The following is a 53,109-nucleotide window of genomic DNA, read 5'->3' as shown; positions in this document are numbered from 1 at the left end:
GTTCTGGATCCACAAAGCAATGTCCCCATGGATTCCATGCCTCCTTACTTTCTCAATAAGTCTTGCATGGGGTACCTTGTCAAATACCATGCTCAAATCCATATACACTAAATCTACTGCTCTTCCTTCATCAATGTGTTTAGTCACATCCTCAAAAAATTCAATCAGGCTTGGAAGGCACGACTAGCCTTTAACAAAGCCATGCTGACTATTCCTAATCATATTATGCCTCTCCAAATGTTCATAAATCCTACCCCTCAGGATCTTCTCCATCATCTTACCAACCACTGAAGTAAGACTCACTGGTCTATAATTTCCTGGACCATCTCTACTCCGTCTTGAATAAGGGAACAACATCCGCAACCCTCCTATCCTCCGGAACCTCTCCTGTCCCAATTAATGATGCAAAGATCATTGCCAGAGGCTCAGCAATCCCTCACCTCCCACAGTAGCCTGGAGTACATCTCATCCAGTCCTGGTGATTTATCCAACTTGATGCTTTCCAAAAACTCCAGCACATCCTCTTCCTTAATATCTACATGTTCAAGCTTTTCAGTCCACTGTAAAACATCCCTACAATTGCCAAGGTTCTTTTCTGTAGTGAATACTGAAGCAAAGCATTCATTAAGTACCTCTATCTCATCCGATCCCAAACACACTTTTCCACTGTCACACTTGAGTGGTCCTATCCTCTCACGTCTTATCCTCTTGCTCCTCACATACTTGTAGAATGCCCTGTGGTTTTCCTTAATCCTGTCCACCAATGCCTTTTCATGGCCCCTTCTAGCTCTCCCAGTTTCTTTCTTGAGCTCCTGCCTGCTAGCCTTATAGCTCTTGATCATTACCTAGTTTTTTTAACCTTTCGTAAGCTCTTCTTTTCTTCTTGACTACAGCCTTTGTACACCACTATCCTTTCCCTGTCTCATTGGAACATACCTATGCAGAACTCCACACAAATATCCCCTGAATATTTGCCATATTTCTTCCGTACATTTCCCTGAGAACATTTATTCCCAAGTTATCTGAAACAAACCTGCTTCCAAAAGAAATGGCTCAGTTGATAAGCAGGCAAAAGATTGAATTACGAGGTGGTCCTCAGTTCATTTACTGATCAACAGGACTTAGGAGATATTAGTAAAGTCTCTTTCATGCCTAACTACAGGAAATTGTTCCCCTCTCAGATTATTATTCAGTAACCAGCTAGAATGGATACTCATGTAGGAAAGAGAATGAACACGTTGTGATGCTTCTTCACTCTTTCAAATAGGAAACTCTGTCGGCTTTCCTGTGAAGGTCAGTCCCATGGAAGACAGTAAAGGAAGACTCATTGTACAACTTCTTCAGCATGACACCTGGGAACAGGAATTTGCTGTAACACCAAGTATATAGGACAACAAACTGGAGTTTGATTACCATTCTGTGAAATGTCCTAATCCTTCAACACAAATAACATTCATTCCAAATGCTAAATTTTTAGTTTAATTTCCTCCAGCAGGAGTCTGCCATTGGAGGCTAAATTCCGACAATGCCCAATTACTTTTGCTGGATTGTGAACAAATCTGGTTTTGCAATATACTACTCTTTTGCTACAACAGCCAGATAAAGACAATCTTTAGCCTATAAATCCAGTCCTTCTAAAATATCTATTTCCCATTATTGTGTCTCAGTTCATTAGCTGAGCCCAGCTGCTTCATCACAAACTCCAGCAATTGATTACTCAATGAAAAGCAACTCTTTCTGACACCACTTCCATAATATGCCCTGTGCAGGTGCTGTCACATCCAGTTGTATCCAAAGATGCTGAGAAAACACATTTACAAAGTCAACAGAATTTTTTCTTGTATTGCATTTATTTGTGGACAGACAACATCGAGGAGGATATTTTGGCATGGGAGGGAGTATAGTACAGATGTACAAAGAAGACACAAGACTCAAAGAATTAAATTATGAAGTCACCTTGCATTGAAGGGGTGCAGACTAACTTGTGAGTTGTGTACTATATCCAACAGCTAATAAAATTACATGGTTATGCTAGAATACCCAGAATTAATTATTACCTTGTTATACTCCCACAGTCATAGAAATGTACAGCACAGAAACTGGCCTTTCAGCTCATCTAGACCATGCTGAACTATTTAAATAGCCTACTCCCATCGACCTGCACCAGGACCATAACCCCCCATACCCCTACCATCCATATACCTATCCAAACTTCCTTTGATGCTTAAATCAAAATTGCATCCTCCACATGGGCTGGTAGCTCATTTCACACTCAGCGCCCTCTGAGTGAACAAATTTCCCTTCATGTTTCCCTTAAACATTTCACCTTTCCCCCTTAACCCATGACATGTAGCTGTAGTCTTCAGTGGAGAAAGCCTGCTTGCATTTACCCTATCTACATAAGTTTGTATTCCTCTACCTAATCTCCCCTAAATCTTCTACATTCTAGGGAATAAAGTACCATCCTATTCAATCTTTCTTTATTACTCCAGTCCCCTAGACCCGGCAACATCCTTGTAAATCTTCTCCATACTCTTTCAATCTTATTTACAAATTTCCTGTAGGTAGGTGACCAAAGCTGCACACAATATCCAAATTGGGCCTCACAATCATCTTATATAACTTCAACTTAACGTCCCAAGTCCTGTACTCAGTACTTTGATCTATGAAGGCCAAAACCTTTCTTTATGACCCTGTCTACCTGTGATGCCACTTTCAATGGATTATGGATCTGCATTCCCAGATCCCTTTGTTCTACTGTACTCCTCAGTGTCCTACCATTCACTGCATAAGACCTGGTTGATCCACCCAAAGTGCAACACCTCACATTTGTCTGCATTAAATCCCATCTGCCATTTTCAGCCCATTTTTCCAACTGGTTCAGATCCCACTGCAAGCTTTGATAGCTTTCCTTGCTGTCCCCATTCTCAGAGTCATCTGCAAATTTGCTGATCCAGTTAACCACATTATCATCCAGTTAGTTGATATAGATAACAAACAACATTGGACCCAGCACCAATCCGTGCGGCACTCCACTAGTTACAGATCTCCAGTCAGAGAGGCAACCATTTCCTACCACTCTCTGGCTTCTCTCGCAAAGCCGATATTTAGTACAATTTACTATCTAATCTTGAAGCGATTGAATCTTCTTGACCAACCTCCCATGGGAGGCCCTGTCAAATGCTTTGAAGAAGTCCATGTAGACAACATCCATTGCCTTGCCTCTAAGCAATTCTTCGTAGAGCCTTTTCTAAAGCAACAGAACAGCATTAGCTACCTCCAATTCTCCAGTGCCTCACCTATCACTAAGGATGATTTAAATATTTCTACAATTTCTGCACTTGCCTCACACAGGGTCCGAGTGAACACTTTGTCAGGGCCTGGGGATTTGTCCACCCTTATTTGCCTCAAGGCAGCAAACACTTCTGCCTCTGATCTGTATGGGGTCCATGACCTCACTGCTACTTTGCCTCATTTCTATAGGCTCTGTGTACTCTTCTGAGTAAACACAGATGCAAAAAATCCATTTAAGATCTCCCACAACTCTCTTGGCTCCACACACAGATTACCATTCTGATCTTCCACAGGACCAATTTTGTCCCTAGCAATCCTGTAGAATTCCTTGGGATTTTCCTTCACCTTGTCTGCTAGGACAACCTCATGCCTTCTTTTAGCCCTCCGGATTTCTTTCTTATGTGTTCTCTTGTATTTCTTATAAGTACTTAAATTGTTCCTATCTCCCTATACCTGCTATTCAACTCTTTTTTTCCTTAACCAGGGCCTCTGAAAACTAAGGCTCCTTAAACCTTTATTCTGAGACACATACAAGCTTTGTATTCTCAAATTTTCACTTTTGAAGGCCTCCCACTTACCAAGTACACCTTTGCCAGAAAACAGCCTGTCCCAATCCACACTTGCCAGATCCTTTCTGGTCGCAACAAAATTTGTCTTTCTCCGATTTAGAATATCTACCCGGGGACCAGACCTATCCCAATCACTGATTGGCTACTGTTCAAACGCCAGTACTCCCATTGAGTGCTACTTTCTAATGCACACTCGCCGCCCTGTGAGAGTCACCTCTTCCCTCGCTCATCTCTGATTGGCTGCAGTCCCAAGAACAATTTCAAATTTGAGATCATGGAAATTTTTGATTGCATATCCCTCAACAAACGTACCTAACAAAGCATATGTGAAGTACAGCCTTTATCAAACTGAGCAGAGAACCAGATTTCAGGGGCCGTCTGGTCTAATGCAGTTTGAAACTCCACCACCAACCCAAGCATAGGGAAAGGTAAACCTTCTCAAATTAGAAAGGGGACCCGTGGGGAAAGGAAAATATTCTGTTGGAAGGCTCCACTCATTCAAATAGGAAAGCCTGTTGGCATTCCTATGAATAACAATCCCATGGAAGGAAGATAATTGATATAATTATACTCTAGCATAAGGCAGGATCTTCTATCAGGGAAAGGGGGTGGGGGGAAGCCATTGTTATGCCCAAGTCTATAAGAAACGACTCAATACATATACCACTACCTTTTTTTTAATGTCACATACTGTCACCCTTTCAGTAAAGTATATATCAAAATCCATTTCACTAATTTAAATGTTTGGAGTTCATCTTATGCATACAATTCAGCGACACTGACAATTGCAAAGGTTGTTATGATATTACCTCAAGCTTCTGCAGTCTTTCATTGCTTTCCCCTGCTCACATTCCAGTATATAATCATGGCCCTTTCTCAGTATGGTTGAAAAACCTTACAATGTAACATTTCAGATAGGAGTGTCGATCATTTTGAAAGATGATATTTGCTTTGAAGTGTGCTTTCCAAGCGTGGGGAAGGAAAGCAGAGAGATCCATGGACAATATTACCAGAGCTGATACTCTGAGTCAGCTGCTGAACTTCAATTGTCTGCTTCATTTTAGCTGTTGTATATTGCCACTCAATCACAGTTCCACATTCTTTTTCTTTAAAAGTGACAACAGCATTGTATCGTGAAGAAAAATGGAAAAAAAAGTCTGCCATTTTGTTAAGAGAATTGCACCTTTCTCATTTTAGACCAGTGAGGCTCAACCTGGCCTGTAAGTGAATCTTCAATCAAGTTAAAGTGACTAGTGTCCAGCTGATAAAAGCAACACTTACTGACAGTTTGATTTGAACTCTGAACATTAAAAGAATACAAGGAACAATCGATCATTTCTAACTTTAGAGCAATGTCCAAAAAAGATGAAAAGTCACACTCCTGTAAGATGTGACAGATGCCCTCAAAAGTTTATTGCCCAAAGTTGAACCCAAGTGAAAATAATGTTTACGAGGAGATACTTCTGGTTCAAAGCACATGACCAATGTTTAGCAGAATTCTGCACAACCACTGACCTCCCCAAAAAATAAGAACTTTTAAAATTCATCAGATTGGAACTTCCAGATTGTTCTGCTGAGGTTCATATCCACGGCAGTGCTTCTCCATTTGAAAGTGCAGTCTTGACATGGAAAAGCAAAAGCTTGTTGCATTGGGGGAGCTCAGTTGCTCCACGGGAGAAGTGTTTTGCCTGGATCTAAATGTGTTTATCCCCTGCTCTTCCACACTCCCCCCTCCACCACACACACCAAGGAGAAATAAATGAATCTTCAAATGTCAACAAAAAACCAAACACTCCGTCACCTTTGCAACTGAACTGGTGGTTCAACATTCAATTTGTGATCAAAGTACATACACTTCACTGTATTCTACTCGATTTGTTTTCTTGAAACTATTTACAGGGAAAAACAGTAGAATTTATTAATAAACTACAAACATTGTCAAACAATCAATGTGCAAAAGATGAACCATGCAAATAAAAAATAGTACTGATAATGAGTCATAACGATTCCACGAATGTAAGAGAGTAGGTCACAGAACCAGCTCAGAGTAGTGGTGATTGAAGTTCTCCAAATTGGTTCAGGATCATCGGCAAGAAGAGTAATAACCATTCCTGAACCTGATGCTGTGGATTCAGGCTTTTGTACCTCCTGCCAATGGCAGTAGTGAGAAGCAGGCAGAGCCTGGGTGGTGGAGATATGATAATAGCTTTCTTGAAATAGCAAAAAGGGATGGGTGTTGCAATTTTTAAATAGGTGATCACTCATGTTGTCTGCTTGGCTATTTCAATAAAGTATAATTACTTGGAGTCCTAATTTCTATTCGTTCATTAGGCCAAGTCTAGAGGTAGTATTGAAGGTCAATACAAAAGCCCACAGGTTAATAAACACAAACAGAACACATGTTCATGCCACAGTAATGAAAAATGTAAGCTATAATTGTATAACAGCAGAAACAATGAATAATGCAAACTAAAGACTTTACAGATGCTTTTCATACCTTAGCTTTTCCATTCAGTGTTTCTTTGGGAATAGTTTACTTTTAAGCAATCCACTTGAAATTGTGCAAAATCCCTGATCACTTGGGGAGGTAGCTGAATAATCAAAGAAATTAGCTTTGCATCAACCCTGAATGTGTTCAGTGATACGGAGTTGAAACTGTAGAGAACTTCAGTGCTCAGGTCTTCAAGGGAAAGAATGAAATTAAAGTTTGAGGAGGGCCATTATCTTGCTCACTGCTTGAATGGCACAAAAACAGCATTCAGTGCAACCAGTCCACATCAGCACTGATGACCCATTTAGGATTTTTGCTCAAAAAACTTCTTCAGTGTTGCCCTCTCCCTCATATGCTTGTCTAGCCTCCCTAGATTATTAGCCTCAACCAATTCCAGAGGCAGCTAATCCCACACATTCTCTTCAGGATGGGGTGGGGGGGGGGGGGTGTGCGCATTCGAATGCACTCTTCTGAATTCTGTATTGGATTGCTTTGTGTCCATCTTATAACATCATCTGCATTCTTCTCAAGAAGAAACACCTTCTGTCACTGCTTTATCAAGAACATAATTTTTAAAACCTTGAATTTACCTCTCAGCCTTTTCTCCAAGCACTGTGTATAAAGCACCCTGATAAACACTCAGAGGCCATTTTATTAGGTACACCTGTACATAACCTCATTGGTGCAAATATCTAATCAGCCAATCATGTGACAGCAACTCAATGCAGAAAACCATGCAGACATGGTCAAAAGGTTCAGTCGTTGTTCAGACCAAACATCTAAATGGTGAAGAAAAGTGACCTTGAGTGTGGAATGATTGTTGGGGCCAGCTGAGGTGGTTTGGGCATCTCAGAATCTGCTGAGCCCCTGGGATTTTCATGCACAACAGCCTCTGGAGTTTACAGAGAATTATGTAAAAAAAAAGAAAAAAAAATATCCAGAGCGGCAGTTCTGTAGGTGAAAAGGCCTTGTTAATGAGAGAGATTAGAGGAGAATGGCCAGCTGATAGTAACTCAAATAACCACACGTCATAACAGTGGTGTGCAAAAGAGTATCTATGAACAGACGACATGTGGATGGGCTACGGCAAGAGAAGGTCACACCAGATTCCACTCCTGTACCTAATAAAGTGGCCACCACGTGTATATATTTACTTTGCCGGTATTCTTATAAATTCTGAATTTTCTTTGATGCATAGTAACACTAGCTGCAAGACTGGGGTTCGATTCTCACTGCTGTCTGTAAGGAATTTATACGCTCCCCTTATGACTGGACCGATTTCCTCCAGGTGTTAGAGTTTCTGCCCACTTTCCAAAGGGATTGCAGAGTTGTGAGCATGCTAGGTTGGCGTTGGAAGTGTGGCAACATCTGTGGGCTGCCCAACTCAATCCTTGCTGAGTTGATTAGACTCAAACACACTTTACTGTATGTGTAACAAATAGAGCTAATCTTTATATCCTTTCTATAATACAGCAACCAGAACTATGCTAAGCATCCTAAAGATTAAACTTCCTACTTTTTCACACCTTCTCTCTGGAATTTGAAAAGTGGAAAACCAAGTACAGTCAGTCCTCCTTCTCCGTGGGGGATTGGTTCTGGGACCCCCGCGGATACCAAAAAACGCGGATGCTCAAGTCCCTTATTTAACCAGTCTCAATGCGGTGGACCTTAAGACCCAGTGGAACCCCAGACCTTATTTAACCTGTCTCAGTGCAGTGTGCTTTAAAATCCGGCGCAGCTCTGAATCCGCAGTGTTTCTGTTCACGAAAATAAGCAGGATCACGATTGAAAATAAAGTGGAAATAATAAGTGATCGGAAAGAGGTGAAACGCCATCGGTCATTGGAAAAGCATTAGGCTACAGTCTGTCAACGATCGGAATAATGGATAATGTGAAAGGCCCTGCCCCGATGAAAGTTACAATTATTACTAGCAATGCAGTGGTTTAATTATTGAAATACATACGATTCTTAAGTGTTTTATATGCATAGAAAGGTAAAATATAAACTATATACTAAGACAAACGTTTGACTAACTGACGCTAAATAATACTGGATGTACCTGTTCCGACTTCAAATCCGTTTTAAAGACGGACTCAGGAACGGAACTCCTTCATAACCTGGGGACTGCCTGCACTTTTGAATCATCTCTAGATTACTTATAATACCTAATACAATGTAATTGCTATGTAAATAGTTGGTATACTGTATTGTTTAGGGAATAATTACAAGAAAAAGTAGTCTGTACATGCTCAAATAACGAGTGCTGGAGAGAGAACTTCCAGGTTTTCCTGATCCGTGGTTGGTTGAATCCGCGCATGCAGAACCCGCGGATAAGGGCATAAAAGCCTTCTATCAAATTATTTTTTGTATTTGTCCTCAGGTCTCTTTAGTATTCTACCCCACCTTGAATTGTCTACGTACTTTGGTAGGGAATAGCTACAGAGATATATTAACCCATCCTGTAATATCCTCTTGTATTCTGTTGTAGTCCCTCTCATCACTATCCAAACAAAATGTTTGTATCATATGTTGCATGGATTGTCAGAGGGCAGTGGATACACACTGAGTAAACAACCTCACACCACAAAGTTATTAACTGGATCACTGGTCTTAAAAAAAATCAGACAACTGTAAATGCAATTATATTTGTTTATTTAATTACACAAACTTAAATTCTACAATAAAGTTTATAAATTACTCTACTGAAACTGATTGAGCAATTTCTAAAGCATGTTCAGCAGATAATCAAACAAATGATTGAAGTATAAATTTTAAATCTGCACAGAGACATTGTAATTTCAAAGGACAAGATGCTTTGCCGAGTATCTATATGGCAAATGTGAGTAATAAAATAAAAATCATAACCAGCAGCTACAAGGTTAAACCATTTAAAGCCCACTCATAAATTTTCCGATAAACTGCCTGTCACTGTGGCACCTAACTCGTGTCCTCAATCAAAACTGAAAATTTACTTGGATTTCCAGTGCTTCCTTCATTCTTTCACCATTTTGTGATTCTTGCACCTGACCTACCACTTTACCTCCACTAATTCAGTGCTTCAGATTTGACTGTTCTCTCTTGATTTGTTATTTTCTTCCTTCTCCTGAAAGTAGTCTACTTTTTGTTGTAAATCTTCTTGGGCTATGAAGAATCATTTGTACTCTAAAAAGCTGATGTTTTGAGGGGAAGCTGATACACCTACTTTGGTTAGAAACTGCTCAGGACATCATTGAGATTTGAAGTTCTGTGCTTCTAGCTAGATACAGTGCCTCTATGTAAGCTTGACAATGGACTTAAAGACCTCTCCACACAGTTCAACCAAAACTCCAGGAAACCTTGCACAAAACTATCATATTGCACAAAGATTAATGATTACATAGGTCCCACCTTCCTGTCAACGAGGGAAAAGTGGACTGGATCAATATTTAGCTTTTACCCTACATCTTCACATTATAAACACAAGGATACTGGGAGGACAATTGCAGGCCCAAGGCCACATGTGGAGTCTTCAACTTGTCAGCCTTTTGTGAAATCAGTACGCCTAAAGAGGATAATGTACTGTAACTGCTGGTGGTGCCCAAATTGAAACTACAACTAAAATTATACTGGTCTATTGATTAATTGGAATTTGCAGGCTGCTTTGGAGAGAAACAGTTTATTGTAACATTTACACTAAAACTTTGATTTTGACAGAGGTTAAAACTAAAGGCACAAATTACCCAAAAGCAATTTAAAGTTGTCAATACAAGGACAAGATAAATTGAAAACAATTTTCTCCCTCTCCTCTTTCAATTAAAAGTTTTTCTTCAAGTACTTTTTGCAATAGTTCTCTAGTAAGATATCGTCTAAGACCTCAGTGATCTCGGCTTTACTTTCTCGAGGGCGGGGAGGTAAAGACTTGTATTTCAAAGCTCATGAGGAAAATATTAAGTATGGATGTGTATTGTCATTACAGCTCTGAACTGCATTTAGACCAGATGGGACTGCAATTAAGTACTTCAAATAAATTTGAAGTTATTAACTCAATAATTGAAACAACGTTGTTTGGTAATCCACAGCCAATATATGAGACTGCTTACAGCAGCGACACATTTTAAATGGTTCCTTCATTTCAAAGTAAGTTTTCCTAACTCAACCACTTATGAAATCAATACCTCACCACCCAGATTAAGTATTCACAGCTTCAGTATCTGGCCTACACTAATCTTTCAATTTCATTGTCAGCCCTATTGATTCCTGCTAAGTTCACTTCTGTATTTACTGTTTCTGCGCCCTCAAGGATAAGTTGAGCACAAATCACTCTGTCAGGTTGAAGCATTGGACAAAAGCATGAGGATTTGATGATGATGCTATGGACAGCATTGCACAAAAAGGAGCAAAGAATTGGTCACAAGTGATGAGGAGATAAAGATTGGCAGAATATCTATACAGGGATTCTGTAAGCAAAGCAATAAATTAAAAATAGGAAACAAACTGGTTCTTACTGAAAAGTGAAATGCTAGAATTTCAGCCTCCAAAACATTGCACCACATCTGGTGAATCAATCATTTAAAGCTATAGGCTTTGGAAATCTGTGAATCCACAATCAAAGTAACAGAACGGAAGCAAACAGATTGACCTGCGACATTTCATATCCAAAATGCATGTGGTTATCAAACACCTCCAACTCCAATAAATGAGCATTGAAAACCCATTTTGTGACTGTGGCAGTAACTCTTCAATACTTCAGTGAAAATAGAGGAGCCTACTTAACTAGCTATTGAACAATCTGGTAACATAGCCTGAGACTTCACTTTACTCCAGAGCATCAATTTCCACCCGTCTTATCTGCAGCTAGAATGGGCACAGTTCAGATTCTGTGAAATAGACACACTTCTACATTAAACTTACGTAATTATTAAGAACTTTAACTGCACACCAAAAGGAACACTCCAGCAAGGATAAGCAAGAGTCTTCATTATAACATCTTAAGCAAAATTTGAAAAACAAAGAGAGGCTCCCAAGGGAGTTGCATCACATCACACCAGCATACATCATTCTTTTCTTTTACACAATCAACAATATTTTTGGAAGTTATAAAATTAGGATTAGAGAAACACATGATATTGTTATTCTTAGCATTTCTGAAATAAGTTAATTATAGTCTTGCAATATATATATATTATAAACACATTTTCATTTTGCTATAGAAACATCACTGCAGATCTCAGGAATTGTTTCAGCATGGTTAAGGTGCAATGTGGATTCTAAACAAGTGCTGAGGGCAGCATGTGCTAAGGAATTATACAAAGGGTGCAAATTGCAAGGAGTAGCTCCAGGCAGGAAGTGAAGACTAGGGAAGCAGCAGACTGTCTGAGCCGTTCAGAGCGTTAGAATGCCCAGAACAATGATCCCAGTGCCATACCAGTGGCAGCTCCTGCCACCATACCCAGTGCCAGGTCTCCGTCATCACGTCGCCGGTCTTGAATGATGACATGATTGGTTGCCGGGGGGTAAGGACCTGTGGGTTATGAATGTGAGAAGTTAATCTATCAGATGAACATGGCTTTTAAAGGCACAAACTTAACACTTACCTTAAACACAGAAAACATCCCAGATCACTCTACGGGAATATAATTAGCTAAGATTGGACTAAACTACTGACACAACTCTAGCCACACAAATCTAGGGTGTGGAAATCAAATCAGATCAGCTCTCTGCATCCAGATCATTCAATATAGACGACCAAGGACCACATAACAAAGAAATCCAGCATAATTGTTGATGGCACGTATACGTCAGTTCCAAATGCTGTAAATTGGCAAATCTATTTATTGTCAAAAGTCGCAAGTTACAGTGGAAAAAGTTTGTTTTGCATACCATCCATGCCGATTATTTCATCATATCAGTACACCGAGGTATCAAACAAGAGGTCTTCAATAAGGAATACTCCCCTTTGGAACATCACATCAGAAGCAATACCCTCTACTATCTCTGGCAGAGAAGATACATCAACCATCAAAACAAGTAGGAATTGGAGAGAGAATTTCACATCTATTCAGTTTAAATTCCAGAGCTGAAATAAAAATGATGGAAGGGCAGCTCAGAGTCAGAGGATCCACATCCCTCAGGATGCAGGAATTACACGGAGCTTTCAAATACAGGAAACGTGGCTAGCTGCAAGAGCTCGAGTTCTGGGCTGCAGAGTTTAAACAAAGGCCGATGTCACTATTGTGTTTTGGCAAGGTTCAGGACGTTGGGGATACATTCTTCAGTTAGGGTTCACCCTATAATGAGCACGCAGACAAAGGGGGGGTGGACAACAGGCAGAGGAACGGCAAAGAGGCAAGTAATTCAAGGCACTCCTGAGGGCATCTTCTTCTTTAACCTGTATAAAGTTTTGAATACCAATGGGTTAAGATGGCTCCTTATGGCAGTACAGCCAGGTTCCAGACCTTGGCACCATGGGTGACCCTGCTATCCAGGAGGAAGGAGGGAAGAGTTGAGTGAGCATTTGCTATAGGGGATTTTATATTTTGGGAAAGAGAGAGACAATTACCATCACAAGAGTGATTCCAGGTTGAAGTTGATATATTGTATGCGGACTTATAAAGAGCATTTCATAAAGGTACCAATTTTCAGCTTGTTATCAGGACTGAAGGACACAATAGGGTCTTTGGCAGATGGGTAGAAAGTTACCAGGTAACAGAAAACGTTAGGGAAAGGTTGCTGTTCAGACTGGACAGAAATGCATAGTGTGGCTTCCCAGAAGATAGAACTGGGATCACCATTTCCCTTAATTTCATTTTCATAGCTTGTCACACCAGACAGTCAGCCATTCTTGTCTGGCGCATAGTGTCAGGATTGGTCTCCTTTCAGATTAACCGGGTCACGGTATGAACGTTCCTGATTCGACACTTGTTTTTTTTTTACGAGGCCGAGTGGCTAGCTCGACACTCAACCCGGCACGGATGGAAAGCATGCCAGGGAGCGGGGAGGCGGAGGCTGACTGGGTTTGAACTCAAGAGCCTTCACTTACGAAGTCCGGCCCTGATGCCACTGTGCCACCAGCCACCATTTCTCTTAATGTATTTAACTAACTTGGACCTGAGGGAACAGAGCACATTTTCCAAAGGAACATTTAACTCATGAGAAACAAAAAGGGGAGAAGAACGGCTTGATAAAGATGGGTTGATGAAATATGTGTGAAAATCATGCAGCAGCCAAAACTTCATAAAAAATGCTACATATTGGTGGTAAGAACAAGGTAATATTAACAATAAATGCTGCAGATTCCATATGACAGGCATGACAATTTAACTAGCCATTTAAATGCTGGTGCTCCAGGAGACAGATTAGAAAAGGTGGGGGAGGAGAATGAGAAATAAGCATTAGACTAACATTAAGATGGAAAAAATTTGATTAGCTTGGGACTTTTCTGAGTTTGTCTACGCACAAGCTTGACCTCCAAAGTACTTCCAATCAGCTTCCCACTTAATTTGCAGAACATTTTATAATGATAAGAAGTGGTTTTAACTTTGTAAATTGGTAGAGAGGAAAATTATGTCAACCTCTCCCTGCCAATTATTCTGAAATGACATCTTACAACCAAACACCTGTCTCTCATCTTCAATGATTTTGTGCCCCCTCCACCAAAAAAATAAAACCAAGAGTTGATTCTGCAGGAATGTATTGGTGTCCTGATAAAGCACAGGCAGCAGGCTATTTGGGTCAAGCTTATTACACAGATAATATTGCTGCATGCATTTACATTTTCTACCAACATTTAAAGAGGTTGGGAGTGCAACTGTATGCTAAGAGTCAATAAAATGGCTCCTCTTTCAAAAATAAGTTGCCATAAAGAAAATATACCTGCTGACAGTGAAATTGTTTACAGCTTGACCGGTGAACTGATATCAATGATCATGCTCAGCTCTAGATTAACATCAGGTGCACCAAAAGAGATAGGAAAGAAAATATATTTTGCAAAAGGTAATATGATTCAAGAGAATACAATTACACTGACCACGGCATACATAGTTTGAGAATGGACAAATGAAAACAGGGAAGAAGATGGTGCTGGCAATCAAAGCAGTGAAGGGCAACATCCTCCAGATGGTTCACAAAATTATTTCCTCTTTGTTCTTTTAAATGTAGTTCTGCTATGGTTGGAGCCTGTGATCTACATTTTGGCGGTGTGTTTTCGGGCCCACTGAGCAATCTGGTGCTCTGCTGTCTCTGAGGGGTTTCAAGTGAAGCAAGAAGCCTGGAGACGGGCTGAGTCCATAATTAAGTCCATTTCTTGCTGACCTTGTCGAATAAAGCTTCGAGGAACGCTGAAATCATCAAGGCAAGAGCGCAGGGTGAGCAGTGTCACCCACTGCAGCCAAACGGGTCTGCATGTGACGGTCTCTACCTGTCTGTCGTCTGCTGCTTCCACAGCCTCTGTATTCAAATAGTCTCTCTCTCCCTCTCACTCGATGCTAGAGACCTGGGTCTTGGGTTTAAATGATGCCATTTGTGGACTGGACCCAGTAGTTCATGTTATAATGTGTTTCTGGTCACTCCTTGTTTGTTGCTGTCTTGTGTGTTTTTGACCGAGGGTTTTGAAGATAATGAATCACACAGCGCTGTGCTGAGTTGAGCTTGGCTGGACTGAATATGCCTGGACTTTTCCGATGATTTTGGTGGTATGGTGTTTTATATTCTGTGTTTATTGCTTTTTTTTGCCATTTGCGCAATTGTTGTGTTTGTGTGTTGGGGGTTTTAATGTTTTTCTTTTGAATGGGTTCCATGGTGTTCTTTGTTTAGTGGCTGTCTGTGGGAAGACAAATCTCAGGCTTGTTATCTGTATACATACTTTGATAATGAATGTACTTTGAAAGCAGTTATAGAAAAGTACAGCACAGAAACAGGCCCTTCTGTCCATCCAGTCCTTGCCGAACCATTTAAACTGCCTACTTCCATCGGCCTGTACCAAGATCATACTTTTACCATCCATGTACCTACCCAAACTTCTCAAAATGTTGAAATCGAGCTTGCATGCACCACTTGTGCTGGCACCTCATTCCACTCTCTCATGACCCTCTGAGTGAAGAAGCTTCCGCTCCTATTCCCCTTAAACTTCTCACTTTTCACCTCTCACCCTTAACCTCTGGTTGCAGTCCCACCCAACCTCAGTGGAAAAACCCTGCTTGCATTTACCCTATTTATATCCCTCATAAATTTTGTATGCCTCTATCACATCTCCTCTCAATCTTCTACGTTCCAAGGAATACAGTCCTAACCTATTCAATCTTTCCTTACAACTCAGGTCTTTCAAATCCAGCAACATCCTTGTAAATTTACTCTGTATTCTTTCAACCTTATTTACACCTTTCCTGTAGGTAGCTAACCACAATGTTCCAAATTAGGCCTCACCAACGTCTTATACAACTTCAACATAGCATCCTGTACTCAATACTTTGATTTATGAAGGCCATAAGAACATGAGACACAGGAGCAGAATTAGGCCATCTGGCCCATTCAATCATGGCTGATCCTTTCTTTTTAAATCTCCTCCTCAACCCCATTTCCCGGCCTTCCTCCCGTTACCTTTGATGTCATGTCCAATCAAGAACCTATCAATTTCTACCTTAAATATACCCAACAACCAGGCCTCTACAGCTGCATGTGGCAACAAATTCCACACATTCACCACCCTTTGTTTAAAGAAATTTCTTTGCATCGCTATCCCGTGGTTGTGTCCCTTTGTCCTAGACTCTCCCACCATGGGAAACCAATGTGTCCAAAGCTTTCTTTCCTGCCTTATCTACCTGTGACACCACTTCCAAAGAACTTTGAACTTGCTTTCCCAGCTCTCTTTGTCCTATCACACTCCAAAGTGCCCTACTGTTCACAGTGCAAGACTTACCCTTGTTGGTCCAACCAAAGAACAACACCTCGCATTTATCTCCATTAAATTCCACCTGCTATCTTTCAGCCCATTTTTCCAGTTGGAAAACGAATCCATCTTTGGAATGGATATATTTTCCAAATAACTTTTATAAAAGATATGCCGCTAATTCACTACTCCCTGGAACACTGCAAGCTCTCGTACCCAAAGCATTAAGAGGAGTACCCTTCTCAGTATTGGATGAAGCAATTCTAAATGAACCATGGTTTCTGAAGCTGTCTTTTCTCATTGTTGTGCAAGGATACGGGAGCACGTCAGAGAGTGCTGCTGCACAAAGAAATATGCTGGCTTTTTGTTGGAAAAGTTCCATTATATTTATATTACCCGAGAGGGGAAGTGAAACTCCTCAATATCACAGCCATCTGCATACAGCAGCCTGCTTGCTAATACATCATGTCGTGCATAGCCTCCTACCCAAGTGACACCTCGGTGATCTGAAAACTTCTTACCAGCCCTGGTAAATTGCACAGGTTTAGATGCGAGCCATATTCAGGGTTACAATGAAGCCAGAGGCAGCTATGAAATATTCCCACTAGCAACATTAATGGTGTCTTTGCCAACGCAATTTTCAAGCATTTGAGGACACACTGATTGAGCTGGCTGCCACAAGTGAATATCCAGTGCTGTCAAAACTCACTATCTCAGTTTTTGGTGCCATTTTCAACAATATATATTGAGGAGCTTTCCAAACCTGCACCTGGATTCTTAACGTCCTCACTGGGAGACTACAGTCAGAATGAATTGCTGATAACATTTCCTCGCAGACAATCAACACAAGTCCACCACAAGGATGCTTGCTTGGCCTATTGCTCTACTCTATCTCCACTTGTGACTGTGTGATGCACCGGTGGCACCACTCTCGTTGGCAGATGGTGACTAGATACACAAGCTGGTAAAGTAGCGCCATGACAACAGCTTTGCACTCAACATCACCGAGACAAAGAAACTGCCTGCGGCCTTCAGGAAGAGGAAGTTGGGAGAAAACACACCAGTCCTTACTGAGGGATTACTGACTCCTAGGCATCGTCACCTCAGAGGCTATATGCGTTGTTGCAATCACAAGGAAGATGCACCAACACTTCATTAGGAGTTTCAGGAGATGTGGTATGCCACCAAAGTTTCTTTAAAAAATTCTGCATTTGTACCACGGAGAACATTCTAATATAAATGTGCCAATGCACAGGATCACAAGAAGCTTCAGTGGGTTGCAAACCCAGCCAGTTCCATCACAACCTCCCCGCCACCGAGGACACCTTCAAATGGCGGCGCCTCACGAAGTCAGCACCAATCATTAAAGATCCTCACCATGGGATATGTCCCCTTTTGAGGAGGGTGGTACAGGAGCCCGAAGACCTGCACTCAACATTTTAGGAACAACTTCTTTCCCTCTGCCGTCAGGTTTCTGAACAACCCATGAACACCACCTCAGTAGTAGGCCTCTGTTAGTCTCGATAGACCATGGATTTGCACCTTGGAAAGTTTCCAGGGCACAAGCCTGAGCAGGGTTTTTTTTAAATGGAAGACCGGCAGTTGCCCAAGCTGCAAGTCTCCCCTCTCCATGCCACCAATGTTGTCCAAGGGAAGGGCATTAGGACCCATACAGCTTGGCACTGGTGTCGTCACAGAGCAATGTGTGGTTAAGTGTCTTGCTCAGGGACACACACGCAGCCTCAGCTAAGGCTCAAACTAGCAACCTTCAGATCACTAGATGGACACGTGGCCAAGTGGTTAAGGCATCTGTCTAGTTATCTGAACTACTTCAGTATTCCTCTTTTGTACTATGTATTGTTATGCTAATGCTAGGCTACTGCATTCTACTGCTGAAACAAAACAACTAATTTCATGACTAACATCAGTGACAATAAACCTGATTCTGAATGGAGAAATATCACAAAACCAAAGATAGCATCATGGATCGGTGGAATAGGAACTCTTAATTGCACCTGATCGACCACTTCTGCCAGCTTTAATAACAAAGCTACATTTTATTTAGAAGTTCCAAAACATGCTGCACAAGGAATGTAAATAGTGTGGATATGTGCACGCTCTGCAGGGACGTGTTATTCAAGCAAGTGTCCTTGGCTGGAAAAGGTTGAGACACATATCGGGTAGATTAAAACATGGCTTTGAATGTAATAGTGGCAGAGTTTCCAGGATTAATCAGTTATATTAACAATATAACAAATTAATTGTGAACTCAACGGTAATCATTATGCCATTGCGTTCAGAATTTATCTTGGGTTTTATATGTGGTACATGGACTATGTTTTCCATTATCTTATTTACTTGTTTAAAATCAATATGCACAGTGGTTATTCTACTCGGCTGGGTGAAACATTTAGATTCATGAGTGCATTCCCCAATGGCAAAAGCCCCTCTGGCCACTTTGTCTCAGAGTAATCCCAGCCCCTCATTCAGTTCCTCTGCGAAGTAACCGGCCCACACATGCACAACAGTGGCTAATTAAACTGCAAAGCACAGGCAGGAGGAAATGAGGGCACCCCAGCAAAGTCAACGGCCAAAGTGAGAACATGCAGGCAGGACCAGACATCAACGTTTTACCCCGGTCACTGGAGCTATAAGGCAGTTCTACTACGTTGGTACGTCACCAACAAAATACAGTCCAGCTGCATGGCAAATTTCTACAGTGTAATGTGGAGAGCATCTAACTGGCTGCATCGCTGGCTGCTATCGGGGGTGGGTGCTACTGTACAGGATAGAAAGAAGCTTCAGAGACCTGTAAACTCTTTCAGCTCCATCAAGGGCAATAGGCTCCAGAGTATCCAGGACATCTTCATGGAGCGATGCCTCAGAAAGATGGCGTCCATCATTAAGAAACCCATCACCCAGGTCATGCCTTAGAAAACAAGGCAAGGACAGAAAGCACACACTCAGCGATTCAGGAACAGCTTCTTCCCCCTCACTGATTTCTTAATGGACATTGAACCCATGAACACTATCTCACCACATTTTTAAAATTTTTTATTTTTGCACTACTTATTTAACTATTTTATAAATATACTTACTGTAACTCAATCAACACACACAAAATGCTGGTGGAACACAGCAGGCCAGGCAGCATCTATAGGGAGAAGCATTGTCGATGTTTCGGGCCGAGACCCTTCGTCAGGACTAACTGAAAGGAGAGATACTAAGAGATTTGAAAGTGGGGGGGGGGGGGAGAGGGGGAAATGCGAAATGATAGGAGAAGACCGGTGGGGGTGGGATGAAGCTAAGAGCTGGAAAGGTGATTGGCGAAAGTGATACAGAGCTGGAGAAGGGAAAGGATCATGGGACGGGAGGCCTCGGGACAAAGAAGGGGGGGGGGGGAGCACCAGAGGGAGATGGAGAACAGGCAGAGTGATGGGCAGAGAGAGAAAAAAAAACAACTAAATATGTCAGGGATGGGGTAAGAAGGGGAGGAGGGGCATTAACGGAAGTTAGAGAAGTCAATGTTCATGCCATCAGGTTGGAGGCTACCCAGCCAGTATATAAGGTGTTGTTCCTCCAACCTGAGTTTGGATTCATTTTGACAATAGAGGAGGCCATGGATAGACATATCAGAATGGGAATGGGACGTGGAATTAAAATGTGTGACCACTGGGAGATCCTGCTTTCTCTGGCAGACCGAGCATAGGTGTTCAGCAAAACGGTCTCCCAGTCTGCGTCGGGTCTCACCAATATATAAAAGGCCACACCGGGAGCACCAGACGCAGTATACCACACCAGCTGACTCACAGGTGAAGTGTCGCCTCACCTGGAAGTACTGTCTGGGGCCCTGAATGGTGGTGAGGGAGGAAGTGTAAGGGCAGGTGTAGCACTTGTTCCGCTTATAAGGATAAGTGCCAGGAGGGAGATTGGTGGGAAGGGATGGGGGGGACAAGTGGACAAGGGAGTCGCGTAGGGAGTGATCCCTGCGGAAAGCTGGGCCTGGTAGTGAGATGCAAGTTGTAAACTCAGCCAGCTCCATTTCCGGCACTAGCTTCCCCAGCTGTGAGGACATCTTCAAAAAGCAGTTCCTCAAAAAGGCAGCATCTGTCATGAGAGGCTCGTCATGAGGCACATAAAGACCCTGCTGCCCCCCCACTGGATCCCCTGCAGTTCGCATATCATTCCAACCGCTCAACAGATGATGCCATTGCCACCACCCTCCACCTGGCCCTAACCCACCTGGACAAAAAAGACACATACGTTCAAATGCTGTTCATAGACCAGTTCAGCATTCAACACAATCATCCCTCAGAAACTGATTGGAAATCTGAGCCTATTGGGCCTGAACACCTCCCTCTGCAACTGGATCCTAGACTTCCTGACTGGGAGACCTCAGTCAGTCCGGATCGGGAGCAGCATCTCCAACATCATCACACTGAGCACGGGGGCCCCCCAGGGCTGTGCGCTCAGTCCACTGCTGTTCACTCTGCTGACCCACGACTGTGCAGCAATACACAGCTCGAACCACATAATCAAGTTCGCCGATGACACCACCGTGGTAGGTCTCATCAGCAAGAACGATGAGTCAGCTTACAGAGAGGAGGTGCAGTGGCTAACGGACTGGTGCAGAGCCAACAACTTGTCTCTGAATGTGAAAAAAACAAAAGAGATGGTTGTTGACTTCAGGAGAGCACAGAGCGACCACTCTCCGCTGAACATTGATAGCTCCTCCGTTGAGATCGTTAAGAGCACCAAATTTCTTGGTATTCACCTGGCAGAGAATCTCACCTAGTCCCTCAACACCAGCTCCATAGCCAAGAAAGCCCAGCAGCGTCTCTACTTTCTGCGAAGGCTGAGAAAAATCCATCTCCCACCCCCCATCCTCATCACATTCTACAGAGGTTGTATTGAGAGCATCCTGAGCAGCTGCATCACTGCCTGGTTCGGGAATTGCACCATCTCAGATCGCAAGACCCTGCAGCGGATAGTGAGGTCAGCTGAGAAGATCATCGGGGTCTCTCTTCCTGCCATCACAAACATATACACTACACGCTGCATCCGCAAAGCTAACAGCTTTGTGAAGGACCCCATGCACCCCTCACACAAACTCTTCTCCCTCCTGCCTTCTGGCAAAAGGTACCGAAGCATTCGGGCTCTCACGACCAGACCGTGCAACAGTTTCTTCCCCCAAGCCATCAGACTCCTCAATACCCAGAGTCTAGACTTGACATCTACGTCATTTATTATTATATTGAAATTTGTCCTCTACTCTGCCTATTGTCTTGTTAATTAATCAATCAATTAATTAATTAATTTGCACTTTATGTAGTCTAGTGTAGTTTTTAATGTTGTTTTACGTAGTCTAGTGTAGCTTTGAGTTGCATTGGCACTGCCTCCTGCACGCATGCTGAGCTCGTTGACTTCATTAACTTTGCCTCCAACTTTCACCCTGCCCTCAAATTTACCTGGTCCATTTCCGCCACCTCCCTCCCCTTTCTTGATCTTTCTGTCTCCAACTCTGGAGACGGCCTATCTACTGATATTTACTATAAGCCTACAGACTCTCATAGCTACCTGGACTATTCCTCTTCCCACCCTGTCTCTTGCAAAAATGCTATCCTCTTCTCACAATTCTTCCGTCTCCGCCGCATCTGCTCTCACGATGAGGCTTTTCATTCCAGGACGAAGGAGATGTCTTCCTTTTTTAAACAAAGGGGCTTCCCTTCTTCCACCATCAACTCTGCTCTCAAACACATCTCTCCCATTTCCTGCACATCTGCCCTCACCCCATCTGCCCACCACCCCACTCGGGATAGGGTTCCCCTTGTCCTCACCTACCATCCCACCAGCCTCCAGGTCCAACGTATAATTCTCCGTAACTTCCGCCACCTCCAATGGGATCCCACTACCAAGCACATCTTTCCCTCCCCCCCCCTTTCTGCTTTCCGTAGGGATCGCTCCCTACGCGACTCCCTTGTCCACTCGTCCCCCCCATCCCTTCACACCAATCTCCCTCCTGGCACTTATTCTTGCAAGCAGAAAAAGTGCTACACCTGCCCTTACACTTCCTCCCTCACCACCATTCAGGGCCCCAGACAGTCCTTCCAGGTGAGACGACACTTCACCTGTGAGTCTGCTGGTGTGGTATACTGCGTCTGGTGCTCCCGGTGTGGCCTTTTATATATTGGTGAGACCCAACGGAGACTGAGAGACCGTTTCGCTGAACACCTATGCTCGGTCCGCCAGAGAAAGCAGGATCTCCCAGTGGCCACACATTTTAATTCCACGTCCCATTCCCATTCTGATATGTCTATCCATGGCCTCCTCTGCTATCAAAATGAATCCAAACTCAGGTTGGAGGAACAACATGGGTAGCCTCCAACTTGATGGCATGAACATTGACTTCTCTAACTTCCGTTAATGTCAGTTCTCAAATCGGTTAACTCAACCTCCCTTTGTGCTCGCCATTGCCTCTTACAGTTTAAGATTGTTCATAGAGCCCTTATGTCTAAATCTAAACTATCTCGATTCTACCCTGGCATTAGTCCGCTCTGTGATAAATGCAAGAGGGACGTGGCCTCTCTCATCCATATGTACTGGCTCTGTCCTAGCTTGGAGAAATTCTGGAAAGATGTCTTCACTACACTATCGGGTATTCTGAATCAGCACCTAGAACCTAACCCCTTAATTGCTCTGTTCGGTTTTTGGGGCAAGACAGATTTATGTCTGGGTCCGACCAAATGCCGAATACTATCCTTTGCCTCTCTCCTGGCGAGACGCTTGATCCTCCTTAGATGGAGAGATGTTGCCCCGCCCACTCATGCGCAATGGCTTAACAACATTATGGCCTGCTTGGACCTCGAAAAAATTCATTATTCAGTTCTTAATTCGGATCTAAAGTTCCATAAGGTCTGGGGACCTTTTATCAAGTACTTTCATAACCTTCCTCTTGACTAGGATTTTTTTTTCTTTTTTTTCTTCTTTTCGGTCCTGTGCTTTCAGCTCCCTTTTTTTTTCTGGTAGTAGGCATTATTATCCTCTGTTGCTAAGTGTATTCACAGTCTGGGAGTTTGACTGTCCGGACTTATACTCTTTATACTGTGTGGTGGTTGGTCTGGAGTTGTTGTTGTTTTTTTCTTGTGTGGTGGGGCTTGGGGAGGACACTAAGCTCACTTGTCTTTAATTTAGGTGCTTTTTTGTTAAATTCTCTTCCTTTGTAGCATATTGTTATTGTATGCTTAATTTTGCACTGTATTAATGCTCCCCATTGGGATTTGGGGTTTTTAATTTTGTAAAATGTTTTGAAAAACTAATAAATTTTTTTTTTTAAAAAACTTCCATTAATGCCCCTCCTCCCCTTCTTACCCCATCCCTGACATATTTAGTTTGTTTTTTTTTCTCTCTCTGCCCATCACTCTGCCTGTTCTCCATCTCCCTCTGGTGCTCCCCCCTCCCCCTTTCTTTCTCCCTAGGCCTCCCGTCCCATAATCCTTTCCCTTCTCCAGCTCTGTATCCCTTTTGCCAATCACCTTTCCAGCTCTTAGCTTCATCCCACCCCTCCAGTCTTCTCCTATCATTTCGCATTTCCCCCTCCCCCCCCCCACTTTCAAATCTCTTACTATCTTTCCTTTCAGTTAGACCCGACGAAGGGTCTCGGCCCGAAACGTTGACAGTGCTTCTCCCTATAGACACTGCCTGGCCTGCTGTGTTCCACCAGCACTGTGTGTGTGTTGGTTGAATTTCCAGCATCGGCAGATTTCCTTGTGTTTACTGTAACTCAGTTTTATTTCTATGATTACGTACTGCTTGCACTGCTGCCACAAAGACAACAAATTTTGCGACATATGCCAGTGATAATTAAACCTGATTCTGACTCTGAATTCAAAGGCAGCATTACAAGAATCTGCTCACGCTTTAACTGGAAAGACATGACCCGGACTGGCACCTGGGGAGGTGCCATTGCAATGAATGACAATGCGAGCACAGAAAGTGTCACAAAAGCACTCTGTTTCGATGTCGGGGCAATAATTACTCATCAGCAAAGCTAAACTGTCAGCATTGCAGTGGGACAGCCAGTTGGAATTGTTCACTTTTAGAGCCGGGAGGGTTAAGGGAAGATTTTTACAGATATTCAAAAACTACACCATTTAGTGGAATGGATGAAATGATGTCAAAAGAACTGTTTCCATTGGCAAAGGGGTTGCTGAGGAGAGGACATGGTGATATAATAAACAACTGAAAAATAAAGACAAGGAGGCAAAAATATATTCATACAATAGGTTGCAATGATCTAGAATATCCTGTTAAGAATGTGGAGTTGAATCCACTTTCAAAAAACAAGCTGGCAAAGATAAAAACAGGCAGAAGGAATGGGAAAGGAAAAGAGATTAACTGCCCGTCTCTGACACTGGGCAGAAAGCTCTCAAACAGTAAACAAGCATTTTAAATTAGTGCTAGCATTTCTGAAAGCTAAAACAAAGATGACATTGGCAAATACCCCCAGGTAATGAGGTACATTGGAGGTTAATGGATTGTTGTGTCAGCTCTTCTCCAAAATAAATGCTGTCCGGGATAATTTCACATTGGCAGTTTTGTCACTGCAAACCTGATTCCGCGCAAGTGGGAAGGATCAGGTCCAGTACAAGGCCTGCGTGAGAATGTGAACAAAATCAGGGATATTTTAGAACATCACGCCACAGCACCGAGGTGGGGAGGGGGGGCAATTACTTGGGTAATTATAATCTGATACAATTTTCAAAGGGCAGTCCCAAATTCAGCAATCATTAGCAGATGCTTAGCACATGTAGACAAATCTCCTCTAACTCTTTGAGAACAGTTATTGTCCATTAATCATTATCACATTGACCCAACAATGCCAAGTCTTTGTAAAATAATGAACCAGCCATGATTCAAGGTCAGTGAACAAATACAAGTTCATTTTCCCTAGAAGATGACTTTAGAGTTCTGAAACTAACTTAACACTGCCACCATCTGGCCAGTCAATGGGAAAACTGAATAAGACGTCGTTTCATTTCAACTTCTCCAAATCTATCCCTGCCAGCAAATACGGCTGGGAGGTGCGTCCAAAAATTGTTGATAACAAGTACGTATACTTTATGATCCAGCAGAATGCACCCCAGGGAAGATTAATTACACACATCAGACTTCTGCATCAACTTTAATACGATCAAACCCAACAATCACCTTGACCCATTCTTTTCACTTCAGTAACAGTTAAGTTATGGGAATCTGTTATCTTGAAGTTAGAGACCATCTCAAAGTACATTCATTTGCAAAGTATACATTATACAACCTTGAAATTTGTCTCCTAACAGGCAGCCACGAAGCAAAGAAGCCCAAAAGAACCCATTAAAATAAAACATCAAGCACCCAAGGTGCAGAGAGAAAAAAAATCATGTGAACAATAAAGGCAAACAAATAGCGTTCTGAACTGAAGTCCACAAAGAGAGTCCGTTCCCAGACCTTTAGTTCAATACAGAGTAAAGCAGTGAGCTGAATTGGCCCATCGCTCATTCAGGCCCCGACACCCTGACCTTTTCAATCTTAGTTGCCGTCAAATCATTGGGCTCAGCTGCTTTGGTACACTCTTGGGGCCTGGAATACTCCGCCTCAAATTGGCCTGTGCTTGACCGCTCCAATTTGGCACGACACTTAAATCAATTGTACCTCATTTTCTGCTTACCGATTCCAATTCAGTCAAAAATGACCAGAGTTCTAATCAACAAAATGGGTTTATTTCCAGAGTCCCATTAAATCATACTGCTACAGTTAGCCAAGGTTGAGTTCAAGTTTATTGTAATCCGACTCCACATATATTCAACCAAAAAAAAACCCAAAATTCCTCCAGATTACTGTGCACCCACAACACATATATTAGGCACAACATAATAAACAAAACATCACCACAAATAAGTTAATGACATCTAATTCAGTATGTGCAGTATAGGTAAACAGTAAACAGCTCGCTACCCTTGGTGGTGGCAGGGTATTTATCTGTCTCCTGGTCTGGGGGAAGAAGCTGTTACCCAGTCTGGCAGTCCTAGTCCTGATGCTCCAGTACCTCCTTCCTGATGGTAGTGGGTCAAAGAGATTGTGGGATGGCTGGTAGGGATCGTCGACAATGTTTTGAGCCCTTCATATACATAACATAATGAATGCAAATGCTCAATGTCAAATGATAAAGCAGCTTGTTAATGGGGTTTTGTGTAGAATGGAGCATACCATACTGCTTCTTCCTGATGTATTCTGCAGCTTTAAGGCCTGGCTGCAAAGCTTTTTTCTCTAATTATCAGAATACATCAAACAAAGCTGCCAGGGCTCTGCCATATGCCTGCGGTTTTAGTGCCAACATCCTCCCCGCTGATACGGCAGGCTAAGTCCAGATGAAGAGAGCCTCAGTAAACGAGTCATCTCTTTCTGGGGCAACACATTACTCGCTGATGGCCAAAATATGGTCATCCAAAGAATGATGATCAAGCAACTTCATCGAACTACTAAAAGCAACCAGTCAAAACCTTCATTCCCCTGAAAGGAAGATGTCACAAAAAGTTTTAGCGAACGAGGATTAGATCTTTAAACTGGGAAGCTGCACTTTCAGCCTGTAATTTGGATTGCTGCATTCGGATCACCTTTCAGTCAATGAACTTTATGAAATATGGAAAAGGCAGGCTGATACAAACACTCACCTTGGTAGGGATACTGATAGGCCACAGCGTAAGGCTGACCATTGGACGTGTAGATCACTTGTTGTGACGCAGCGGGCGTCTGTGGAGTGTAGGTACCACTGTATGAATCATAGCTATAGACCTGAAAAATTTCATAAAAATTTTAAGCACTCAAAACATTTAATACCTCAGAATACTGCTTTATCTTAAGATGATTACACCTACACACTAAGTAGAAGACAAATGTACTTTCATCTTCACCCAGCAATGTGCTTTTTGCATTTGTAGCGAAGATGAAAGAACATCCATCTTCTTTCTTTCCCAATTGCCATCCTCAAGGCTATAGGTTACTGTAAAGCTTCTAGTTGTTCTCAACCAGTCAGCCCCTTACATTGATATGAACATTTCTTTCCAATAAGCATCTGCAGCACACAATGGTGAATTCAAACGCAACACAATTGAATAGATGCTGTCTGGCCTGCTGAGTTCTGCCGGCATTTTGTGTTTTTATGCAGCACACAATAATTGTAGAAGGCAGCTCCCAAGTGAACTGCTAGGTGTCAGTTGCAAAAATAGCACTTATTTCTTTTGCTCCACTCAAACACTAGAGGCAAAATGGTTAAGCAAATATTATTCCTTTTGAGTGACAATTCAAAGCTTTTTCAACTATTACAAACAAGGGAAAATCTGCAAATCCAAGCAACACACACAAAATACTGGAGGAAATCAGCAGGCCAGGCAGCATCCATCTATGTAAACCGAAACCCTTCAGCAGGAATGGAGGGGAAAAAAAGTGAGGAGTAGAGTTAAAAGGTGAGGGAGGGGCAGTGGAACGCAAGGTGATAGGTGAAACTGGGAGGGAGAGGAGTGAAGTAAAGTGCTGGGAAGTTGATGGATGAAAGAGAGATACAGGGCTGGCGAAGGGGGAATCTAATAGGAGAGGACAGAAGGCCATGGAAGAGAGAAAACAAGGGATGTGATGGGCAGGCAAGGAGATAAGGCTAGAGGGGGAAAAAGGAGATGGGGAATGCTGGGGGGGTGGGGGGAGAACATTACCGGAAGTTCGAGAATTCGATTCTCATGCCAGTGGGTTGGAGGCTACCCAGACGGAATATAAGGTCCTGTTCCTCCAGCCTGAGTGTGGCCTAATCACGTCACTGGAGGAGGCCGTGTATGGACATATCGGAATGGGAATGGGAATGGGATTAAAATGAGTGCTGACTGGGAGATCCCATTTCTTCTGGCAGATGGAGTATAGGTGGAATCGGCAAAACGGTCTGCCAATCTATGTCGGGTCTCACCGATATACAGGAGGCCACATCGGGAGCACCAGGCACAGTACATGACCCCATTTTGTGTGTTGTTTCAAATAGCATCTATCTGGCCATCTTTTGTAGCCAGAGCTGCACTCCAAGTAACACAGAAAGTCCTTAAGACGATAAGACATAGGAGTAGCATTAGGCCATTCGGCCCATCGAGTCTGCTCCGCCATTACATCACAGTTGATTTATATATGGAAATGAATAAACGATTGACATTCTGGACCGAGACCCTTCTTCAGGACTGAAAAGGAAGGGGTAGACGTCAGAATCAAATGGTGAGGGGAAGGGAAGGAGGATGGCTAGAAGGTGAGGGGTGAAGCCAAGTGGATAGGAAGTGTTAAGGGCTGGAGAAGGAAGCTAATAGGAGGGGAGAGTGGATAATGCATCAGGATGTACAAGCCCAGTTCGGGTAATTTTTTTTTGCCAAAATTAAGGTTGCACTATAAGAAAAAACACAAGTGGAGTTGAATTGGAACATGAAGTAGTATATAAAAGCAAGGGAATGCTTTTGCCAAGCCCCCACAGAAGACAAAGCTCCTTGATCAAACGTGCATATTGTATCAGACTGGGAGAGGCAGGGAAATCTCAGTGAGAAAACATCTGAGCAACAGATGAATTTAGTGAAGAAAGATACGAGGTTTCACACATTGGAACAAAATGAAGTGAGATATACCCCATTAAATAAAGTCATCTCCACAGAGCCCACACCAAATATTCCTGGTTAATGGAGAGTGCTAAGCCAAGAGGATACTGATGTTTTCATTGAAACGACCATCATCAAATCTCTCATGTCAGCTAGTATTGAGAATCTGCTCGGATCTGTTCACCAAAAACCAATGAGAAAGAAGCCCTGGTGCCAATTCCCACTTCAGCTTCTTTCACCCCATTAACACAAGAGACTCTGCAGGTGCTGGAAATCCAGAGCAACACACACAAAACGTTGGAGGAACTCAGCAGGTCAAGCAGCATCTATGGAGATGTTTGGAGTCAACACCTGTCTTTCAGATTGGAAAGGAAGAGGGGAGATGCCAGAATAAAAAGGTGGTGGGAGAGGAAGGAGCTAGAGAGTGAAACCCGGCGGGTGGGGGAGGTGGGCTGAAGTAAGAAGCTGAGAAGTGATAGGAGAAAAAGGCAATGGCTGAAGAAGAAGTAATTTGATAGGAGAATAGGCCATGAGAGAAGGGGAAGGAAGAGGGGCATGGGGGGGGGGGGGAGGAGGTGACAGACAGGTGAGGTGAAGAGATAAGAGGCCAGAGTGGGGAATTAAAGAAGTGGGAATGAAGTGGAGGAAAAACACACTGGAAGAAAAAACAGATGTTCATGGCACTAGGCTAAAGGCCACCTGGTCCCCCACCCTGAGTGTGGCCTCATCGTGCAAAAGTGGAGGCCATGGACGAAAGGTTGGCCACTGGGAAATACCACTTCTGGCAGATAGAGCATAAATGCTTCACAAAATGCACCCCCCCCTCCCAATTTACGTTGGGTCTCACCAATGTAGAGGAGGCTGCAACAGGAGCACTGAATACATTAGGCGATCCCAACAGTTTTGCAGGTGAAGTGTTGCCTCACCTGGAAGGACTGTTTAGGGCCCTGAATGAAGGTAAGGGAGGAGAAGCATGGGAAAGGGTAGCATTTCCACTACTTTCAGCAATATATACCCGGGAGGGAGATTAGCGAGGTACTACAAATAGACAAGGGAATCACGGAGGGTGCAAACCTTGCAGTAAGTGCAGAGTAGGGGTGGGAGGTAAAGACAGGCACGGTGTCGGATCCCGTTGGAGATGGTGGACGTTGCAGGCAATGACGTGTTGGATGTGGAGGCTCATGGGGTGGTAGGTGAGGACAAGAGGAACTCTATCCCTGCTAAGGCAGCGGGAAGATGGGGTGAGTGCGGATGTCTGGAAAACGGAGGAGAAACAGGTGAGGGCAGCATCAATGGTGGAGGAAGGGAAACCCCGTTCTTTGAAGAAGGAGGACATCTCTGATGCCCTGAAATGAAAAGCCTCATCCTGGAACAGATGTGACAGAGATGAAGGAACTGAGAAAATAGAATACATTTTTACAGGGGACAGAGTGGGAAGAGCTATCGTCAAGATAGCCACGGGAATCTACAGGTTTACAAAATATGTTGGTAGACAATCTGTCTCCAGAGATGGAGACAGAGAGGCAGAGACAGGGGAGAGATGTGTCAGAAATGGACCAAGTGAATTTAACCAAGTAAACATGAACAGTTTAATGCAGTCAACAAAAAGGCAGGATAGCTGTGGCCCATGTAACTACCCCTCAAGTTTAGAGAAAGTGAGAGGAGCCAAAGGACAAATATTTGAGAGCGAGGACCATTCCTGCCAGATGGAAGAAAGTGGTGGTGGAGGGTAACAGGGACGAGTTCATTGGGGCAGAAGCAGGCAGAGACAATGAAGCCTTCCAGTCAGTCAGGTTTGTGGATCTTTGGTAGGAGGTAGAAATGAGCAGGGAAGTCAGTTTGGTGCCAGTGAATGGGAGTTCTCCAGGGTTAGCGATGGTGTTGGAGATGGTTTCTGATGGTCCAGAGTGAGGATCTTTTCAAGGGTCAAGTAAAAGGAGGTATCTGAGAGTTGCTGCTTGGTCTCAGTCCGCCAGACGACAACAGCACCCCCGTTGAATGTGGGTTTAATGGTAAGGTTGGGACTTATGTGGAGAGAATGGAAGGCTGTGCGTTTAGAGGGGGTACAGTTCGAGGATGAGAGAGGAGTGCTGAAGTCGAGCTGGTTGATGTCTCATCAGCAATTAAGAGATGAAAAGATTGAGAGCAGGCAGGAAACCAGAGCAGGGTGTCCAAGAAGAGGAGGGTTGGAGACAAGGTTCATCAGTGAAGGGCGGGCTCGGAGACAGAGGCGATGGAAGATGACCTCAACGCTGTGGTGGACACGGGCACCCCATCCTCCAAACACACTGACCTTGATCAAGAACATGGCCATGGGATGCCCAGGGTCACAATCACCTCCAACTTGTATCTCATTTCAACTTGGACTTGCGTCACTGTTGCAAGGTCAACAACTCCTGTCTAGAAACCCACCACTCCAGACAAGAATGGACAGTCTGTGACCACAACACCCAAGTGTTGATGGGAAATCTCAATGCATTCATTGAAGCTGGCAGATCATCCATGAGCAGCCATCATTCAACATTAAAATAAGTCAATGGAATGTCACAAGTACACGTAAGATGCAAATGTCTGGTATTTACATATGGGAGCGGAAGACTGAGCCAGTACTGGATGTCAAAACATGTATTCAGTTGCTTTGCACTGAGAGTTGGCAGCAAAACCTGCTCTTTTCTCCCCAGCATTAGCCGGGTAAGTGGAAGGAGGAAGATGAACAGCACCTCCCATCACATCTGGCACAAATATTGGGACTGCACAGATTTAAACAGGGACTTCAGGATAAACATTTTGGCAGCAAAGTTACTTAGCTTTAGTTCAATGCCTTATTTATATATACACAGTATTTCAAGTGTTTTGAAGAGCATTTGGTAGTTCACTTCAATTTTCATAGTTTAAAATGATCTGAATGTCTGTGGCCCGTGCCCAAATTTTACTTTCTGGCTGGGGCTTCACCGTTGTGGGATCTCTACACTACAATGTGACGTCCATGTTTCAACATTCCAGAATGCAGTAGGCTGAGGGGGTGGGGGAGAAGAGATGCAAGTGCAGGCATGGGTGCAGAGTGGGCAGCAGCACTGAGAAGTAGGGGTGGCAAGACCAAGTTGATTAAAATTTTGAATGAAATGGCTCCAAGCTAGAAAAGATAATTTTAGGATTGATGTCAAGTAAGTTTTGCACCAAGTCATCAACATGCCAATTATGAAGTTAGAATCACTCTGGATATATAGCCATGGATGGGATGTAATATGTTGTGCAAATCAGATCAGATATTATTCACAATTTCAGTGCATGTGCGCCCATAGCATTAAAAAGTAGACAGAGAATCGTGTTTTCCTATGGATCAACAAGCTGTCAGTGCTGTCTGGTAATGTCTTTGTACACATGCTGGAAGCACTTCTGCCTTTGTCTTGAAGTCAACATAGCTGAAACTGGCCAACAGCCTGCTGGATACAAAGCTTAGGGGCCTTTAGAGAAAAGAGCCATATCTAGGATGATTTTTCACAAATATTAATCCTCCGAAGGTACCTTTAGCTATTCCTTTGCATTAATAACTATGAACACAACTCTGTGTGCCACCAGTCTGTACTCATCACCCTAGCCAAAACACTTAAAGAGGAGCTGCTTCATTTAAGTAGTGCCTTTCCCATACCCTTTAGGACACTGTAAAGCCAAAGAACAGCAAGTGTTGCAATTCAGGAAACTATCTTATATACTTTGATCCCCTTAATTAACAAAAATCCATCATTCCCATCAAAAAATTATCAAGTGACACTAGTACCTAAAGGGTAGCTCACGAGTGGTGCAAAGATTTTACAGCCAAGAACAAATTTAATCACTGCTTCCCCCCACCACCCCAAAAGGAAGAATTTATCAATTTGTTGAAGGCAAGTCTGACTAGTAGCACTGTGCTTTGGCTGGTGGCACACAGCTGCAACAACCAAGGCTCCAATGTGTGTAAATTCTCTCCAAGTCTTCTGCATATTCCAGTTTCTGCCCGTGTCCCAAATACGTCTTGGTTGACAGGTTCACTGTGTGTTGTCAGTGAACCTCAATCCAGGTGGGTAGCAGAATTATTGGAAGGGGAAGATAAGATAAAACATTCTTGAGCATATGAAAGAATAAGTTGCAGGGACTCGTTCCAATGCTTCTTAAATGTTCTGAGAGTACTTGCCTACAGCACCTGCCTCTGAGTGAAAATAAAACTAATCTGATCAAATATAAACTTCTTTCACCACACTTTAAATCTATATCCTTTCATTCTAGACACGTTTTCCTTGGGATAAAGTTTCTTACTGTCCTCTCAGCTTTGTATACCTACAGCACTTTCCCTTCCCTAATGAAGGATGTGGTGGTGTTCCTCGAAGATGGTGTAATCAACGTTTGATGCGCTGTACAATAGCTAGACTCGCATGGAGTCCACAATATCAAAGCTCAAAAAGACAGGTGGGGTGGGGTGGGGGGGGGTGTGTAGCAGGAAGAAAGAGTGCAATAGGGATGGTTACTGATCAGCACACATACTGTTCACTCCCAGCATATTTTAATTTACATTATCTGAAGAACATTTAAACACAATTTAGTGTAATTATTCAATAATTTTAAAATTGATTATCTGCTAGTTTTCTCTGCAATTATCAAAGATATCTATGGACAAATGCACAGTTTAAATAATAGCAACACACACACACACAATGCTGGAGGAACTCAGCAGGCCAGGCAGCATCTATGGAAAAGAGAATATAGTCGACGTTCCGGGCTAAGACCCTTCATCAGGACAGTTGTATTCAGTCTTATCCATAGATGCTGCCTGGCCTGCTGAGTTTCTCCAGCATTTTGAGTGTGTTGCTTTGGATTTCCAGCATCTGCAGATTTTCCTGTGTTTGATTCTCTCCAGATTATGGGCAAGCGTTGGGATGAGGTTCTCACCGACAACCAGTCACTCTGAGAGTGCTGATGTTAAACCCCTATTCTGCGCAATTCTGTGCTACGTCAAGCCAATCAGCAAGAGACAACATCTCAAAGAAAGATCACATCCCAAAATTCAGCCCAACATTCAACAACATTTGTGCTGCCATCTTAAAGCCCATTCAAGCAGGTCTATGCCTACTCCTCCACTCCTTGGCTCTTTCTGCAGAAAAAGAAATGACTTCCCCTGCAAGTGTTACAACAGCTGTGTCCTCCAAATACCTTTCCAACAGCTGGTGACTGCCATCTATTGGGGAGAAGGGCAGGTTGCACTTGAACTTACAACAAAATTTGCTAGTGCTACACAGTAGGGCTGAAACTAGATTGGCAGGTTCAAGTCATGGGATAAAGCAGTACCAGAAATCAGGATAGCTAAAGGCACAGTAAACACAGGGAAATAAATACCCTGTTAAACTGCATTTATTTCAGTGCTCAAGGTTCAACACGCAAGACACATGGACTGAGAGCATGGATTGACTGAGGACTGGGATGTTACAGTCATAACAGAAATGTGGCTGAAAGAGGGCCACAAAATGGCAACTCAATATTCCAGGGTACTGATGTCACAGGTATGACAAAGATACAGGTAAGGGAGGAGCTAATAGTAGTACTTAGAGATGACAATCTTGAGGGATTGCCCAGTGAGGCAGGATAGGTAAAAACAAGGAGGGTCACTGTAGTGGGGCTGTAAACTCCCCAACAGTCAGCAGGAACTTGGAAGAGCAGGTGCATATGAAAAATGCTCATAGCTGCAAAAAATAATAGGATTGTATTAGCAGGAGATTTTAATTTCCCTGGTGTTGACTGGACTACCCAGAGCATTAGAGGTCTGGACATGCTGGAACTTGTGAAACGTGTCCAGGAAAGTTTCCCCCAGTCAGTACATGGAGGGCTCAACTCGGGAGGGTGCAATACCTGAACTTGTCTTAGGGAACAAGACAGGGAGGTAACTGAAGCAGTAGACAGTGAGCACCTAGGCTCTAATGACCATTATTCTATTAGTTTTCAGATATTGATAGAAAAGGAGAGGACAGGGCAGGTCCACAGGTTGGTCCTAGACCGCAGGGCTAATTTTGGTGGAATGGGACAGATCTGAGCAGGGGTCGAATGGATCACCCTGCTTGAACGACGAGGAACAAACAGCAAGTGCAAAGCTTTTAAGGTTGTGATACCAAGAGCCCAGGAGCAGTCTGTTCCTCTTTAGAGCCGGGATTCACAGCCTTTTTTACACCATGGACCCCTACCATTTACCGAGGGGTCTGTGGATGCTAGCTTGGGAACTCCTGTCTTGAGGTGAAGGTTAAACCTGGAAAGTTCAGTGAACTTTGGCTTAAGAGAGATATTGAGGCTCTGGTCATGAAAAATAAAGCATACATGAGGTTTAGGTCAGGAATCCCGTGACGACTACAAAAAAATTAGGAATACACTAAGGAGGGAAATCAGGAGGGCAAAGAGGGTATGAAATTGATTTGAGAAGTAAAGTTAAGGAAAATCCTTATTTTTTCAAAATGCTGGAGGAACTCAGCAGGTCAGGAAGCCTCTTCGGAGAGGAATAAATAAATGTTTTGGGCTGAGACACTTTGTCAGGACTCACAAGAGTCCTGATAAAGGGTCTTGGCCCAAAATGTCGACTCTTCATTTCTCTTCATAGATGCTGCCTGCCCTGCGGAATTCCTCCAGAATTTTGTGTGTGTTACTCTGGATTTCTAGCATCTGCAAAATATCATGTGTTTTTGGTCTTATAAATATATTAAAAATAAAAAAGGTGACTAGGGAGGGAACAAGTCCCCTTAGAGATCAGAAGGGCTGCCTATGCCCTAACCACAGGAGATTGGGGTGGAGATGAGAGATTTTTTAATGAGTACTGCTCTTCTGTATTTACTGATGAGAAAACAGTAATTGCTCAAGAGAAGGAAAACAAGTGGATGTGTTTTGGAACCTTACAGCAGATCAAGCTGGACAGATTCCCAGGGACTGATACAATGTTCCATGGGCTTTGTGAAAGGCTAGAGAATAAATTGTGGAGGCTCTTACAGAGATACTTGATTATTAGCTCTTGAAGTGTCTGATGACTAGAAGGTGTCTAAAGTTGTTCTGTTTAGAAAGGGTAGAAAGGAAAAACCAGGGAATTACAGGCTTGTCAGCCTGATCTCAGCAGTGAAGAAGGAACTCTGAAGAATAGAATCGACCACCATTTGGATAGACCATCTGATTAGGAGTCAGCATGGCTCTGTGCATGGAATGTCAGACTTGACAAAAACTTCTAGATTGCTTTGAAGAGGTAACTGAAAAGGTAGATGAGAACAGGACAGTGGGTGTTGTCTACTTGGACTTTAGCAAGGCCTTTGGCAAAGTTCTGTATCGTAGACTATTCTGGAAGCTTAGGTGCAATGGAATCCAGAGAGAGCTGGCTAGGTGGATAGACAATTGTCTGAGATAGGAAGCAGAGGGTGATGGTTGAAGGTTGTTTCTTGGAACGGAAGCAGTGTGCCGCAAGGGTCAGTGTTAGAATCTCTGTCAGTCATTATTTATAAGTGATTTGGGTGCGAAAGCACAAATCTTATTAAGTAAGCTTGCAGATAGTGAAGATGATTATAACAGATTGCAGGGGGATCTTGATCAGTTGGGGAATTGGGCCAAGAAGTACAGTGCCAAATGGGTTTCAATACAGATAAGTATGAATGACGCTTTGGAAATTTGGAAATTCAAATTAGCACAGGAATTGTTCTATGATTGGCAGGGTACCAGGGAGTGTAATGGAACACAGGAACCTTGGAGAACAAGTGCACAGCTCATTGAGAGAGACCACAGGCAGTGAGAAAAGGCGCTTTGCCCTGACTAATGAAGGCCATGGTGCTGGGTATAGGAACTTAGACATCAATTTGCAGTTGTACGTGTATCATTTACTTATTATTTATTTATGATTTTATATTGCTATATTTCTACCCTATTCTTGGTTGGTGCGACTGTAATGAAACCCAATTTCCCTCGTGATCAATAAAGTATGTCTGTCTGTCAGTGAGGCCGCACTTGGGATATTGTACAGTTATGGTCAACCCATTGTAAGAATGATGTGATTAAACTAGAAAAGTGCACAGGAAAGATTTACAAGGACATTGCCAGGACTAGAGGGTGTGAGTTATAGAGATAGGTTGGCCAGGCCAAATCTTAATTCCTTGGAATGTACCAGAATGAGGGACAATCTTATACAAATACTTAAAATTGTAAGCAGCACAGGTAAGATGGATGGTGACAGAATTTTCCCCATGGTAGGTGAATCCAAAACCAGGGGCCATAAATTTAGGGTGAGAAGGAAAGGGTTAAAGGGGACCCAAGGGGCAATGTATTCCACGCAGGGGATGAGCATATGGAACAAGCTGCCAGAGGAAGTGGCTGAGACAGGTAAAATGTATCATTTAGAAACACTGAGAAAGGTACAGGTACATGGAGAGTTGGGCCTTAGAGGAACATGGGCTGAATGCAGGAAATTGGGACTAGCTGGGTGGGCATAGTGGTCAGCATGAACTCGTTGGGCTGATGGTCCTGTATACATGACTCTATACAGAGAGAATGTTGCAGAAATTCAGCAGGAGGAGAGAAAAAGAAAGAGGTTCTTGAACACAAATTCAAGCCAAAACCTCAAACTAGGATATTCAAATGGACTGTTTCCTGACGTTCTTACAATACTATGGTTAGAATCAGTTAGAACATATCAAACATTGGATAATTCTATAAATTAAACCGTTTGTTTAACTTTTTTTTGGTCTGCTTTTAAAAAAAAAATGAAGTCAAGTTGTTAGGTCAATGCTCAACCCAGCACGGATGGGAAGTGTGCAAGGAGCCGGCTGATTTCAAATCTGGGATCACCAGCCCTGAAGTCCAGCATAGAGGCCAGAACACCACTGGCTGGCTACAACTAGATATACTACAGCAATAACCTGATTCCAAGAATTACCAACTGCTCGGCATAAGTAATTAAACATTTACATCTCCAATATGAAAACATGGATATTAAACAAAGTATTATTTAGAAATGGAGTCTTAGACACTATTGCTCTTTTTTAAGGGTAGCTCGAAAAACACTAACACTTCGATACTTTCTCCACAAAAGACAAAATATACTAACAGCTTTAAACAAAAAAAAAGCACTTGAACCTTTTCACTTGGAATAATGCTGTAATTTGGGACTTGCACTATTTCACAAGGTATCCAACTCAATTTAAATGATGACAGCACACCTTGCTGAGCGCCGAACTGGCCAGGGAGACAGCCCCCAAAAGGCACATCACACAACAAGCAGAGACATGAACTGCGCACAGCAGTGTGATCCCTCAGGGTGCTGAACACCGAGCTTGTGCTCGCAATGGCAAGCGAGAAGGACAAAGGGGTTTCTGGGGAAAGGGAGAGAGAACCGATTTTCAATTGCCAGATTTATAAGTGCCGACTGATGTCATAAATGAGAGGAAGACGGTCCTTTGCTGCAAAGAGAACCTGTAGAGGCACCATTAGAGAAATCTGGGAGGTTGCTAGGATAGTGCCTTATCACAGTAACGACCATGGAACAATGGGTCAAGTGGTTCCATGATTTGAGCTGAAATGTCAAGGTGAAATGTGTACAACCATAGAAGATGTGATTCTCCCTCAAAGAGACTCCTCTCTTTTAAGTAGCGCCTGCCCCTGCCACAACTGATTCCATTCAAGGAACAGGCATTTAAACAGATATGATGTCTGTTAATAACCACATTCCTTTTCCTTTTAAGCAGAACCTGCCAGGAAAAGGTAGGAAGAATTATATGGCCAAGGAACAAGAGCTGCAGGCATCTAATAGAGCAGATGGATCATAAAACACTACATGCCCCAGACTCAGCATACACACCATCAAATGATTCACCACTGCTACATTAACAGAAGACTCAGCATCTACACCCTCGTAGCTGTTCCTGCCCTAGCAGGTTATTATTGGAGGCTCAAGGTATCCTTCTGCTAGAAGAGGAAGAACTAACAGACCAGGAACAGGCAGGTGAGATACTCGAGGGAGTAGAAGAAACCTGAAAAAAAAAAGGACAGTCCTGAAGGTTCGTACACCCGTGTCAGCGTGTCACACGTAGCCCGTATATTCTCAGTGATCGGTACCATAAGAGATCACAATGTTACTGGGTGTGTCACATAGCAACAGACACCACCAGTCCACAGTTTGGGAACGAAGTGTGAGAGCTCACCTAGGGAAAAAAAATTCAAACATCTACAATGCCTCAAGTGAGCACAGGACAGGGTTGCCTCTGGAGAAGGCAGAGGTGACCGGTAGTGGGAAGTGACAAGCAGGATGAAGGAGCCCCTCTCTATATCTTATAGCGGACAGTACTGAGCCATAATATGAGCAAGTCTGAGTCAACCTCCCCACAGTGATGTTGCACACAAGTAGCTTACAAGAAAACAAACACCCACAAACTGACTGCTCTCATGCAGCGGGCAGAATATACCCCCTCAATGCACACACTTTGAACACGAGCATTGTTCTCCTCTCACTACATGAAGAGTGATCTCCAAGGAATGAAGACAGCAAAACAACGGTGATGAGCGGGCCCATGAGGGTCAGCACCAATGTGGAGTAGAGTGAGGAGGTGGGCCAGTTGCTGTCTGACCTTCACACCAATTCCCCACCCAGTCTCCCACGAGGTTGCCTGGTGTGCAGATTTCAGGGCATTGATGTCTTCTCACTCTCCATGAAACACCAACTGGTACAACGATCTCTCAGGCTCACCTCACCGAATCCCTGCAGCCCCCCCAGACAATCCCTCAACTGGCTGTGGATGGTAGACTGGCATGAGACAGCCACTACCATCCTCCACCACTGGTATCATCACAGCCATTAGGTCACACTCCAAATGCTAAGAAGCAGACTTCCAGAAGACAGACATCAGCCACTCTAAGACTAGAAACTGTAATGTGGGTTAAAGGCTGTAAAACGTGAGTTTCATTGGGATTTATGTTTAAAAACAAGTATTATCCATTTTCTTGTCTAAATTTGTAGTTTACGACAAATTTCTGTTAGAACACACAAGTGTTACACCTATGTAATGATGGTACTTATTGGTAACACACATAAAATGCTGGAGGAACTCAGCAGGTCAGGCAGCATCTATGGGAAAAAGTACAGTCGACGTTTCAGAGACCCAATACATTGACTGTACTTTTTTTTCCATAGATGCTGCCTGGCCTGCTGAGTTCCTTGAGTATTTTGTGTGTGTTGTTTGGATTTCCAGCATCTGCAGATTTTCTCTTATTTGCACTTATCGGTAACCTGTTTAATGGTATCAGTGATTAGGTATATGTGTCCACATTTAAAAAAAAATCAAATAAGGCACATGGTCAGTCCAAAACCTTGCACAGGAACCACCAAGGGAAACCGTAGTGCCATCCTGGAGTGGATTTTGTTCCAGCACTGCATGATGGAGCACGGCTAGCCGGCTGGATATGGGACATACAATACACGCCTTAGATGTCAGCTACCTGAGCTGGACAATTAGGACAGAGATGATGGTGGTCAGATCGCTCAGAAGAGATAAGGAGGCCCTCGGCAATTATTGCCAGCCTCTGTGGAAAAACTGCAGTCAGTGGTGTGTATGGATGTGTTTATATGCATGCAAATAATGTGTCCAGATTTCAAATTAAATTCTCAAACTTAGCCCTTAAAAATATTTCACTAAGCAAAGAAAACTTCAGTGGGTCACAGCATTCCAGCTCAAAGTGGACTGAGAAATCTTATACCCACAGTTATACCCAATGTTATTAACCATTTTAAAAGTTGCAAAGCCTGTCTACTGCGACAATGGCACAATAACTACCTGCAATGCCGAACGATCTGAAGTAACTTTAGCTTTAAACCTAGCAATGGAATTATAATTCACTCCACAAAGTCAACATGATGGTTATCATACTGGATAACAGAAGAGATGAAAAGAATGGTGATTCAGGAAATTTGCAAGCTAGCATATAGAAAAGAAACTCTTCACTGGGGAATCGGCCTCTGATCTGACCTAAACCAAATGCACCAGACACCCCCCCCCACAACCCAAGCAAGTTAGCGCAACTCTGTAACAAAGCAGTATCCCCAAACAATACCTGTATTGAAATAAAATCACTCTACATGCCATGACTGCTAACAAGAAAACAAATTTGATGAGGATTTGATGGCAGATGTACATTTCCGTTTACTGCGACAACATTGGCACTATGGAATGGAAAGTTTAAGCATGACACCACTGCCCCATCCTCAACTTTGCCCTCTCCTCATTGCCTGGGATGGATCCTGGGAGAGAACAAAATTGTGCCTGGAGAAGACAGTGTGCTAAATGGCCCAAATTTACCACTTAATAAAATCAAAGTAAATTAATCAAAAGAAAATAAATTCTTCACCGTCTGTATATTTATTAGAGAGACAGAGAACAATGATAATTTCTCATTACCCTTCAAGCAAACACACAAGATAGAAGAGTCTTGGCCTGAGGCATCGACTGTTCATTCATTTCCATAGATGCTGCCTGACTTGCTGAGTTTCAGCAGCACCTTATGTGAGCTACACAAGATAGGTCAATAAGGAAAGTGAAACAAAGTCCTGGGCACCTCCAAGAAAACAAAAGGCAGACCCTAAGCAGTATAAAACTTCTGTTCTGGTAGAGCAGACAATCCATCTGCAATATGCCTGCATCACACCCCATGAGGGAATTCAGGGCAGGTACACTGGACAAAACTGACTAATCCTTCACTCATAAAAAGGTTAAACTTTACAAAGTCGATCATTTTTCTCCCCTTTCCTCCACCACTCCCAAGCTCCTCACTTTTACATCTTCTCATGTGTGTACCTTTACCATCGAATTCCCACGCAGCTTTCACTATTATTCCAGGCCTAGGTCCATTCGAGCTGCCGTTATGTCTACTGCACTCCTCCTATCATCATCCTTCTTGACCCAAATAATGCACTTGCCTTTGTTTCTTCATGTGCAGTTCCCAGGTGATGGAATTGTATACTTCAGCAAAACAAAGAAATGACCCAGGAACAATCCCATGTGAAAACAGATAAATGGTTCCGATGCAATGGCTAGTATCTACCTGTCCCGGTGCTGTGGGATAAGCTGTGTACGGTGGAGGTGCAGAGTCAAAAGCAGCATTTTCTCTGAGAACTTCAGGACCGACAGCAATGTTCTGCAATGTCAAATATATTAAAACAAGGTTATTCTTAGAACTTCCTAAAAATGTAATTAAGAATTACATAAAGAAAATTTTGTAATAAGCTCTGGCTTTATATTAATATGAAAACAGCAACAGCCATCACAATGCTCTGCAGGCTAAGCATTCACTCATTTACATATATGTCTTCATATATGAAACACAGCATAAGTACATTATAATCAACACACTAGAATGATTATGATGTATTAGGGGTGTTATGACAATAGACATTGTGGAGGTCATTTGTTATACTGTTAATGAAGAACAGGATACATTAACAAATCTTGTTCATTGATCACAGAACAGGAACAGGCCCTTCAGTCCACATTGTGGAGAATCAAATAAATAAGTAATCAAAATGGCCAACTAAATTAATCCACTCTTCTGTTTTCCTCACATTCACGTGCCATCTAAATGTCTCTTAAATGTCCACAATGAATCTGCCTCTACCACCACACCAGGCAGCACATTCCAGGCCTCCATCATTCTGTTTAAAATAAACAAAAGTGGGCCCTCACATCTCCTTTGAAATGAACCAGTCTCACCTTAAATGCATACCCTCTGGTATTACACATTTCAACCCTGGAAAATAGATACTGTCTACTCTATCTATGCCTCTCATAGTCTTAAAAGTCCCTACATTTCCCCTCAGCAGAGAAAACCAACCAGATTTGTCCAACCTCTTGTTATAGCACATGCTCTTTAATCCAGGCAGCATTCTAATAAACCACTTCGGCATCCTCTCCAAAGCTTTTCCATCCTTCTTATAGTGGGGCCAGATACAGCCCAACTAGAGTTTTATTAAGCCTGAATATATGAGCTTTGAATTCAATGCACCAACTCATAAATGCAACCATGTCATAAGCCTTCTTAACAACACTGTCAACCAGTGTGGCCACTTTTAGGGAGCCATGAAATCAGATGCCAAGATCCCTCCGTTCATCAACACTGTTCAGGATTTTGCCTTGAACAATGTACTCTCTCTTTCCATGACCTACCAAGGTGCAACACTTCACATTTGGTGGAGCTAAACTCCATTTGCCATTTCTCTGCCCATATCTGCATCTGATCTATATCCCACAGTAATCTTTGCCAGTCTTCTACACTATCCACAACACCAGCAATCTTCATATCATCTGCAAACTTACTAACCTACCCATCTATATTTTCATCCAGACCATTTATATACATCACAAACAGCAGATGTCTCAGCATAAATACCCAAGAATCATCACTAAACACAGACCTCCAGCTCAAATAAATCCCTTCGACCACTATTCTCTGTCTTCTATGGGCATGCCAGTTCCGAACCCAAACAGCCAACACACCATGGAACCTAACCTTCTGGATGAGCCTCCCACGAGAGACCTTGACAATCACCTTACTAAAATCCACGCAGACAACATCCACAGCTCTACCTTCAATCATCCCTGTCATCTCATCAAAAAACTAATAACTTTCTTAGTCGAAAAACTAAGTAGGGGCCAAAACTAATTTTGATAATATGCTGAGGAGGTGAAGATACTGAGCTTTCTATCTACGAAGATTGCATAAGACAATTGTATTCAGTGACATGCTGAAAGAACAGGTTGGCACTCAACATTGAGATTTACCCACCAGACCTGATCTCTTGGAGGTATGAAGCATTGAGGATTTGGAAGGTGAGGGTGGGGGCAGGGAAGGGGGATGTCAGGGTGTCGCTGTTAATGAAGACACATCTCAGAATCATTGACAGAAACAAAGTGATGAAAAGCAACCCTAAAACTCCCCCACTCATCAACATGTGCAATGCAAGCTTTAACAGGTGAGATACGAAAACAGAAAGCTTTTATCATTCAAATCCATTCAAACAGAAAAAGATGTATACCAGCCAGAAGACTGTCTACTTACTGAGTTGGTCCGAGCATCTTGAAGAGCAATTTTCCAAGCCCTGCATGAATAGTAAAAACAGACACTAATTTGGGAGCACTCAAGTGTCCAAAATGAATTCATATCCAATTTGTACAATTGAATGCCAAGAAATTGATGCTATAAGACCGTAAGATATAGGAGCAGAAGTAGGCCATTCTGCCCATCTAGTCTGCTCCACCATTCAATCATGGGCTGATCCAATTCTTCCAGTCACCCCCACTCTCCTGCCTTCACCCCATACCTTTGATGCCCTGGCTAATCAAGAACCTATCTATCTCTACTTTAAATGCACCCAGTTACTTGGCCTCCACAGCTACTCATCGCAACAAATCCCCAGATTTACCACCCTCTGACTAAAGTAATTTCACCGCATCTCTGTCCTTCAATTCTGAAGTTGTGCCCTCTTGTCCTGGACTCGCCTACCATGGAAAATAACTTTGCCATATCTAATCTGTTCAGGCCTTTTAACATTTGGAATGTTTCTATGAGATCCCCCCTCATTCTCCTGAACTCCAGGGAATACAGTCCAAGATTTGCCAGATGTTCCTCGTATGGTAACCCTTTCATTCTGGAAATATTCTTGTGAATCTTCTCTGAACCCTCTCCTATGTCAGTATATCCTTTCTAAAATAAGGAGCATAAAACTACACACAATACTCCAAGTGTAGTCTCACGAGTGCCTTATAGAGCCTCAACATCACATCCCTGTTCTTATATTCTATACCTCTAGAAATGAATGCCAACATTGCATTAGCCTTCTTCGCCACCTGGAGGTTAACCTTTAGGGTATCCTGCACAAGGACTCTCATGTCCATTTGCATCTCTGCATTTTGAATTCTCTCCCCATCTAAATAATAGTCTGCCCGTTTATTTCTTCCACCAAAGTGCATGACCATACACTTTCCAACATTGTATTTCATTTGCCAAGTCTTTGTCCATTCCCCTAAACTATCTAAGTCTCTCTGCAGGCTCTCTGTTTCCTCAATACTACCTGCTCCTCTACCTACCTTTGTATCATCGGCAAATTTAGCCACAAATCCATTAATACCATAGTCCAAATCATTGACATATATTGTAAAAAGCAGCAGTCCCAACACCGACCCTGTGGAACTCCACTGGCCACCAGCAGCCAGCCCGAATAGGATCCCTTTATTCCCACTTTCTGCCGATCAGCCAATGCTCCACCCATGCTAGTAACTCCCCTGTAATTATGGGATCTTATCGTGCTAAGCAGCCTCACATCTAAAGCCTTCTGAGAATCCAAGTACACCACAACTATTGCATCTCCTTTGTCCACCCTGCTTGTAATTTCCTCAAAAAATTGTAGTAGGTTAGTCAGGCAGGATTTTCCTTTCAGGAAACCATGCTGGCTTTGGCTGATCTTGTCATGTGCCTCCAGGTACTCCGTAATCTCATCCCTAACAATTGATTCCAACAACTTCCCAACCACTGATGTCAGGCTAACAGGTCTATAGTTTCCTTTCTGCTGCCTCCCACCCTTCTTAAATAGCGGAGTAACATTTGCAATTTTCCGGTCATCTGGTACAATACCAGAATCTATTGATTCTTGAAAAGTCATTGTTAATGCTTCCGCAATCTCTCCAGCTACTTCCTTCAGAACCCAAGGGTGCATTCCATCAGGTCCAGGAGATTTATCCACCCTCAGACCATTAAGCTTCCCGAGCACTTTCTCAGTCGTAATTTTCACTGCACATACTTCACTTCCCTGACACTCTTGAATGTCCGGTATACTGCAGAAGGCTTCCACTGTGAAGAATGATGCAAAATATGCATTCAGTTCCTCTGCCATCTCTGCATCTCTCTTTACAATATCTCCAGCGTCATTTTCTACTGGTCCTATATCTACTGTCAACTCTCTTTTACCCTTTATATACTTGAAAAAGCTTTTAGTATCTTCTTTGATATTAGTCACCAGCTTCCTTTCATAATTCATCTCTTCCTTCCTAATGACCTTCTTAGTTTCCTTCTGCAAGTTTTAAAAAAGCTTCCCAATCCTCTACCACCCCACTAGCTTTGGCTTCTTTGTATGCCCTCTTTTTTGCTTTTTTTGCTCTATGTCATAGAATCATAGTAAAGCACCTTTCAGAAACAGGCCCTTCAGCCCATGCCAAACCATTTAAACTGCCTACTCTCATCGACCTGCACTGGGACCAGAGCCCTCCGTACCCCTGCCATCCACGTACCGAACCAAACTTAAATGTTGAAATCAATGCGCCACTTGCACTGGCAGCTCGTTGCACACTCTCATGAACCTCTGAGTGAAAAGTTTCCTTTCATGTTTCCCTTGAATTTTTCACCTCTCACCCTTAACGCATGGTCTCTGGTTGTAGTCCCACCCAATCTCAGTGGAAAAAGCCTGCTTGCATTTACCCTATCTATACCCCTCTATTTCTGCATACCTCTATCAAATCTCCTCTCAATCTTCTATTTTCCAAGGAATAAAGTCCTAACCTATTCAATCTTTCCTTGTAACTCAGGTCTTCTAGACCCAACAACATCCTTGGTAATTTTCTTTGTAATCTTTCAATCTTATTTACATCTTTCCTGTAGGTAGGTGACCAAAACTGCACACAAAATGTCTGAAGAACCTCGTGTTTAACATTCAGAACTTGCAAATCTCTTATGGTGTACAGTAGCTTAAAATTAGTCAGAAAAATAAGCTGTTTAACAAAATAGCAACATAATGCCTTTCAGTGCAACATATTCCTTTTTAACTCGGGTCTTTCCCTTCGTAACGCTGAAGCCTAATTTCTGCAACAAAACAGTTTGGAGATCAACTCTATTTGAAAGCCAATAAAATCACGGCAAACAAAATAGTCTCATATATTTTTACAATACATTTTTAAGAGGAAGGATCAGAGCAAAGACAGGGAAAATGGCTCGTTGGTAGAGAAACTAATGCTGCTGCCTCACTGTCTCAATGAAACAAATTCATCCTCAGCTTGGGTACTAAGTTAGCAATTTTTTTTTGCAAGGGCTTTCTTTCGATGTTCCAATTTCCTCTCACATTCACCAGTCGTGCCAAGAGGTTAATTGAGTCTTGTAAATGGCCCCTTAGATTAGGCTCATGTCAATTTGAAGCTGAAGAGAATGAACAAGCGAGTAGAGTTGGCCCTCCTTATCTGTGGAGGAATTGGTGCCGGGACACCCCCCCCCCCCCCCCCCCACCCACGGATACCAAAAAACGCAGATGCTCAAGTCCCTTATTTAACCTGCCTCAGTATGGTGGACTTTAGGACCCAGCAGAGCTCAGGACCTGCTGAATCCACAGTGTTTCTGTTCTGTTGACGGAGAACGATGACGATTGAAAATAAAGTGGAAATAATAAAGCGATCAGAAAGAGATGAAACACCATCAGTCATTGGAAAAGCATTAGGCTACAGTCGGTCAACAATCGGAACAATTTTAAAGGATAAAGTGAGAATAATGGAGCATGTGAAAGGCCCTGCCCCCATGAAAGCTACAATTATTAATAAGCAACGCAGTGGTTTAATTATTGAAATACATATGTTTCTTAAGTGTTTTATATGCACAGGAAGGTAAAATATGTACTATATTCTAAGACAAACATTTGACTAACAGCGCTAAATAATACCGGATGTACCTGTTCTGACTTACATACAAATCCGACTTAAAGACTGCCTGTACTTTAAATCATCTCTAGATTACTTATAGTACCTAATACAATGTAAACGCTATGTAAATAGTTGTTATACTGTATTGTTTAGGGAATAATTACAAGAAAAAAAAAGTCTGTACATGCTCAAACGAGTGCTGGAGAGAGAACTTCCGGGTTTCCCCGATCCGCCGTTGGTTGAATCCACGCATGCGGAACCCACGGATAAGGAGGGCCAACTGTATAAGTTTTGAAGGTAGGATGGCGTGGGGGTAGTACTAAAGGAGTTGCCTCTCTAGCAACTGGCATAGGCCCAACTGTGCTACCTTCTGTGTATTGTAAGTTGGAGAAGCAATGAGAATTGATCACAGGTAAGAAATACCTTTTTTTTGACTCCTTCACTTAGAACAAATGTAACTTTTTGTAAAAATATTGAAAACCGAGGGAAATGTAAAAATTACTTACAAAGAATCATCAGGGCTTTCAGCACAGAGATTGATGGTTCTTCCATCTCTGCACACAATCTGGAGTAAACAATCTTTAGACTTTCCTTCTGGAGGCTGGAAATCTAATTTGTTGGGGAAAGAAAACAAAAACCAACATTAAGTTTGAAAGGAAGTAGTATACTCAAAGCTACTAGGCCAGTTCAAAGCTTTTCTCAGCCTGGTGCCTAGTTATCTTTTAACTGACTGCACTATAGCTTTAAGCATGACTGCACTGCAAATCTGCAGAAAATGCACAATAGAAGTCCTAATTGTTGCAACATTCAGCTACAATTTTAGGCTAGATGAAATTAGTTGTATGATAAGCTTTTGAAATGTGATATAAACATGTCAGGACACAATTTTAAAAAGTATTAAATTTAACCAAGTACAGCCTTGTCACAGATCTGATTAAACACCTATGAAGCAATGAAGGTAAAAAAATAATCAGAATAATACCTCTGCACTCATATCCAGATCGGATGTTAACACAGTCCACTTTCATGTGGATTTTATCTTCAATGTCCATTCGCAACTGATCATCGTAGTAAAAGAGATGACCACTCGACCACAAGTCAAACCAGTTGTTCTTCCATCGTTTTAAAATAGTACCTGAAACAGTTCAAATTTGTGAGGGAAAGAAAGCTGAAACTAACATGCAAAACAAAGCATTCAAAACATGAAGCTTTTCCCATCAGTACAAGTTCCACAGTTCCTCGCTCAGAAAAAGAAGGCCACGAAACAGAAGATAATTAATGAAGTTATCGAACATTGCAAACAAAAGTAATGACCCAAAACACAGCAAAAACATTTATGAATATCCTCAATCACACCCTTCCCTTCCCTTCAATTTTTTTCCCCACAGAAAGTGCACATCTAATAAAATTACGTCACATTGCTAAATATCAGCAGCCCAATGGTTCATTAGTCTACTTCTGCATGAGCAGGCCAACAGACCTCCTGGGTATAAGATAATTGTCTTAAAGATATTTTTTTAGCATCAGATGCATCACGCAAATGCATCTGGAAAATTTAATGTTGGCACAAAATAACTTTCCATGAATTTCAAGCAAGGTGACTGAAAGTTGTGTGAAAGCAGGTGGTTTCCCAGCATGTTCCAATTAACCCACAAGGAAGAGACTAGTTAAAAGAGGGAGCAGTAGTTAGCATAGTGTGACATTAGATTGTAATTAATGGCAGTGGGGAGCAAAGGTTGCTGGTGTCCAACTAGGCAGATTCAGGTCTAGATTGGAATTTTTTATTTATTTGGTGTACAATGATTCAAATCAGGAAAATACTGTACTTTATGACCTTGTAAACTTTCTCCTTACAATTGCTCTTAATAATAGATCACAGCTCCTACTTGAAGATTGTACAACTTACTTTGCCGATGCAGCCATCCACTTTTAATGTAGGCCATGTTTGTGACAACAAAAGGTCTGTGGAAAGAAAAAGGCATCAAAACAAGCCAAAATCAAAGGCCCACAAACTACAGTATTACACATTACAGGCATACGAAATTAGGGACAATGCATGTCTCGAAAAATGATCTAGTGCTTTCCCAGTTAATGTGACAAATAAACTCTTCCTGGGCTTCCAGCCAGGTACAGTTATCGATTATTACCGGTGTTACGATGACAAACTCTGCCATGGCAGAATTTGTCATTGAAATGTCAGTTACAGTCAGCACTTGTACCCGGCTGGAAGCCTGAGAGGAGTTTATTCATAATGCATGTCTTATTTTAATCAATAATTTGTAGATTCAAACTAAATCAATAGGTGTGGTGACAAAGCTTGAAGTATTAGAAATGAAAAGAATCCAAAGATTCTGCAGACACACAATTAGTGAGCGTACTGTATAATATTTTGATTTTAAAAAGTCGTCATTTTCAATCTTCTTTAAGCTCTTCCTCTTTCTTATTTCCAATTTCTTGAAAAAGTGGCTTTCGCCTCAAAAGACTTCCTGACTGAAAGCATATTAATTGCAATGCTTATACATTTCCCGTTCACTGCCAATGCTGGCAACCATAAGCACAAGTTTGCAAATTAGCTGGGGTAAGCACTCAGACACTCACTTACTGTAGCATTCAAAAACTTCATACTGCTCTGACCATTACATCAACACATTCTCATCTACTCATAGTCACTTGTTATTACCTTGTTTCAAACTTTTAAAGTAAATTTATTGTCACCATATACTACCCTGCCACTCAATTAGAGTCATAGAAAAGTACAGCACACAAACCGGCCCTTCTGCCCATCTAGTCTGTACTGAACCATTTAAACAGCCTACTCCCATCGACCTGCACCAGGACCATAGGCCTCCATACCCCTACCATCCACGTACCTAGCCAAACCTCTCTTATGACGTTGAAATAAAGCTCACATGCTCCATGCACTGGCAGCTCATTCCATACTCACAACCTTCTAGGTGAAGAAAACTCCCCTCATGCTCAGTTTAAACTTTCCACCTTTTACCCTTAACCCATGACCTCTAGTTGTAGTCTCACTCTATCACACAAGGAAAAAAAACCTGCTTGCATTTACCCTTTCTATACCCATCATAATTTCATATACCACTTATCAAGTCTCCCCTCAATCTTCTATGTTCCAAGGAATAAAGTCCTAATCTAGTCAATCTAGTAAACTTATTTACAAGAAATGTATCTATCAGTGTCTTTAGAATTTTCACAAATGCTGCTTTTGTTGCTGTTTTCCAGAAGGTTTTATGCTAAGGTGGACAAAGTATATTGCTTGAAGTGCAGTACCAACAGGAGATCTCAGATTTGAAAGGAACAGTAAATTTACCTTTTCCGGAATCCCACAGGGGACCTGCTTGAACAAGGGATCAGTCATACAGAACTTGACTCAGGTAAAACTTCCATTTTCCCTGTCCCTTCCCCAAACTAACGACGGGCAAGTTCCTTCAACCGTCAGAAAAAGTTAAAGGCACAACACTTTCTGGGAATTAAACTATCATTGTATAATGTATATCCCTTACAAAATGCATAGGCTTCTTGGCAGGAGGTACAGAAGCCTGAGGTCCCTCACCACCAAGTTCAAGAACAGCCACCTCCCTTCAACCATTCAGTTTCTCAACCAACCAGCAAAGCCCTAGAACACAAGTGGATCAGGGATCAACTTTATTGGCCATATACATTTACATGTATTAGGAATTTGCTGTGGCGTGTTGGTCAGGGTGTAACATGCAACAAAAACATTATAACTATATTAAAATTAACAAGAACAATGCTATGACCACCTGGATTACTCGAACTATGATGGACTGTTTTAATTGTTTTTTAAATATTTGGATAAATTATTTAATTTTTTTTTGTGAATGCAGCTTCTGTATGTGCCCGTGATGCTGTTATACAAACGCGTGCTTGTGCATATGAGAACAAACTCGATTTTAACATCAGTTTATTGAAATATAAAGATGCTTTCAGAACGGCATTGTAATAATGTGTCGATGATGGACAGCGGACGAAGCAAGTTTTTGGTGGAAGGCGGAAGCAAACCAAAACCGGAAATAGAGAAAAAATGTTTGCTTCTATGAGTTATCTTCAGAATCACGAGTTATCACCGTTAATGTAATAACACTACTGAAGGAATACACAAAGACCCATTAACCCTGTACATGATTTTATTTTGAAACTTAATGAGCCGCAATCCCTTGCAGACTGACTGGCATCGCAGAGCCCGATTCTAAGCAATGTCGACAAGACAGAAAGTGCAAGGGACGAAACGAGGGATTATATTTACAGTTTGAGTTGGCCAGGGGCTGCTCCACCTTCTCTGTAAACATTGGTAACGTGCACCCGCCCTGAGCCAAGCTCTGCTCCACTATGACCCCCGAACCCGCCTAAGGATCGAGTCCGGGCCCGGACTGACGTTCCGGGCTGGAATCCTGACACAGAGCAGAACTGGAACCAGAACGCCATGTAACACTTCACATTCCATCTCATTCATCAGCTGCCTGCCCTTCATTCAACAAAACACCTGACTTACCGGCAGACGGGTCCCCGTCAACACAAACACCAAAAAGCAACCGTGCTATAACAGAAAATGTTTCACTCCTCCGGAGTCACGTCGACGTCCCCACCCCCTCCCCTTCGCAATGCCGTCTGGGGGTTGTAGTGAATTCAACCGAGCTTCGCCGTGTCCCTAGGGTTTGTGACACTACAAATCCCAGGAGGCAGAGCGCCGTCTCGTCCCTGGTCTGATCAGATGAGTCTGACACAAACAGCAGATAGCTCCTCCCCAAAGTTACTATTTCAGCGACTCTGTAAATCTATCACCCTAAAAAAAAATCTGCCACGGTTTCAGGGACGGGTACCGGCAAAATATCACCACCGGTGATTGAGAGCTTAACTTGAAACCTTTAATAAGTCAGCCCTCCAGGATTAAGGAATTTTAAAGCAAATTATTTACGCAGAGACGAGGAGATCTGCAGATGCTGGAAATTCAAACAACAACACACACAAAATGCTGGTGGAACACAGCAGGCCAGGCAGCATCTATAGGGAGAAGCGAGAAACGTCGACAGCGCTTCTCCCTATAGATGCTGCCTGGCCTGCTGTGTTACACCAGCATTTTGTGTGTGTTGTTATTTACGCAGAGAGCTGTGTGCGTGTGGAATGATTAACTGTAGCGAATTTTAGATGCAACTAAGAAGAGATTGGACAAACCTATGAGGTAGGAGGAAATATATATAAAAACAGTAATTCAGGAAATACTCAACAGATCAGACAGTTCTGTGGAAAGAGAAACAGAATTCATGTCTCAGGTCCGAGACCCTAAGCCAAATATTGTTTATAAATTTAAGAGACCAAGAGAAAATGTACTGGCAGATGCTGGTGAAATCAAATGCTCTGACTATTTCATATATTCTCTATAATCCAATCTAAAAAGTAAGGCAGCTCCATCCTAGCTATGACATTCCAGCCTTAATCATAAGTGGTAAAAATCTGGACCGTACTACACTTGGAACTTATAACCTCTTCGTAAGATTTATT

At 42.6% G+C, this 53,109-nt stretch overlaps 1 protein-coding gene across 1 annotated transcript; it reads right to left on the bottom strand.

The window, feature by feature from the left end:
* Positions 1 to 8,990: 8,990 nt before the first annotated feature.
* On the bottom strand, positions 8,991 to 52,216 carry plekhb2 (pleckstrin homology domain containing, family B (evectins) member 2). Its single transcript, XM_073040804.1, has 8 exons — positions 52,103 to 52,216; positions 49,475 to 49,530; positions 48,551 to 48,703; positions 48,075 to 48,177; positions 43,952 to 43,991; positions 41,942 to 42,034; positions 26,927 to 27,047; positions 8,991 to 11,855 (listed from the first exon to the last, which is right to left on the bottom strand). Exons 2-8 carry the CDS (start codon positions 49,509 to 49,511, stop codon positions 11,725 to 11,727), a joined length of 678 nt encoding a protein of 225 aa, XP_072896905.1. The 5' UTR covers positions 49,512 to 49,530; positions 52,103 to 52,216; the 3' UTR covers positions 8,991 to 11,724.
* Between the last annotated feature and the right edge of the window lie 893 nt (positions 52,217 to 53,109).

Source organism: Hemitrygon akajei, chromosome 3 (assembly GCF_048418815.1).
Source record: "Hemitrygon akajei chromosome 3, sHemAka1.3, whole genome shotgun sequence".
In the NCBI taxonomy this organism is placed as follows: domain Eukaryota; kingdom Metazoa; phylum Chordata; class Chondrichthyes; order Myliobatiformes; family Dasyatidae; genus Hemitrygon; species Hemitrygon akajei.
This window is presented reverse-complemented; position numbering and strand designations above follow the sequence as displayed.

Coding starts and splice junctions, on each gene's coding strand:
- plekhb2 (XM_073040804.1), bottom strand. CDS start 49,511: ATGGCCTACATTAAAAGTGGATGGCTGCATCGGCAAA. Junction 43,992..48,074: donor GAAAGCCCTGATGATTCTTT/GTAAGTAATTTT, acceptor CTATTCATGCAG/GGCTTGGAAAATTGCTCTTC. Junction 11,856..26,926: donor CTATCAGTATCCCTACCAAG/GTGAGTGTTTGT, acceptor CATAACCCACAG/GTCCTTACCCCCCGGCAACC.